Raw genomic sequence first — 72089 nt, 5'->3', positions numbered from 1 at the left:
GCTAAAATTTCTCAATGTCTAACTTTATCAGCAAATGTAGTTCTATTTATCTATCAAATACTCAATTTCCAGAAATCTGTTAGACTGAGCACATTTGCAGCTTCTGCGCATTCACTGCAACTTCAATTTCTCCATTCCCTTCAGCTTCAGCAACGCTGGCTGTATGTATTTCTCAAAATGTCAATTATTAGCAATTCATCAAGTCCATGCATTTTCTCTATCAGCAGATTTAACTCATTCCCAAAATTCGTAAAACCTCCATTTCCAACAAATTCGCCGTTTGCATTATCAGCTCATTCACTGAATCTACAAGTTTCTCCATTTCAATCAAGTTCTCAATCTCCAATAATTTCTGCAGTCCAACAACATAAATCGATCTATTTCAGACAACTTAATCATTTTTCAATGTTGATCGTACAACTATGCCTTCAATATCACCATTCCTATTTTTTTACAACTAATCCGGTTTCTTCCTTCAGGAAGTACTCAGTTTTTGTAATTATTCAAATTCTGCAGATTCCCAGATTCTCTGCGTTGTCAACATAATCAATTTCACCATATTGCTCAATTTAATCAAACCTGATACACTGTGGACAGAAAACATCAATATCTAGCCATTGATAATATTCTAGCATTTTATCTGCCTGCAGCTATTTCACAATCCCAATATTTGTAAACTCTCCCATTTTCACCAAAGTCTCTGCTTGTGGCTTCTGCTCCTTCTCTGAATGTACAAGTTTCTTACTTTCCACCAACCTCGCTATCTCTATTAATATCCACTACCTATCTAAATACGTATCTCTAATTCTAACACTCTCCACATTTCCAGTTACTTATCATTCACCTGAAGCTAAAATTTCTCAATTTCTAACTTTATCAGCAAATGTAGTTCTATTTCTCCATCAAATACTCAATTTCCAGAAATCTATAAGACTGAGCACATTTGCACCTTCTGCGCATTCACTGCAACTTCAATTTGTCCATTCCCTTCAGTTTCAGCAAAGCTGGCTGTCTGTATCTCTCAAAATGTCAATTATTAGCAATTCCGCAAGTTCTAGCATTTTCTGTATCAGCAGATATAACGCATTCCCAAAACTTGTAAAATCACCCGTTTCCAACAAATTTACTGTTTGCATTATCCGCTCGTTCACTGAATCTACAAGTTTCTCCATTTCAATCAATTTCTCAATCTCCATTAATGTCTGAAGTCCAGCAACATAAATAGATCTATTTCTGACAACCAACTCATTTTTCAATGTTGATCGTACAACTATGTCTTCAGTATCATCACTCCTATATTTTTCAAATAATCAGGTTTCTATATCCATGAAGTACTCAGTAACTTGTAATTAAGCAAATTCTGCTGATTCCCAGCTTCTCTGCGTTTGCTACCCTATTACTTTCTCTATATCGCCCAATTTAAGCAAACCTGGTTCGCTGTGGACAGAAAATATCAATGTCTAGCCATTGATAATATTCTAGCATTTTATCTGTCTGCAGCTATTTCACAATCCCAATATTTGCAAACTCTCCCATTTTCACCAAATTCTCTGCTTGTGGCTTCTGCTCCTTCTCTGAATGTACAAGTTTCTTACTTCCCACCAACCTCGCTATCTCTATTAATATCCACTACCTATCTGAATAAGTATCTCTAATTCTAACACTCTCCACATTTCCAGTTACTTATCATTCACCTGAAGCTAAAATTTCTCAGTTTCTAACTTCATCAGCAAATGTAGTTCTATTTCTCCATCAGATACTCAATTTCCAGAAATCTGTTAGACTGAGCACATTTGCAGCTTCTGCGCATTCACTGCACCTTCAATTTCTCCATTCCCTTCAGTTTCAGCAAAGCTGGCTGTCTGTTTCTCTCAAAATGACAATTATTAGCAATTACGCAAGTTCTAGCATTTTCTCTATCAGCAGATATAACTCATTACCAAACTTGTAAAATCACCCGTTTCCAACAAATTTACTGTTTGCATTATCCGCTCGTTCACTGAATCTACAAGTTTCTCCATTTCAATCAATTTCTCAATCTCCAATAATTTCTGCAGTCCAGCAACATAAATAGATCTATTTCTGACAACTTACTCATTTTTCAATGTTGATCGTACAACTATGCCTTCAATATCACCATTCCTATATTTTGCAACTAATCAGGTTACTTCATCCATGCAGTACTCAGTAACTTGTACTCAATCAAATTCTGCAGATTCCCAGATTCTCTGCGTTGTCTACATAATCAATTTCTCCATATCGCTCAATTTAATCAAACCTGGTACGCTGTGGACAGAAAATATCAATATCTAGGTATTGATAATATTCTAGCATTTTATCTATCTGCAGCTACTACACAATCCCAACATTTGTAAAATCTCCCATTTTCACCAAATTCCCTGCTTGTGGCTTCTGCTCCTTCTCTGAATGTACAAGTTTCTTACTTTCCACCAACCTCGCTATCTCTATTAATATCCACTACCTATCTAAATAAGTATCTCTAATTCTAACACTCTCCACATTTCCAGTTACTTATCATTCACCTGAAGCTAAAATTTCTCAATTTCTAACTTTATCAGCCAATGTGGCTCTATTTATCCATCAAATACTCAATTTCCAGAAATCTGTTAGACTGAGCACTTTTGCAGCCTCTGCGCATTCACTGCAACTTCAATTTCTCCATTCCCTTCAGTTTCAGCAAAGCTGGCTGTCTGTATCTCTCAAAATGTCAATTATTAGCAATTACGCAAGTTCTAGCATTTTCTCTATCAGCAGATATAACTCATTACCAAACTTGTAAAATCACCCATTTCCAACAAATTTACTGTTTGCATTATCCGCTCGTTCACTGAATCTGCAAGTTTCTCCATTTCAATCAATTTCTCAATCTCCAATAATTTCTGCAGTCCAGCAACATAAATAGATCTATTTCTGACAACTTACTCATTTTTCAATGTTGATCGTACAACTATGCCTTCAATATCACCATTCCTATATTTTGCAACTAATCAGGTTACTTCATCCATGCAGTACTCAGTAACTTGTACTCAATCAAATTCTGCAGATTCCCAGATTCTCTGCGTTGTCTACATAATCAATTTCTCCACATCGCTCAATTTAATCAAACCTGGTACGCTGTGGACAGAAAATATCAATATCTAGCCATTGATAATATTCTAGCATTTTATCTGTCTGCAGCTATTTCACAATGCCAATATTTGTAAAATCTCCCATTTTCACCAAATTCCCTGCTTGTGGCTTCTTCTCCTTCTCTGAATGTACAAGTTTCTTACTTTCCACCAACCTCGCTATCTCTATTAATATCCACTACCTATCTAAATAAGTATCTCTAATTCTAACACTCTCCACATTTCCAGTTACTTATCATTCACCTGAAGCTAAAATTTCTCAATGTCTAACTTTATCAGCAAATGTAGTTCTATTTATCTATCAAATACTCAATTTCCAGAAATCTGTTAGACTGAGCACATTTGCAGCTTCTGCGCATTCACTGCAACTTCAATTTCTCCATTCCCTTCAGCTTCAGCAACGCTGGCTGTATGTATTTCTCAAAATGTCAATTATTAGCAATTCATCAAGTCCATGCATTTTCTCTATCAGCAGATTTAACTCATTCCCAAAATTCGTAAAACCTCCATTTCCAACAAATTCGCCGTTTGCATTATCAGCTCATTCACTGAATCTACAAGTTTCTCCATTTCAATCAAGTTCTCAATCTCCAATAATTTCTGCAGTCCAACAACATAAATCGATCTATTTCAGACAACTTAATCATTTTTCAATGTTGATCGTACAACTATGCCTTCAATATCACCATTCCTATTTTTTTACAACTAATCCGGTTTCTTCCTTCAGGAAGTACTCAGTTTTTGTAATTATTCAAATTCTGCAGATTCCCAGATTCTCTGCGTTGTCTACATAATCAATTTCACCATATTGCTCAATTTAATCAAACCTGGTACACTGTGGACAGAAAACATCAATATCTAGCCATTGATAATATTCTAGCATTTTATCTGCCTGCAGCTATTTCACAATCCCAATATTTGTAAACTCTCCCATTTTCACCAAAGTCTCTGCTTGTGGCTTCTGCTCCTTCTCTGAATGTACAAGTTTCTTACTTTCCACCAACCTCGCTATCTCTATTAATATCCACTACCTATCTAAATACGTATCTCTAATTCTAACACTCTCCACATTTCCAGTTACTTATCATTCACCTGAAGCTAAAATTTCTCAATTTCTAACTTTATCAGCAAATGTAGTTCTATTTCTCCATCAAATACTCAATTTCCAGAAATCTATAAGACTGAGCACATTTGCACCTTCTGCGCATTCACTGCAACTTCAATTTGTCCATTCCCTTCAGTTTCAGCAAAGCTGGCTGTCTGTATCTCTCAAAATGTCAATTATTAGCAATTCCGCAAGTTCTAGCATTTTCTGTATCAGCAGATATAACGCATTCCCAAAACTTGTAAAATCACCCGTTTCCAACAAATTTACTGTTTGCATTATCCGCTCGTTCACTGAATCTACAAGTTTCTCCATTTCAATCAATTTCTCAATCTCCATTAATTTCTGAAGTCCAGCAACATAAATAGATCTATTTCTGACAACCAACTCATTTTTCAATGTTGATCGTACAACTATGTCTTCAGTATCATCACTCCTACATTTTTCAAATAATCAGGTTTCTATATCCATGAAGTACTCAGTAACTTGTAATTAAGCAAATTCTGCTGATTCCCAGCTTCTCTGCGTTTGCTACCCTATTACTTTCTCTATATCGCCCAATTTAAGCAAACCTGGTTCGCTGTGGACAGAAAATATCAATGTCTAGCCATTGATAATATTCTAGCATTTTATCTGTCTGCAGCTATTTCACAATCCCAATATTTGCAAACTCTCCCATTTTCACCAAATTCTCTGCTTGTGGCTTCTGCTCCTTCTCTGAATGTACAAGTTTCTTACTTCCCACCAACCTCGCTATCTCTATTAATATCCACTACCTATCTGAATAAGTATCTCTAATTCTAACACTCTCCACATTTCCAGTTACTTATCATTCACCTGAAGCTAAAATTTCTCAGTTTCTAACTTCATCAGCAAATGTAGTTCTATTTCTCCATCAGATACTCAATTTCCAGAAATCTGTTAGACTGAGCACATTTGCAGCTTCTGCGCATTCACTGCACCTTCAATTTCTCCATTCCCTTCAGTTTCAGCAAAGCTGGCTGTCTGTTTCTCTCAAAATGACAATTATTAGCAATTACGCAAGTTCTAGCATTTTCTCTATCAGCAGATATAACTCATTACCAAACTTGTAAAATCACCCGTTTCCAACAAATTTACTGTTTGCATTATCCGCTCGTTCACTGAATCTACAAGTTTCTCCATTTCAATCAATTTCTCAATCTCCAATAATTTCTGATGTCCAGCAACATAAATAGATCTATTTCTGACAACTTACTCATTTTTCAATGTTGATCGTACAACTATGCCTTCAATATCACCATTCCTATATTTTGCAACTAATCAGGTTACTTCATCCATGCAGTACTCAGTAACTTGTACTCAATCAAATTCTGCAGATTCCCAGATTCTCTGCGTTGTCTACATAATCAATTTCTCCATATCGCTCAATTTAATCAAACCTGGTACGCTGTGGACAGAAAATATCAATATCTAGGTATTGATAATATTCTAGCATTTTATCTATCTGCAGCTACTACACAATCCCAACATTTGTAAAATCTCCCATTTTCACCAAATTCCCTGCTTGTGGCTTCTGCTCCTTCTCTGAATGTACAAGTTTCTTACTTTCCACCAACCTCGCTATCTCTATTAATATCCACTACCTATCTAAATAAGTATCTCTAATTCTAACACTCTCCACATTTCCAGTTACTTATCATTCACCTGAAGCTAAAATTTCTCAATTTCTAACTTTATCAGCCAATGTGGCTCTATTTATCCATCAAATACTCAATTTCCAGAAATCTGTTAGACTGAGCACTTTTGCAGCCTCTGCGCATTCACTGCAACTTCAATTTCTCCATTCCCTTCAGTTTCAGCAAAGCTGGCTGTCTGTATCTCTCAAAATGTCAATTATTAGCAATTACGCAAGTTCTAGCATTTTCTCTATCAGCAGATATAACTCATTACCAAACTTGTAAAATCACCCATTTCCAACAAATTTACTGTTTGCATTATCCGCTCGTTCACTGAATCTGCAAGTTTCTCCATTTCAATCAATTTCTCAATCTCCAATAATTTCTGCAGTCCAGCAACATAAATAGATCTATTTCTGACAACTTACTCATTTTTCAATGTTGATCGTACAACTATGCCTTCAATATCACCATTCCTATATTTTGCAACTAATCAGGTTACTTCATCCATGCAGTACTCAGTAACTTGTACTCAATCAAATTCTGCAGATTCCCAGATTCTCTGCGTTGTCTACATAATCAATTTCTCCACATCGCTCAATTTAATCAAACCTGGTACGCTGTGGACAGAAAATATCAATATCTAGCCATTGATAATATTCTAGCATTTTATCTGTCTGCAGCTATTTCACAATGCCAATATTTGTAAAATCTCCCATTTTCACCAAATTCCCTGCTTGTGGCTTCTTCTCCTTCTCTGAATGTACAAGTTTCTTACTTTCCACCAACCTCGCTATCTCTATTAATATCCACTACCTATCTAAATAAGTATCTCTAATTCTAACACTCTCCACATTTCCAGTTACTTATCATTCACCTGAAGCTAAAATTTCTCAATGTCTAACTTTATCAGCAAATGTAGTTCTATTTATCTATCAAATACTCAATTTCCAGAAATCTGTTAGACTGAGCACATTTGCAGCTTCTGCGCATTCACTGCAACTTCAATTTCTCCATTCCCTTCAGCTTCAGCAACGCTGGCTGTATGTATTTCTCAAAATGTCAATTATTAGCAATTCATCAAGTCCATGCATTTTCTCTATCAGCAGATTTAACTCATTCCCAAAATTCGTAAAACCTCCATTTCCAACAAATTCGCCGTTTGCATTATCAGCTCATTCACTGAATCTACAAGTTTCTCCATTTCAATCAAGTTCTCAATCTCCAATAATTTCTGCAGTCCAACAACATAAATCGATCTATTTCAGACAACTTAATCATTTTTCAATGTTGATCGTACAACTATGCCTTCAATATCACCATTCCTATTTTTTTACAACTAATCCGGTTTCTTCCTTCAGGAAGTACTCAGTTTTTGTAATTATTCAAATTCTGCAGATTCCCAGATTCTCTGCGTTGTCAACATAATCAATTTCACCATATTGCTCAATTTAATCAAACCTGGTACACTGTGGACAGAAAACATCAATATCTAGCCATTGATAATATTCTAGCATTTTATCTGCCTGCAGCTATTTCACAATCCCAATATTTGTAAACTCTCCCATTTTCACCAAAGTCTCTGCTTGTGGCTTCTGCTCCTTCTCTGAATGTACAAGTTTCTTACTTTCCACCAACCTCGCTATCTCTATTAATATCCACTACCTATCTAAATACGTATCTCTAATTCTAACACTCTCCACATTTCCAGTTACTTATCATTCACCTGAAGCTAAAATTTCTCAATTTCTAACTTTATCAGCAAATGTAGTTCTATTTCTCCATCAAATACTCAATTTCCAGAAATCTATAAGACTGAGCACATTTGCACCTTCTGCGCATTCACTGCAACTTCAATTTGTCCATTCCCTTCAGTTTCAGCAAAGCTGGCTGTCTGTATCTCTCAAAATGTCAATTATTAGCAATTCCGCAAGTTCTAGCATTTTCTGTATCAGCAGATATAACGCATTCCCAAAACTTGTAAAATCACCCGTTTCCAACAAATTTACTGTTTGCATTATCCGCTCGTTCACTGAATCTACAAGTTTCTCCATTTCAATCAATTTCTCAATCTCCATTAATGTCTGAAGTCCAGCAACATAAATAGATCTATTTCTGACAACCAACTCATTTTTCAATGTTGATCGTACAACTATGTCTTCAGTATCATCACTCCTATATTTTTCAAATAATCAGGTTTCTATATCCATGAAGTACTCAGTAACTTGTAATTAAGCAAATTCTGCTGATTCCCAGCTTCTCTGCGTTTGCTACCCTATTACTTTCTCTATATCGCCCAATTTAAGCAAACCTGGTTCGCTGTGGACAGAAAATATCAATGTCTAGCCATTGATAATATTCTAGCATTTTATCTGTCTGCAGCTATTTCACAATCCCAATATTTGCAAACTCTCCCATTTTCACCAAATTCTCTGCTTGTGGCTTCTGCTCCTTCTCTGAATGTACAAGTTTCTTACTTCCCACCAACCTCGCTATCTCTATTAATATCCACTACCTATCTGAATAAGTATCTCTAATTCTAACACTCTCCACATTTCCAGTTACTTATCATTCACCTGAAGCTAAAATTTCTCAGTTTCTAACTTCATCAGCAAATGTAGTTCTATTTCTCCATCAGATACTCAATTTCCAGAAATCTGTTAGACTGAGCACATTTGCAGCTTCTGCGCATTCACTGCACCTTCAATTTCTCCATTCCCTTCAGTTTCAGCAAAGCTGGCTGTCTGTTTCTCTCAAAATGACAATTATTAGCAATTACGCAAGTTCTAGCATTTTCTCTATCAGCAGATATAACTCATTACCAAACTTGTAAAATCACCCGTTTCCAACAAATTTACTGTTTGCATTATCCGCTCGTTCACTGAATCTACAAGTTTCTCCATTTCAATCAATTTCTCAATCTCCAATAATTTCTGCAGTCCAGCAACATAAATAGATCTATTTCTGACAACTTACTCATTTTTCAATGTTGATCGTACAACTATGCCTTCAATATCACCATTCCTATATTTTGCAACTAATCAGGTTACTTCATCCATGCAGTACTCAGTAACTTGTACTCAATCAAATTCTGCAGATTCCCAGATTCTCTGCGTTGTCTACATAATCAATTTCTCCATATCGCTCAATTTAATCAAACCTGGTACGCTGTGGACAGAAAATATCAATATCTAGGTATTGATAATATTCTAGCATTTTATCTATCTGCAGCTACTACACAATCCCAACATTTGTAAAATCTCCCATTTTCACCAAATTCCCTGCTTGTGGCTTCTGCTCCTTCTCTGAATGTACAAGTTTCTTACTTTCCACCAACCTCGCTATCTCTATTAATATCCACTACCTATCTAAATAAGTATCTCTAATTCTAACACTCTCCACATTTCCAGTTACTTATCATTCACCTGAAGCTAAAATTTCTCAATTTCTAACTTTATCAGCCAATGTGGCTCTATTTATCCATCAAATACTCAATTTCCAGAAATCTGTTAGACTGAGCACTTTTGCAGCCTCTGCGCATTCACTGCAACTTCAATTTCTCCATTCCCTTCAGTTTCAGCAAAGCTGGCTGTCTGTATCTCTCAAAATGTCAATTATTAGCAATTACGCAAGTTCTAGCATTTTCTCTATCAGCAGATATAACTCATTACCAAACTTGTAAAATCACCCATTTCCAACAAATTTACTGTTTGCATTATCCGCTCGTTCACTGAATCTGCAAGTTTCTCCATTTCAATCAATTTCTCAATCTCCAATAATTTCTGCAGTCCAGCAACATAAATAGATCTATTTCTGACAACTTACTCATTTTTCAATGTTGATCGTACAACTATGCCTTCAATATCACCATTCCTATATTTTGCAACTAATCAGGTTACTTCATCCATGCAGTACTCAGTAACTTGTACTCAATCAAATTCTGCAGATTCCCAGATTCTCTGCGTTGTCTACATAATCAATTTCTCCACATCGCTCAATTTAATCAAACCTGGTACGCTGTGGACAGAAAATATCAATATCTAGCCATTGATAATATTCTAGCATTTTATCTGTCTGCAGCTATTTCACAATGCCAATATTTGTAAAATCTCCCATTTTCACCAAATTCCCTGCTTGTGGCTTCTTCTCCTTCTCTGAATGTACAAGTTTCTTACTTTCCACCAACCTCGCTATCTCTATTAATATCCACTACCTATCTAAATAAGTATCTCTAATTCTAACACTCTCCACATTTCCAGTTACTTATCATTCACCTGAAGCTAAAATTTCTCAATGTCTAACTTTATCAGCAAATGTAGTTCTATTTATCTATCAAATACTCAATTTCCAGAAATCTGTTAGACTGAGCACATTTGCAGCTTCTGCGCATTCACTGCAACTTCAATTTCTCCATTCCCTTCAGCTTCAGCAACGCTGGCTGTATGTATTTCTCAAAATGTCAATTATTAGCAATTCATCAAGTCCATGCATTTTCTCTATCAGCAGATTTAACTCATTCCCAAAATTCGTAAAACCTCCATTTCCAACAAATTCGCCGTTTGCATTATCAGCTCATTCACTGAATCTACAAGTTTCTCCATTTCAATCAAGTTCTCAATCTCCAATAATTTCTGCAGTCCAACAACATAAATCGATCTATTTCAGACAACTTAATCATTTTTCAATGTTGATCGTACAACTATGCCTTCAATATCACCATTCCTATTTTTTTACAACTAATCCGGTTTCTTCCTTCAGGAAGTACTCAGTTTTTGTAATTATTCAAATTCTGCAGATTCCCAGATTCTCTGCGTTGTCTACATAATCAATTTCACCATATTGCTCAATTTAATCAAACCTGGTACACTGTGGACAGAAAACATCAATATCTAGCCATTGATAATATTCTAGCATTTTATCTGCCTGCAGCTATTTCACAATCCCAATATTTGTAAACTCTCCCATTTTCACCAAAGTCTCTGCTTGTGGCTTCTGCTCCTTCTCTGAATGTACAAGTTTCTTACTTTCCACCAACCTCGCTATCTCTATTAATATCCACTACCTATCTAAATACGTATCTCTAATTCTAACACTCTCCACATTTCCAGTTACTTATCATTCACCTGAAGCTAAAATTTCTCAATTTCTAACTTTATCAGCAAATGTAGTTCTATTTCTCCATCAAATACTCAATTTCCAGAAATCTATAAGACTGAGCACATTTGCACCTTCTGCGCATTCACTGCAACTTCAATTTGTCCATTCCCTTCAGTTTCAGCAAAGCTGGCTGTCTGTATCTCTCAAAATGTCAATTATTAGCAATTCCGCAAGTTCTAGCATTTTCTGTATCAGCAGATATAACGCATTCCCAAAACTTGTAAAATCACCCGTTTCCAACAAATTTACTGTTTGCATTATCCGCTCGTTCACTGAATCTACAAGTTTCTCCATTTCAATCAATTTCTCAATCTCCATTAATGTCTGAAGTCCAGCAACATAAATAGATCTATTTCTGACAACCAACTCATTTTTCAATGTTGATCGTACAACTATGTCTTCAGTATCATCACTCCTATATTTTTCAAATAATCAGGTTTCTATATCCATGAAGTACTCAGTAACTTGTAATTAAGCAAATTCTGCTGATTCCCAGCTTCTCTGCGTTTGCTACCCTATTACTTTCTCTATATCGCCCAATTTAAGCAAACCTGGTTCGCTGTGGACAGAAAATATCAATGTCTAGCCATTGATAATATTCTAGCATTTTATCTGTCTGCAGCTATTTCACAATCCCAATATTTGCAAACTCTCCCATTTTCACCAAATTCTCTGCTTGTGGCTTCTGCTCCTTCTCTGAATGTACAAGTTTCTTACTTCCCACCAACCTCGCTATCTCTATTAATATCCACTACCTATCTAAATAAGTATCTCTAATTCTAACACTCTCCACATTTCCAGTTACTTATCATTCACCTGAAGCTAAAATTTCTCAGTTTCTAACTTCATCAGCAAATGTAGTTCTATTTCTCCATCAGATACTCAATTTCCAGAAATCTGTTAGACTGAGCACATTTGCAGCTTCTGCGCATTCACTGCACCTTCAATTTCTCCATTCCCTTCAGTTTCAGCAAAGCTGGCTGTCTGTTTCTCTCAAAATGACAATTATTAGCAATTACGCAAGTTCTAGCATTTTCTCTATCAGCAGATATAACTCATTACCAAACTTGTAAAATCACCCGTTTCCAACAAATTTACTGTTTGCATTATCCGCTCGTTCACTGAATCTACAAGTTTCTCCATTTCAATCAATTTCTCAATCTCCAATAATTTCTGCAGTCCAGCAACATAAATAGATCTATTTCTGACAACTTACTCATTTTTCAATGTTGATCGTACAACTATGCCTTCAATATCACCATTCCTATATTTTGCAACTAATCAGGTTACTTCATCCATGCAGTACTCAGTAACTTGTACTCAATCAAATTCTGCAGATTCCCAGATTCTCTGCGTTGTCTACATAATCAATTTCTCCATATCGCTCAATTTAATCAAACCTGGTACGCTGTGGACAGAAAATATCAATATCTAGGTATTGATAATATTCTAGCATTTTATCTATCTGCAGCTACTACACAATCCCAACATTTGTAAAATCTCCCATTTTCACCAAATTCCCTGCTTGTGGCTTCTGCTCCTTCTCTGAATGTACAAGTTTCTTACTTTCCACCAACCTCGCTATCTCTATTAATATCCACTACCTATCTAAATAAGTATCTCTAATTCTAACACTCTCCACATTTCCAGTTACTTATCATTCACCTGAAGCTAAAATTTCTCAATTTCTAACTTTATCAGCCAATGTGGCTCTATTTATCCATCAAATACTCAATTTCCAGAAATCTGTTAGACTGAGCACTTTTGCAGCCTCTGCGCATTCACTGCAACTTCAATTTCTCCATTCCCTTCAGTTTCAGCAAAGCTGGCTGTCTGTATCTCTCAAAATGTCAATTATTAGCAATTACGCAAGTTCTAGCATTTTCTCTATCAGCAGATATAACTCATTACCAAACTTGTAAAATCACCCATTTCCAACAAATTTACTGTTTGCATTATCCGCTCGTTCACTGAATCTGCAAGTTTCTCCATTTCAATCAATTTCTCAATCTCCAATAATTTCTGCAGTCCAGCAACATAAATAGATCTATTTCTGACAACTTACTCATTTTTCAATGTTGATCGTACAACTATGCCTTCAATATCACCATTCCTATATTTTGCAACTAATCAGGTTACTTCATCCATGCAGTACTCAGTAACTTGTACTCAATCAAATTCTGCAGATTCCCAGATTCTCTGCGTTGTCTACATAATCAATTTCTCCACATCGCTCAATTTAATCAAACCTGGTATGCTGTGGACAGAAAATATCAATATCTAGCCATTGATAATATTCTAGCATTTTATCTGTCTGCAGCTATTTCACAATGCCAATATTTGTAAAATCTCCCATTTTCACCAAATTCCCTGCTTGTGGCTTCTTCTCCTTCTCTGAATGTACAAGTTTCTTACTTTCCACCAACCTCGCTATCTCTATTAATATCCACTACCTATCTAAATAAGTATCTCTAATTCTAACACTCTCCACATTTCCAGTTACTTATCATTCACCTGAAGCTAAAATTTCTCAATGTCTAACTTTATCAGCAAATGTAGTTCTATTTATCTATCAAATACTCAATTTCCAGAAATCTGTTAGACTGAGCACATTTGCAGCTTCTGCGCATTCACTGCAACTTCAATTTCTCCATTCCCTTCAGCTTCAGCAACGCTGGCTGTATGTATTTCTCAAAATGTCAATTATTAGCAATTCATCAAGTCCATGCATTTTCTCTATCAGCAGATTTAACTCATTCCCAAAATTCGTAAAACCTCCATTTCCAACAAATTCGCCGTTTGCATTATCAGCTCATTCACTGAATCTACAAGTTTCTCCATTTCAATCAAGTTCTCAATCTCCAATAATTTCTGCAGTCCAACAACATAAATCGATCTATTTCAGACAACTTACTCATTTTTCAATGTTGATCGTACAACTATGCCTTCAATATCACCATTCCTATTTTTTACAACTAATCAGGTTTCTTCATCCAGGAAGTACTCAGTTTTTGTAATTATTCAAATTCTGCAGATTCCCAGATTCTCTGCGTTGTCTACATAAACAATTTCACCATATTGCTCAATTTAATCAAACCTGGTACACTGTGGACAGAAAACATCAATATCTAGCCATTGATAATATTCTAGCATTTTATCTGCCTGCAGCTATTTCACAATCCCAATATTTGTAAACTCCCCCATTTTCACCAAATTCTCTGCTTGTGGCTTCTGCTCCTTCTCTGAATGTACAAGTTTCTTACTTTCCACCAACCTCGCTATCTCTATTAATATCCACTACCTATCTAAATAAGTATCTCTAATTCTAACACTCTCCATATTTCCAGTTACTTATCATTCACCTGAAGCTAAAATTTCTCAATTTCTAACTTTATCAGCAAATGTAGTTCTATTTCTCCATCAGATACTCAATTTCCAGAAATCTATAACACTGAGCACATTTGCAGCTTCTGCGCATTCACTGCAACTTCAATTTGTCCATTCCCTTCAGTTTCAGCAAAGCTGGCTGTCTGTATCTCTCAAAATGTCAATTATTAGCAATTCCACAAGTTCTAGCATTTTCTCTATCAGCAGATATAACTCATTCCCAAAACTTGTAAAATCACCCGTTTCCAACAAATTTACTGTTTGCATTATCCGCTCGTTCACTGAATCTACAAGTTTCTCCATTTCAATCAATTTCTCAATCTCCAATAATTTCTGAAGTCCAGCAACATAAATAGATCTATTTCTGACAACCCACTCATTTTTCAATGTTGATCGTACAACTAATCCTTCAATATCACCATTCCTATATTTTGAAACTAATCAGGTTTCTTCATTCAAGAAGTACTCAGTTTCTTGTAATTAATCAGATTCTGCAGATTCCCAGATTCTCTGCGATGTCTACATAATCAATTTCTCCATATCGCTCAATTTAATCAAACCTGGTACACTGTGGACTGAAAAAATCAATATCTAGCCATTGATAATATTCTAGCATTTTATCGGTCTGCAGCTATTTCATAATCCCAATATTTGTAACATCTCCCATTTTCACCAAATTCCCTGCTTGTGGCTTCTGCTCCTTCTCTGAATGTACAAGTTTCTTACTTTCCACCAACCTCGCTATCTCTATTAATATCCACTACCTATCTAAATAAGTATCTCTAATTCTAACACTCTCCACATTTCCAGTTACTTATCATTCACCTGAAGCTAAAATTTCTCAATTTCTAACTTTATCAGCAAATGTCGCTCTATTTATCCATCAAATACTCAATTTCCAGAAATCTGTTAGACTGAGCACATTTGCAGCTTCTGCGCATTCACTGCAACTTCAATTTCTCCATTCCCTTCAGTTTCAGCAAAGCTGGCTGTCTGTATCTCTCAAAATGTCAATTATTAGCAATTCCGCAAGTTCTAGCATTTTCTCTATCAGCAGATATAACTCATTCCCAAAACTAGTAAAATCTACCATTTCCAACAAATTTACTGTTTGCATTATCCGCTCGTTCACTGAATCTACAAGTTTCTCCAATTCAATCAATTTCTCAATCTCCAATAATTTCTGAAGTCCAGCTAAATAAATAGAACTATTTCTGACATCTTACTCATTTTTCAATGTTGATCCTTCAATTATGCCTTCAATATCACCATTCCTATATTTTGCAACTAATCAGGTTTCGACATCCAGGAAGTACTCAGTTTCTTGTAATTAATCAAATTCTGCAGATTCTCAGATTCTCTGCGTTGGCTACACTATCAATTTCTCCATATCGCTCAATTTTAGCAAACCTGGTTCGCTGTGGAAAGCATAATTTCATTATCTAGCCATTGATAATATTCTAGCATTTTATCTGTCTGCAGCTATTTCACAATCCCAATATTTGTAAACTCTCCCATTTGCACCAAATTCGCTGCTTTAGGCTTCTGTTCCTTCTCTGAATGTGCAAGTTTCTTCCTTTAGACGAACCTCGCTATCTCTATTAATATCCACTTCCTATCTCAATAAGAATCACTAATTCTAACAATCTCCACATTTCCAGTTACGTTTCATTCACCTGAACCTGATGATATTGAAGGAATAGTTGTACGATCAACATTGAAAAATGAGTAGGTTATCACAAATAGATCTATTTATGTTGTTGGACTGCAAAAATTATTGGAGATTCAGAAATTAATTGAATTTGAGAAACTTGTAGATTCCGTGAACGAGCGGATAAAGCAAACAGCATATTTGTTGGAAATGGGAGATTTTATAAGTTTTGGGAATGAGTTATATCTGCTGATGGAGAAAATGCTTGAACTTGCTGAATTGCTAATAATTGACATTTTGAGATATACAGTCAGTCAGTTTTGCTGAAACTGAAGGGAATGGAGAAATTGAAGTTGCAGTCCATGCGGAGAAGCTGTAAATGTGCTCAATCGAACAGATTTCTGGAAATTGAGTGTTTGATAGGTAAATAGAACTACATTTGCTGATAAAGTTAGAAATGGAGAAATTGTAGGTTCAGGCGAATGATAAGTAACTGGAAACGTGGAGAGTATAATAATTAGAGGGACATACTTAGATAGGCAGTGTATATTAGTTGAGATAGTGAGGTTGGTGGAAAATAAGAAACTTGTGCATTCAGTGGAGGAGCAGAAGCTACCAGCAGCAAATTTGGAGAAAATGGGAGATTTCACCAATAGTGGTAACGTCAGATAGCTTGCAGACAGATAAAATGCTAGAATTTTATCAATGGCTAGGTATTGACATTTTGCTATCCACAGCGAACCAGGTTTGCCTAAATTGAGCGATATGGAGAATTGATAGTGTAGCCAACGCAGAGAAGCTGGAATCTGCAGAATTTCATTAATTACAAGAAACTGAGAACTTCCTGGATGTAGAAACCTGATTAGTTGCAAAATATAGGAATGATGATATTGAAGCATAGTTGGACGATCAACATTGAAAAATGAGTAGGTTGTCACAAATAGATCTATTTATGTTGTTGGACTGCAGAAATTATTGGAGATTGAGAAATTGATTGAATTTGAGAAACTTGTAGATTCAGAGAACGAGCGGATAATGCAAACATCATATATGTTGGAAACGGGAGATTTTATAAGTTTTGGGAATGAGTTATATCTGCTGATACAGAAAATGCTTGAACTAGCTGAATTGCTAATAATTGACATTATGAGAGATACAGAGAGCCAGCTTTGCTGTAACTGAAGGGAATGGAGAAATTGAAGTTGCAGGGAATGCAGAGATTCTGCAAAAGTGCTCAATCTAACAGATTTTTGGAAATTGAGTATTTGATCAATAAATATGAACTACATTTGTTGATAAAGTTAGAAATTGAGATATTGTAGGTTCAGGTGAATGAAACGTAACTGGAAATATGGAGATTGTTAGAATTAGAGATACTTATTGAGATAGGCAGTGGATATTAATTGAGATATCGAGGTTGGTGGAAAGTAAGAAATTTGTACATTCAGAGGAGGAGCAGAAGGTACAAGGTGCGAATTTGGAGAGAATGGGAGATTTTACAAATATTGCTAACGTGAAATAGCTTGCAGACAGATAAATTGCTAGAAATTTATCAATGGCGAGGCATTGATATTTCGCTATCCACAGCGAACCAGGTTTGCTTAAATTGAGCAGTATGCTGAATTTGATAGTGTAGCCAACGCAGAGAAGCTGGGAATCTGCAGAAGTTGATTAATTTGAAGAAAATGAGAACTTCCTGGATGTAGAAACCTGATTAGTTGCAAAATATAGCAATGGTCATATTGAAGGCATAGATGTGCGATCAACATTGAAAAATGAGTAGGTTGGCAGAAATAGATCTATTTTTGTTGTTGGACTGCAGAAATTATCGGAGATTGAGAAATTGATAGAAGTGGAGAAAGTTGTAGATTCAGTGAACGAGCGGATAATGCAAACAGCAAATTTGTTGGAAATGGGAGATTTTATAAGTTTTGGGAATGAGTTATATCTGCTGATGGAGAAAATGCTTGAACTTGCTGAATTGCTAATAACTGACATTTTGAGATATACAGTCAGTCAGTTTTGCTGAAACTGTAGGGAATGGAGAAATTGAAGTTGCAGGAAATGCACAGAAGCTACAAATGTGCTCAATCTAACAGATTTCTTTAAATTGAGTATTTAATAGATAAATAGAACTATATTTGCTGATAAAGTTAGAAATTGAGAAATTGTAGGTTCAGGTGAATGAAACGTAACTGGAAATGTGGAGATTGTTAGAATTAGAGATACTTATTGAGATAGGCAGTGGATATTAATAGAGATAGCGAGGTTGCCGGAAAATAAGAAACTTGTACATTCGGAGGAGGGGCAGAAGCTACAAGCAGCGAATTTGGAGAAAATGGGAGATTTTACAAATATTGGTAACGTGAATTGCTTGCTGACAGATAAATTGCTAGAATTTTATCAATGGCTAGGCATTGATATTTCGCTATCCGCAGCGAACCAGGTTTGCTTAAATTGAGCAGTATGCTGAAATTGATAGTGTAACCAACGCAGAGAAGCTGGGAATCTGCAGAAGTTGATTAATTTCAAGAAAATGAGAACTTCCTGGATGTAGAAACCTGATTAGTTGCAAAATATAGGAATGATGTTATTGAAGGCATAGTTGGACGATCAACATTGAAAAATGAGTAGGTTGTCACAAATAGATCTATTTATGTTGTTGGACTGCAGAAATTATTGGAGATTGAGAAATTGATTGAATTTGAGAAACTTGTAGATTCAGTGAACGAGCGGATAATGCAAACAGCAGATTTGTTGGAAATGGGAGATTTTATAAGTTTTGGTAATGAGTTATATCTGCTGATACAGAAAATGCTTGAACTTGCAGAATTGCTAATAATTGACATTTTGAGAGATACAGACAGCCAGCTTTGCTGAAACTGTAGGGAATGGAGAAATTGAAGTTGCAGGAAATGCACAGAAGCTACAAATGTGCTCAATCTAACAGATTTCTTTAAATTGAGTATTTAATAGATAAATAGAACTATATTTGCTGATAAAGTTAGAAATTGAGAAATTGTAGGTTCAGGTGAATGAAACGTAACTGGAATTGTGCAGATTGTTAGAATTAGAGATACTTATTGAGATAGGCAGTGGATATTAATAGAGATAGCGAGGTTGCCGGAAAATAAGAAACTTGTACATTCGGAGGAGGGGCAGAAGCTACAACCAGCGAATTTGGAGAAAATGGGAGATTTTACAAATATTGGTAACGTGAATTGCTTGCTGACAGATAAATTGCTAGAATTTTATCAATGGCTAGGCATTGATATTTCGCTATCCACAGCGAACCAGGTTTGCTTAAGTTGAGCAGTATGCTGAAATTGATAGTGTAGCCAACGCAGAGAAGCTGGGAATCTGCAGAAGTTGATTAATTTCAAGAAAATGAGTACTTCCTGGATGTAGAAACCTGATTAGTTGCAAAATATAGCAATGGTCATATTGAAGGCATAGATGTACAATCAACATTGAAAAATGAGTAGGTTGGCAGAAATCGATCTATTTTTGTTGTTGGACTGCAGAAATTATTGGAGATTGAGAAATTGATAGAAGTGGAGAAAGTTGTAGATTCAGTGAACGAGCGGATAATGCAAACAGCAAATTTGTTGGAAATGGGAGATTTTATAAGTTTTGGGAATGAGTTATATCTGCTGATGGAGAAAATGCTTGAACTTGCTGAATTGCTAATAATTGACATTTTGAGATATACAGTCAGTCAGTTTTGCTGAAACTGAAGGGAATGGAGAAATTGAAGTTGCAGTCAATGCGGAGAAGCTGTAAATGTGCTCAATCGAACAGATTTCTGGAAATTGAGTGTTTGATAGGTAAATAGAACTACATTTGCTGATAAAGTTAGAAATGGAGAAATTGTAGGTTCAGGCGAATGATAAGTAACTGGAAACGTGGAGAGTATAATAATTAGAGGGACGTACTTAGATAGGCAGTGTATATTAGTTGAGATAGTGAGGTTGGTGGAAAGTAAGAAACTTGTGCATTCAGAGGAGGAGCAGAAGCTACCAGCAGCAAATTTGGAGAAAATGGGAGATTTTACAAATATTGGTAACGTGAGATAGCTTGCAGACTGATAAAATGCTAGAATTTTATCAATGGCTAGGTATTGATCTTTTGATAACCACAGAGAACTAGATTTGCTAAATTGAGCGATATGGAGAAATTGATAGTGTAGCCAACGCAGAGAAGCTGGAATCTGCAGAATTTCATTAATTACAAGAACCTGAGAACTTCCTGGATGTAGGAACCTGATTAGTTGCAAAATATAGGAATGATGATATTGAAGCATAGTTGGACGATCAACATTGAAAAATGAGTAGGTTGTCACAAATAGATCTATTTATGTTGTTGGACTGCAGAAATTATTGGAGATTGAGAAATTGATTGAATTTGAGAAACTTGTAGATTCAGAGAACGAGCGGATAATGCAAACATCATATTTGTTGGAAACGGGAGATTTTATAAGTTTTGGGAATGAGTTATATCTGCTGATACAGAAAATGCTTGAACTAGCTGAATTGCTAATAATTGACATTATGAGAGATACAGACAGCCAGCTTTGCTGAGACTGAACGGAATGGAGAAATTGAAGTTGCAGTGAATGCAGAGAATCTGCAAATGTGCTCAATCTAACAGATTTTTGGAAATTGAGTATTTGATCAATAAATATGAACTACATTTGTTGATAAAGTTAGAAATTGAGATATTGTAGGTTCAGGTGAATAAAACGTAACTGGAAATATGGAGATTGTTAGAATTAGAGATACTTATTGAGATAGGCAGTGGATATTAATTGAGATATCGAGGTTGGTGGAAAGTAAGAAATTTGTACATTCAGAGGAGGAGCAGAAGGTACAAGGTGCGAATTTGGAGAGAATGGGAGATTTCCCAAATATTGCTAACGTGAAATAGCTTGCAGACAGTTAAATTGCTATAATTTTATTCATGGCTAGGTATTGATCTTTTGCAATCTACAGCGAACCAGGTTTGCTTATATTGAGCAATATGGAGAAATTGATAGTGTAGCCAACGCATAGAAGCTGGGAATCTACAGAATTTGATTAAATACAAGAAACTGAGTACTGCCTGGATGTAGAAACCTGATTAGTTCCAAAATATAGGAATGATGATATTGAAGGCATAGTTGGACGATCAACATTGAAAAATGAGTAGGTTGTCACAAATAGATCTATTTATGTTGTTGGACTGTAGAAATTATTGGAGACTGAGAAATTGATTGAATTTGAGAAACTTGTAGATTCAGTGAACGAGCGGATAATGCAAACATCATATTTGTTGGAAACGGGATATTTTATAAGTTTTGGGAATGAGTTATATCTGCTGATACAGAAAATGCTTGAACTTGCAGAATTGCTAATAATTGACATTTTGAGAGATACAGACAGCCAGCTTTGCTGAAACTGTAGGGAATGGAGAAATTGAAGTTGCAGGAAATGCACAGAAGCTACAAATGTGCTCAGTCTAACAGATTTCTGGAAATTGAGTATTTAATAGATAAATAGAACTATATTTGCTGATAAAGTTAGAAATTGAGAAATTGTAGGTTCAGGTGAATGAAACGTAACTGGAAATGTGGAGATTGTTAGAATTAGAGATACTTATTGAGATAGGCAGTGGATATTAATAGAGATAGCGAGGTTGGTGGAATGTAAGAAACATGTACATTCAGAGGAGGAGCAGAAGCTACAAGCAGCGAATTTGGAGAAAATGGGAGATTTCACAAATATTGGTATCGTGAAATAGCTTGCAGACGGATAAAATGCTAGAATTTTATCAATGGCTAGGTATTGACATTTTGCTATCCACAGCGAACCAGGTTTGCTTAAATTGAGCAATATGGAGAAATTGATAGTGTAGCGAACGCAGAGAAGCTGGGAATCTGCGGAATTTGATTAATTACAAGAAACTGAGTACTTCCTGGATGTAGAAACCTGATTAGTTGCAAAATATAGGAATGATGATATTGAAGGCATAGTTGTACGATCAACATTGAAAAATGAGTAGGTTGTCACAAATAGATCTATTTTTGTTGTTGGACTGCAGAAATTATTGGAGATTGAGAAATTGATTGAATTTGAGAAACTTGTTGATTCAGTGAACGAGCCGATAATGCAAACATCATATTTGTTGGAAACGGGAGATTTTATAAGTTATTGGAATGAGTTATATCTGCTGATACAGAAAATGCTTGAACTTACAGAATTGCTAATAATTGACATTTTGAAAGATACAGAGAGCCAGCTTTGCTGTAACTGAAGGGAATGGAGAAATTGAAGAAGCAGGAATTGCGCAGAAGCTTCAAATGTGCTCAGTCTAACAGATTTCTGGAAATTGAGTATTTAATAGATAAATAGAACTACATTTGCTGATAAAGTTAGAAATTGAGAAATTGTAGGTTCAGGTGAATGAAACGTAACTGCAAATGTGCAGATTGTTCGAATTGGTGATACTTATTGAGATAGGCAGTGGATATTAGTAGCGATAGCGAGGTTGGTGGAATATAAGAAACTTGTACATTCAGAGGAGGAGCAAAAGATACAAGCAGCGAATTTGGTGAAAATGGGAGATTTTACAAATATTGGTAACGTGAGATAGCTTGCAGACAGATAAAATGCTAGAATTTTATCAATGGCTAGGTATTGATCTTTTCCTATCCACAGAGAACTTGATTTGCTAAATTGAGCGATATGGAGAAATTGATAGTGTAACCAACGCAGAGAAGCTGGAATCTGCAGAATTTCATTAATTACAAGAAACTGAGAATTTCCTGGATGTAGAAACCTGATTAGTTGCAAAATATAGGAATGATCATATTGAAAACATAGTTGTGCGATCAACATTGAGAAATGAGTAGGTTGTCACAAATAGATCTATTTAAGTTGATGGACTGCCTAAATTAGTGGAGATTGAGAATTTGATTGAAATTGAGAAACTTGCAGATTCAGTGAACGAGCGGATAATGCAAACAGCAAATTTGTTGGAAACGGGAGATTTTATAAGTTTTGGGAATGAGTTATATCTGCTGATGGAGAAAATGCTTGAACTTGCAGAATAGCTAATAATTGACATTTTGAGAGATACAGACAGCCAGCTTTGCTGTAACTGAAGGGAATGGAGAAATTGAAGTTGCAGGAAATGCACAGAAGCTACAAATGTGCTCAGTCTAACAGATTTCTTTAAATTGAGTATTTAATAGATAAATAGAACTACATTTGCTGATAAAGTTAGAAATTGAGAAATTGTAGGTTCAGGTGAATGAAACGTAACTGGAATTGTGCAGATTGTTAGAATTAGAGATACTTATTGAGATAGGCAGTGGATATTAATAGAGATAGCGAGGTTGGTGGAAAGTAAGAAACATGTACATTCAGAGGAGGAGCAGAAGCTACAAGCTGCGAATTTGGAGAAAATGGGAGATTTCACAAATATTGGTATCGTGAAATAGCTTGCAGACAGGTAAAATACTAGAATTTTATCAATGGCTATGTATTGATATTTTGCTATCCACAGCGAACCAGGTTTGCTTAAATTGAGCAATATGGAGAAATTGATAGTGTAGCCAACGCAGAGAAGTTGGGAATCTGCAGAATTTGATTAAATACAAGAAACTGATTACTTCCTGGATGTAGGAACCTGATTAGTTGCAAAATATAGGAATGATGATATTGAAGGCATAGTTGTACGATCAACATTGAAAAATGAGTAGGTTGTCACAAATAGATCTATTTATGTTGTTGGATTGCAGAAATTATTGGAGATTGAGAAATTGATTGAATTTGAGAAACTTGTAGATTCAGTGAACGAGCGGATAATGCAAACATCATATTTGTTGGAAACGGGAGATTTTATAAGTTTTGGGAATGAGTTATATCTGCTGATACAGAAAATGCTTGAACTTGCAGAATTGCTAATAATTGACATTTTGAGAGATACAGACAGCCAGCTTTGCTGAAACTGTAGGGAATGGAGAAATTGAAGTTGCAGGAAATGCACAGAAGCTACAAATGTGCTCAGTCTAACAGATTTCTTTAAATTGAGTATTTAATAGATAAATAGAACTACATTTGCTGATAAAGTTAGAAATTGAGAAATTGTAGGTTCAGGTGAATGAAACGTAACTGGAAATGTGGAGATTGTTAGAATTAGAGATACTTATTGAGATAGGCAGTGGATATTAATAGAGATAGCGAGGTTGGTGGAAAGTAAGAAACATGTACATTCAGAGGAGGAGCAGAAGCTACAAGCTGCAAATTTGGAGAAAATGGGAGATTTGACAAATATTGGTATCGTGAAATAGCTTGCAGACGGATAAAATGCTAGAATTTTATCAATGGCTAGGTATTGACATTTTGCTATCCACAGCGAACCAGGTTTGCTTAAATTGAGCAATATGGAGAAATTGATAGTGTAGCGAACGCAGAGAAGCTGGGAATCTGCGGAATTTGATTAATTACAAGAAACTGAGTACTTCCTGGATGTAGAAACCTGATTAGTTGCAAAATATAGGAATGATGATATTGAAGGCATAGTTGTACGATCAACATTGAAAAATGAGTAGGTTGTCACAAATAGATCTATTTATGTTGTTGGATTGCAGAAATTATTGGAGATTGAGAAATTGATTGAATTTGAGAAACTTGTAGATTCAGTGAACGAGCGGATAATGCAAACATCATATTTGTTGGAAACGGGAGATTTTATAAGTTTTTGGAATGAGTTATATCTGCTGATACAGAAAATGCTTGAACTTACAGAATTGCTAATAATTGACATTTTGAGAGATACAGACAGCCAGCTTTGCTGTAACTGAAGGGAATGGAGAAATTGAAGTTGCAGGAAATGCGCAGAAGCTTCAAATGTGCTCAGTCTAACAGATTTCTGGAAATTGAGTATTTAATAGATAAATAGAACTATATTTGCTGATAAAGTTAGAAATTGAGAAATTGTAGGTTCAGGTGAATGAAACGTAACTGGAATTGTGCAGATTGTTCGAATTGGAGATACTTATTGAGATAGGCAGTGGATATTAATAGAGATAGCGAGCTTTCCGCAAAATAAGAAACTTGAACATTCGGAGGAGGAGCAGAAGCTACAAGCAGCGTATTTGGAGAAAATGGGAGATTTTACAAATATTGGTAACGTGAATTGCTTGCTGACAGACAAATTGCTAGAATTTTATCAATGGCTAGGCATTGATATTTCGCTATCCACAGCGAACCAGGTTTGCTTAAATTGAGCAGAATGCTGAAATTGATAGTGTAGCCAACGCTGAGAAGCTGGGAATCTGCAGAAGTTGATTAATTTCAAGAAAATGAGAACTTCCTGGATGTAGAAACCTGATTAGTTGCAAAATATAGCAATGGTCATATTGAAGGCATAGATGTACGATCAACATTGAAAAATGATTAGGTTGGCAGAAATAGATCTATTTTTGTTGTTGGACTGCAGAAATTATCGGAGATTGAGAAATTGATAGAAGTGGAGAAAGTTGTAGATTCAGTGAACGAGCGGATAATGCAAACAGCAAATTTGTTGGAAATGGGAGATTTTATAAGTTTTGGGAATGAGTTATATCTGCTGATGGAGAAAATGCTTGAACTTGCTGAATTGCTAATAATTGACATTTTGAGATATACAGTCAGTCAGTTTTGCTGAAACTGAAGGGAATGGAGAAATTGAAGTTGCAGTCAATGCGGAGAAGCTGTAAATGTGCTCAATCGAATAGATTTCTGGAAATTGAGTGTTTGATAGGTAAATAGAACTACATTTGCTGATAAAGTTAGAAATGGAGAAATTGTAGGTTCAGGCGAATGATAAGTAACTTGAAACGTGGAGAGTATAATAATTAGAGGGACGTACTTAGATAGGCAGTGTATATTAGTTGAGATAGTGAGGTTGGTGGAAAGTAAGAAACTTATGCATTCAGAGGAGGAGCAGAAGCTACCAGCAGCAAATTTGGAGAAAATGGGAGATTTTACAAATATTGGTAACGTGAGATAGCTTGCAGACAGATAAAATGCTAGAATTTTATCAATGGCTAGGTATTGATCTTTTGATAACCACAGAGAACTAGATTTGCTAAATTGAGCGATATGGAGAAATTGATAGTGTAGCCAACGCAGAGAAGCTGGAATCTGCAGAATTTCATTAATTACAAGAAACTGAGAACTTCCTGGATGTAGAAACCTGATTAGTTGCAAAATATAGGAATGATGATACTGAAGCACAGTTGGACGATCAACATTGAAAAAAAGTAGGTTGTCACAAATAGATCTATTTATGTTGTCGGACTGCAGAAATTATTGGAGATTGAGAAATTGATTGAATTTGAGAAACTTGTAGATTCAGAGAACGAGCGGATAATGCAAACATCATATTTGTTGGAAACGGGAGATTTTATAAGTTTTGGGAATGAGTTATATCTGCTGATACAGAAAATGCTTGAACTAGCTGAATTGCTAATAATTGACATTATGAGAGATACAGACAGCCAGCTTTGCTGAGACTGAAGGGAATGGAGAAATTGAAGTTGCAGTGAATGCAGAGAATCTGCAAATGTGCTCAATCTAACAGATTTTTGGAAATTGAGTATTTGATCAATAAATATGAACTACATTTGTTGATAAAGTTAGAAATTGAGATATTGTAGGTTCAGGTGAATGAAACGTAACTGGAAATATGGAGATTGTTAGAATTAGAGATACTTATTGAGATAGGCAGTGGATATTAATTGAGATATCGAGGTTGGTGGAAAGTAAGAAATTTGTACATTCAGAGGAGGAGCAGAAGGTACAAGGTGCGAATTTGGAGAGAATGTGAGATTTCCCAAATATTGCTAACGTGAAATAGCTTGCAGACTGATAAAATGCTAGAATTTTATCAATGGCTAGGTATTGATCTTTTGATAACCACAGAGAACTAGATTTGCTAAATTGAGCAATATGGAGAAATTGATAGTGTAGCCAACGCAGAGAAGCTGGAATCTGCAGAATTTCATTAATTACAAGAAACTGAGAACTTCCTGGATGTAGAAACCTGATTAGTTGCAAAATATAGCAATGGTCATATTGAAGGCATAGATGTACAATCAACATTGAAAAATGAGTACGTTGGCAGAAATAGATCTATTTACGTTGTTGGACTGCAGAAATTATTGGAGATTGAGAAATTGATTGAATTTGAGAAACTTGTAGATTCAGTGAACGAGCGGATAATGCAAACATCATATTTGTTGGAAACGGGAGATTTTATAAGTTTTTGGAATGAGTTATATCTGCTGATACAGAAAATGCTTGAACTTACAGAATTGCTAATAATTGACATTTTGAGAGATACAGACAGCCAGCTTTGCAGTAACTGAAGGGAATGGAGAAATTGAAGTTGCAGGAAATGCGCAGAAGCTACAAATGTGCTCAGTCTAACAGATTTCTGGAAATTGAGTATTTAATAGATAAATAGAACTACATTTGCTGATAAAGTTAGAAATTGAGAAATTGTAGGTTCAGGTGAATGAAACGTAACTGGAATTGTGCAGATTGTTCGAATTGGAGATACTTATTGAGAGAGGCAGTGGATATTAGTAGCGATAGCGAGGTTGCTGGAATATAAGAAACTTGTACATTCAGAGGAGGAGCGAAAGATACAAGCAGCGAATTTGGTGAAAATGGGAGATTTTACAAATATTGGTAACGTGAGATAGCTTGCAGACAGATAAAATGCTAGAATTTTATCAATGGCTAGGTATTGATCTTTCCTATCCAAAGAGAACTTGATTTGCTAAATTGAGCGATATGGAGAAATTGATAGTGTAACCAACGCAGAGAAGCTGGAATCTGCAGAATTTCATTAATTACAAGAAACTGAGAACTTCCTGGATGTAGAAACCTGATTAGTTGCAAAATGTAGGAATGATCATATTGAAAACATAGTTGTGCGATCAACATTGAGAAATGAGTAGGTTGTCACAAATAGATCTATTTAAGTTGATGGACTGCCTAAATTAGTGGAGATTGAGAATTTGATTGAAATTGAGAAACTTGCAGATTCAGTGAACGAGCGGATAATGCAAACAGCAAATTTGTTGGAAACGGGAGATTTTATAAGTTTTGGGAATGAGTTATATCTGCTGATGGAGAAAATGCTTGAACTAGCTGAATAGCTAATAATTGACATTTTGAGAGATACAGACAGACAGCTTTGCTGTAACTGAAGGGAATGGAGAAATTGAAGTTGCAGGAAATGCACAGAAGCTACAAATGTGCTCAGACTAACAGATTTCTTTAAATTGAGTATTTAATAGATAAATAGAACTACATTTGCTGATAAAGTTAGAAATTGAGAAATTGTAGGTTCAGGTGAATGAAACGTAACTGGAAATGTGGAGATTGTTAGAATTAGAGATACTTATTGAGATAGGCAGTGGATATTAATAGAGATAGCGAGGTTGGTGAAAAGTAAGAAACATGTACATTCAGAGGAGGAGCAGAAGGTACAAGCTGCGAATTTGGAGAAAATGGGAGATTTCACAAATATTGGTATCGTGAAATAGCTTGCAGACAGGTAAAATACTAGAATTTTATCAATGGCTATGTATTGATATTTTGCTATCCACAGCGAACCAGGTTTGCTTAAATTGAGCAATATGGAGAAATTGATAGTGTAGCCAACGCAGAGAAGTTGGGAATCTGCAGAATTTGATTAAATACAAGAAACTGATTACTTCCTGGATGTAGGAACCTGATTAGTTGCAAAATATAGGAATGATGATATTGAAGGCATAGTTGTACGATCAACATTGAAAAATGAGTAGGTTGTCACAAATAGATCTATTTATGTTGTTGGATTGCAGAAATTATTGGAGATTGAGAAATTGATTGAATTTGAGAAACTTGTAGATTCAGTGAACGAGCGGATAATGCACACATCATACTTGTTGGAAACGGGAGATTTTATAAGTTTTGGGAATGAGTTATATCTGCTGATACAGAAAATGCTTGAACTAGCTGAATTGCTAATAATTGACATTATGAGAGATACAGACAGCCAGCTGAGCTGAGACTGAACGGAATGGAGAAATTGAAGTTGCAGTGAATGCAGAGAATCTGCAAATGTGCTCAATCTAACAGATTTTTGGAAATTGAGTATTTGATCAATTAGTATGAACTTCATTTGTTGATAAAGTTAGAAATTGAGATATTGTAGGTTCAGGTGAATGAAACGTAACTGGAAATATGGAGATTGTTAGAATTAGAGATACTTATTGAGATAGGCAGTGGATATTAATTGAGATATCGAGGTTGGTGGAAAGTAAGAAATTTGTACATTCAGAGGAGGAGCAGAAGGTACAAGGTGCGAATTTGGAGAGAATGGGAGATTTCCCAAATATTGCTAACGTGAAATAGCTTGCAGACAGATAAATTGCTATAATTTTATCCATGGCTAGGTATTGATATTTTGCAATCTACAGCGAACCAGGTTTGCTTATATTGAGCAATATGGAGAAATTGATAGTGTAGCCAACGCATAGAAGCTGGGAATCTACAGAATTTGATTAAATACAAGAAACTGAGTACTTCCTGGATGTAGAAACCTGATTAGTTCCAAAATATAGGAATGATGATATTGAAGGCATAGTTGGACGATCAACATTGAAAAATGAGTAGGTTGTCACAAATAGATCTATTTATGTTGTTGGACTGCAGAAATTATTGGAGACTGAGAAATTGATTGAATTTGAGAAACTTGTAGATTCAGTGAACGAGCGGATAATGCAAACATCATATTTGTTGGAAACGGGATATTTTATAAGTTTTGGGAATGAGTTATATCTGCTGATACAGAAAATGCTTGAACTTGCAGAATTGCTAATAATTGACATTTTGAGAGATACAGACAGCCAGCTTTGCTGAAACTGTAGGGAATGGAGAAATTGAAGTTGCAGGAAATGCACAGAAGCTACAAATGTGCTCAGTCTAACAGATTTCTGGAAATTGAGTATTTAATAGATAAATAGAACTATATTTGCTGATAAAGTTAGAAATTGAGAAATTGTAGGTTCAGGTGAATGAAACGTAACTGGAAATGTGGAGATTGTTAGAATTAGAGATACTTATTGAGATAGGCAGTGGATATTAATAGAGATAGCGAGGTTGGTGGAATGTAAGAAACATGTACATTCAGAGGAGGAGCAGAAGCTACAAGCAGCGAATTTGGAGAAAATGGGAGATTTGACAAATATTGGTATCGTGAAATAGCTTGCAGACGGATAAAATGCTAGAATTTTATCAATGGCTAGGTATTGACATTTTGCTATCCACAGCGAACCAGGTTTGCTTAAATTGAGCAATATGGAGAAATTGATAGTGTAGCGAACGCAGAGAAGCTGGGAATCTGCGGAATTTGATTAATTACAAGAAACTGAGTACCTCCTGGATGTAGAAACCTGATTAGTTGCAAAATATAGGAATGATGATATTGAAGGCATAGTTGTACGATCAACATTGAAAAATGAGTAGGTTGTCACAAATATATCTATTTTTGTTGTTGGACTGCAGAAATTATTGGAGATTGAGAAATTGATTGAATTTGAGAAACTTGTTGATTCAGTGAACGAGCCGATAATGCAAACATCATATTTGTTGGTAACGGGAGATTTTATAAGTTATTGGAATGAGTTATATCTGCTGATACAGAAAATGCTTGAACTTACAGAATTGCTAATAATTGACATTTTGAAAGATACAGAGAGCCAGCTTTGATGTAACTGAAGGGAATGGAGAAATTGAAGAAGCAGGAATTGCGCAGAAGCTACAAATGTGCTCAGTCTAACAGATTTCTGGAAATTGAGTATTTAATAGATAAATAGAACTACATTTGCTGATAAAGTTAGAAATTGAGAAATTGTAGGTTCAGGTGAATGAAACGTAACTGCAAATGTGCAGATTGTTCGAATTGGTGATACTTATTGAGATAGGCAGTGGATATTAGTAGCGATAGCGAGGTTGGTGGAATATAAGAAACTTGTACATTCAGAGGAGGAGCAAAAGATACAAGCAGCGAATTTGGTGAAAATGGGAGATTTTACAAATATTGGTAACGTGAGATAGCTTGCAGACAGATAAAATGCTAGAATTTTATCAATGGCTAGGTATTGATCTTTTCCTATCCACAGAGAACTTGATTTGCTAAATTGAGCGATATGGAGAAATTGATAGTGTAACCAACGCAGAGAAGCTGGAATCTGCAGAATTTCATTAATTACAAGAAACTGAGAATTTCCTGGATGTAGAAACCTGATTAGTTGCAAAATATAGGAATGATCATATTGAAAACATAGTTGTGCGATCAACATTGAGAAATGAGTAGGTTGTCACAAATAGATCTATTTAAGTTGATGGACTGCCTAAATTAGTGGAGATTGAGAATTTGATTGAAATTGAGAAACTTGCAGATTCAGTGAACGAGCGGATAATGCAAACAGCAAATTTGTTGGAAACGGGAGATTTTATAAGTTTTGGGAATGAGTTATATCTGCTGATGGAGAAAATGCTTGAACTTGCAGAATAGCTAATAATTGACATTTTGAGAGATACAGACAGCCAGCTTTGCTGTAACTGAAGGGAATGGAGAAATTGAAGTTGCAGGAAATGCACAGAAGCTACAAATGTGCTCAGTCTAACAGATTTCTTTAAATTGAGTATTTAATAGATAAATAGAACTACATTTGCTGATAAAGTTAGAAATTGAGAAATTGTAGGTTCAGGTGAATGAAACGTAACTGGAATTGTGCAGATTGTTAGAATTAGAGATACTTATTGAGATAGGCAGTGGATATTAATAGAGATAGCGAGGTTGGTGGAAAGTAAGAAACATGTACATTCAGAGGAGGAGCAGAAGCTACAAGCTGCGAATTTGGAGAAAATGGGAGATTTCACAAATATTGGTATCGTGAAATAGCTTGCAGACAGGTAAAATACTAGAATTTTATCAATGGCTATGTATTGATATTTTGCTATCCACAGCGAACCAGGTTTGCTTAAATTGAGCAATATGGAGAAATTGATAGTGTAGCCAACGCAGAGAAGTTGGAAATCTGCAGAATTTGATTAAATACAAGAAACTGATTACTTCCTGGATGTAGGAACCTGATTAGTTGCAAAATATAGGAATGATGATATTGAAGGCATAGTTGTACGATCTACATTGAAAAATGAGTAGGTTGTCACAAATAGATCTATTTATGTTGTTGGATTGCAGAAATTATTGGAGATTGAGAAATTGATTGAATTTGAGAAACTTGTAGATTCAGTGAACGAGCGGATAATGCAAACATCATATTTGTTGGAAACGGGAGATTTTATAAGTTTTGGGAATGAGTTATATCTGCTGATACAGAAAATGCTTGAACTTACAGAATTGCTGATAATTGACATTTTGAGAGATACAGACAGCCAGCTTTGCTGTAACTGAAGGGAATGGAGAAATTGAAGTTGCAGGAAATGCGCAGAAGCTTCAAATGTGCTCAGTCTAACAGATTTCTGGAAATTGAGTATTTAATAGATAAATAGAACTATATTTGCTGATAAAGTTAGAAATTGAGAAATTGTAGGTTCAGGTGAATGAAACGTAACTGGAATTGTGCAGATTGTTCGAATTGGAGATACTTATTGAGATAGGCAGTGGATATTAATAGAGATAGCGAGCTTTCCGCAAAATAAGAAACTTGAACATTCGGAGGAGGAGCAGAAGCTACAAGCAGCGTATTTGGAGAAAATGGGAGATTTTACAAATATTGGTAACGTGAATTGCTTGCTGACAGACAAATTGCTAGAATTTTATCAATGGCTAGGCATTGATATTTCGCTATCCACAGCGAACCAGGTTTGCTTAAATTGAGCAGTATGCTGAAATTGATAGTGTAGCCAACGCAGAGAAGCTGGGAATCTGCAGAAGTTGATTAATTTCAAGAAAATGAGAACTTCCTGGATGTAGAAACCTGATTAGTTGCAAAATATAGCAATGGTCATATTGAAGGCATAGATGTACGATCAACATTGAAAAATGATTAGGTTGGCAGAAATAGATCTATTTTTGTTGTTGGACTGCAGAAATTATCGGAGATTGAGAAATTGATAGAAGTGGAGAAAGTTGTAGATTCAGTGAACGAGCGGATAATGCAAACAGCAAATTTGTTGGAAATGGGAGATTTTATAAGTTTTGGGAATGAGTTATATCTGCTGATGGAGAAAATGCTTGAACTTGCTGAATTGCTAATAATTGACATTTTGAGATATACAGTCAGTCAGTTTTGCTGAAACTGAAGGGAATGGAGAAATTGAAGTTGCAGTCAATGCGGAGAAGCTGTAAATGTGCTCAATCGAACAGATTTCTGGAAATTGAGTGTTTGATAGGTAAATAGAACTACATTTGCTGATAAAGTTAGAAATGGAGAAATTGTAGGTTCAGGCGAATGATAAGTAACTTGAAACGTGGAGAGTATAATAATTAGAGGGACGTACTTAGATAGGCAGTGTATATTAGTTGAGATAGTGAGGTTGGTGGAAAGTAAGAAACTTATGCATTCAGAGGAGGAGCAGAAGCTACCAGCAGCAAATTTGGAGAAAATGGGAGATTTTACAAATATTGGTAACGTGAGATAGCTTGCAGACAGATAAAATGCTAGAATTTTATCAATGGCTAGGTATTGATCTTTTGATAACCACAGAGAACTAGATTTGCTAAATTGAGCGATATGGAGAAATTGATAGTGTAGCCAACGCAGAGAAGCTGGAATCTGCAGAATTTCATTAATTACAAGAAACTGAGAACTTCCTGGATGTAGAAACCTGATTAGTTGCAAAATATAGGAATGATGATACTGAAGCATAGTTGGACGATCAACATTGAAAAAAAGTAGGTTGTCACAAATAGATCTATTTATGTTGTCGGACTGCAGAAATTATTGGAGATTGAGAAATTGATTGAATTTGAGAAACTTGTAGATTCAGAGAACGAGCGGATAATGCAAACATCATATTTGTTGGAAACGGGAGATTTTATAAGTTTTGGGAATGAGTTATATCTGCTGATACAGAAAATGCTTGAACTAGCTGAATTGCTAATAATTGACATTATGAGAGATACAGACAGCCAGCTTTGCTGAGACTGAACGGAATGGAGAAATTGAAGTTGCAGTGAATGCAGAGAATCTGCAAATGTGCTCAATCTAACAGATTTTTGGAAATTGAGTATTTGATCAATAAATATGAACTACATTTGTTGATAAAGTTAGAAATTGAGATATTGTAGGTTCAGGTGAATGAAACGTAACTGGAAATATGGAGATTGTTAGAATTAGAGATACTTATTGAGATAGGCAGTGGATATTAATTGAGATATCGAGGTTGGTGGAAAGTAAGAAATTTGTACATTCAGAGGAGGAGCAGAAGGTACAAGGTGCGAATTTGGAGAGAATTTGAGATTTCCCAAATATTGCTAACGTGAAATAGCTTGCAGACTGATAAAATGCTAGAATTTTATCAATGGCTAGGTATTGATCTTTTGATAACCACAGAGAACTAGATTTGCTAAATTGAGCAATATGGAGAAATTGATAGTGTAGCCAACGCAGAGAAGCTGGAATCTGCAGAATTTCATTAATTACAAGAAACTGAGAACTTCCTGGATGTAGAAACCTGATTAGTTGCAAAATATAGCAATGGTCATATTGAAGGCATAGATGTACGATCAACATTGAAAAATGAGTACGTTGGCAGAAATAGATCTATTTACGTTGTTGGACTGCAGAAATTATTGGAGATTGAGAAATTGATTGAATTTGAGAAACTTGTAGATTCAGTGAACGAGCGGATAATGCAAACATCATATTTGTTGGAAACGGGAGATTTTATAAGTTTTTGGAATGAGTTATATCTGCTGATACAGAAAATGCTTGAACTTACAGAATTGCTAATAATTGACATTTTGAGAGATACAGACAGCCAGCTTTGCTGTAACTGAAGAGAATGGAGAAATTGAAGTTGCAGGAAATGCGCAGAAGCTACAAATGTGCTCAGTCTAACAGATTTCTGGAAATTGAGTATTTAATAGATAAATAGAACTACATTTGCTGATAAAGTTAGAAATTGAGAAATTGTAGGTTCAGGTGAATGAAACGTAACTGGAATTGTGCAGATTGTTCGAATTGGAGATACTTATTGAGAGAGGCAGTGGATATTAGTAGCGATAGCGAGGTTGCTGGAATATAAGAAACTTGTACATTCAGAGGAGGAGCGAAAGATACAAGCAGCGAATTTGGTGAAAATGGGAGATTTTACAAATATTGGTAACGTGAGATAGCTTGCAGACAGATAAAATGCTAGAATTTTATCAATGGCTAGGTATTGATCTTTTCCTATCCACAGAGAACTTGATTTGCTAAATTGAGCGATATGGAGAAATTGATAGTGTAACCAACGCAGAGAAGCTGGAATCTGCAGAATTTCATTAATTACAAGAAACTGAGAACTTCCTGGATGTAGAAACCTGATTAGTTGCAAAATGTAGGAATGATCATATTGAAAACATAGTTGTGCGATCAACATTGAGAAATGAGTAGGTTGTCACAAATAGATCTATTTAAGTTGATGGACTGCCTAAATTAGTGGAGATTGAGAATTTGATTGAAATTGAGAAACTTGCAGATTCAGTGAACGAGCGGATAATGCAAACAGCAAATTTGTTGGAACCGGGAGATTTTATAAGTTTTGGGAATGAGTTATATCTGCTGATGGAGAAAATGCTTGAACTAGCTGAATAGCTAATAATTGACATTTTGAGAGATACAGACAGCCAGCTTTGCTGTAACTGAAGGGAATGGAGAAATTGAAGTGGCAGGAAATGCACAGAAGCTACAAATGTGCTCAGACTAACAGATTTCTTTAAATTGAGTATTTAATAGATAAATAGAACTACATTTGCTGATAAAGTTAGAAATTGAGAAATTGTAGGTTCAGGTGAATGAAACGTAACTGGAAATGTGGAGATTGTTAGAATTAGAGATACTTATTGAGATAGGCAGTGGATATTAATAGAGATAGCGAGGTTGGTGAAAAGTAAGAAACATGTACATTCAGAGGAGGAGCAGAAGGTACAAGCTGCGAATTTGGAGAAAATGGGAGATTTCACAAATATTGGTATCGTGAAATAGCTTGCAGACAGGTAAAATACTAGAATTTTATCAATGGCTATGTATTGATATTTTGCTATCCACAGCGAACCAGGTTTGCTTAAATTGAGCAATAGGGAGAAATTGATAGTGTAGCCAACGCAGAGAAGTTGGGAATCTGCAGAATTTGATTAAATACAAGAAACTGATTACTTCCTGGATGTAGGAACCTGATTAGTTGCAAAATATAGGAATGATGATATTGAAGGCATAGTTGGACGATCAACATTGAAAAATGAGTAGGTTGTCACAAATAGATCTATTTATGTTGTTGGATTGCAGAAATTATTGGAGATTGAGAAATTGATTGAATTTGAGAAACTTGTAGATTCAGTGAACGAGCGGATAATGCACACATCATACTTGTTGGAAACGGGAGATTTTATAAGTTTTGGGAATGAGTTATATCTGCTGATACAGAAAATGCTTGAACTAGCTGAATTGCTAATAATTGACATTATGAGAGATACAGACAGCCAGCTTAGCTGAGACTGAACGGAATGGAGAAATTGAAGTTGCAGTGAATGCAGAGAATCTGCAAATGTGCTCAATCTAACAGATTTTTGGAAATTGAGTATTTGATCAATAAGTATGAACTTCATTTGTTGATAAAGTTAGAAATTGAGATATTGTAGGTTCAGGTGAATGAAACGTAACTGGAAATATGGAGATTGTTAGAATTAGAGATACTTATTGAGATAGGCAGTGGATATTAATTGAGATATCGAGGTTGGTGGAAAGTAAGAAATTTGTACATTCAGAGGAGGAGCAGAAGGTACAAGGTGCGAATTTGGAGAGAATGGGAGATTTCCCAAATATTGCTAACGTGAAATAGCTTGCAGACAGATAAACTGCTATAATTTTATCCATGTCTAGGTATTGATATTTTGCAATCTACAGCGAACCAGGTTTGCTTATATTGAGCAATATGGAGAAATTGATAGTGTAGCCAATGCATTGAAGCTGGGAATCTACAGAATTTGATTAAATACAAGAAACTGAGTACTTCCTGGATGTAGAAACCTGATTAGTTGCAAAATATAGGAATGATGATATTGAAGGCATAGTTGGACGATCAACATTGAAAAATGAGTAGGTTGTCACAAATAGATCTATTTATGTTGTTGGACTGCAGAAATTATTGGAGACTGAGAAATTGATTGAATTTGAGAAACTTGTAGATTCAGTGAACGAGCGGATAATGCAAACATCATATTTGTTGGAAAGGGGAGATTTTATAAGTTTTGGGAATGAGTTATACCTGATGATACAGAAAATGCTTGAACTTACAGAATTGCTAATAATTGACATTTTGAGAGATACAGACAGCCAGCTTTGCTGTAACTGAAGGGAATGGAGAAATTGAAGTTGTAGGAAATGCGCAGAAGCTACAAATGTGCTCAGTCTAACAGATTTCTGGAAATTGAGTATTTAATAGATAAATAGAACTATATTTGCTGATAAAGTTAGAAATTGAGAAATTGTAGGTTCAGGTGAATGAAACGTAACTGGAATTATGCAGATTGTTCGAATTGGAGATACTTATTGAGATAGGCAGTGGATATTAATAGAGGTAGCGAGGTTTCCGGAAAATAACAAACTTGTACATTCGAAGGAGGAGCAGAAGCTACAAGCAGCGAATTTGGAGAAAATGGGAGACTTTACAAATATTGGTAACGTGAATTGCTTGCTGACAGATAAATTGCTAGAATTTTATCAATGGCTAGGCATTGATATTTCGCTTTCCACAGCGAACCAGGTTTGCTTAAATTGAGCAGTATGCTGAAATTGATAGTGTAGCCAACGCAGAGAAGCTGGGAATCTGCAGAAGTTGATTAATTTGAAGAAAATGAGAACTTCCTGGATGTAGAAACCTGATTAGTTGCAAAATATAGGAATGATGATATTGAAGGCATAGTTGGACGATCAACATTGAAAAATGAGTAGGTTGTCACAAATAGATATATTTATGTTGTTGGACTGCAGAAATTATTGGAGATTGAGAATTTGATTGAATTTGAGAAACTTGTAGATTCAGTGAACGAGCGGATAATGCAAACAGCAAATTTGTTGGAAATGGGAGATTTTATTAGTTTTGGGAATGAGTTATATCTGCTGATACAGAAAATGCTTGAACTTACAGAATTGCTAATAATTGACATTTTGAGAGATACAGACAGCCAGCTTTGCTGAAACTGTAGGGAATGGAGAAATTGAAGTTGCAGGAAATGCACAGAAGCTACAAATGTGCTCAATCTAACAGATTTCTTTAAATTGAGTATTTAATAGATAAATAGAACTATATTTGCTGATAAAGTTAGAAATTGAGAAATTGTAGGTTCAGGCGAATGAAACGTAACTGGAAATGTGGAGATTGTTAGAATTAGAGATACTTATTGAGATAGGCAGTGGATATTAATAGAGATAGCGAGGTTGCCGGAACATAAGAAACTTGTACATTCGGAGGAGGGGCAGAAGCTACAAGCAGCGAATTTGGAGAAAATGGGAGATTTTACAAATATTGGTAACGTGAATTGCTTGCTGACAGATAAATTGCTAGAATTTTATCAATGGCTAGGCATTGATATTTCGCTTTCCACAGCGAACCAGGTTTGCTTAAATTGAGCAGTATGCTGAAATTGATAGTGTAGCCAACGCAGAGAAGCTGGGAATCTGCAGAAGTTGATTAATTTCAAGAAAATGAGAACTTCCTGGATGTAGAAACATGATTAGTTGCAAAATATAGCAATGGTCATATTGAAGGCATAGATGTACAATCAACATTGAAAAATGAGTAGGTTGGCAGAAATAGATCTATTTTTGTTGTTGGACTGCAGAAATTATTGGAGATTGAGAAATTGATAGAAGTGGAGAAAGTTGTAGATTCAGTGAACGAGCGGATAATGCAAACAGCAAATTTGTTGGAAATGGGAGATTTTATAAGTTTTGGGAATGAGTTATATCTGCTGATGGAGAAAATGCTTGAACTTGCTGAATTGCTAATAATTGACATTTTGAGATATACAGTCAGTCAGTTTTGCTGAAACTGAAGGGAATGGAGAAATTGAAGTTGCAGTCAATGCGGAGAAGCTGTAAATATGCTCAATCGAACAGATTTCTGGAAATTGAGTGTTTGATAGGTAAATAGAACTACATTTGCTGATAAAGTTAGAAATGGAGAAATTGTAGGTTCAGGCGAATGATAAGTAACTGGAAACGTGGAGAGTATAATAATTAGAGGGACGTACTTAGATAGGCAGTGTATATTAGTTGAGATAGTGAGGTTGGTGGAAAGTAAGAAACTTGTGCATTCAGAGGAGGAGCAGAAGCTACCAGCAGCAAATTTGGAGAAAATGGGAGATTTTACAAATATTGGTAACGTGAGATAGCTTGCAGACTGATAAAATGCTAGAATTTTATCAATGGCTAGGTATTGATCTTTTGATAACCACAGAGAACTAGATTTGCTAAATTGAGCGATATGGAGAAATTGATAGTGTAGCCAACGCAGAGAAGCTGGAATCTGCAGAATTTCATTAATTACAAGAAACTGAGAACTTCCTGGATGTAGAAACCTGATTAGTTGCAAAATATAGGAATGATGATATTGAAGCATAGTTGGACGATCAACATTGAAAAATGAGTAGGTTGTCACAAATAGATCTATTTATGTTGTTGGACTGCAGAAATTATTGGAGATTGAGAAATTGATTGAATTTGAGAAACTTGTAGATTCAGAGAACGAGCGGATAATGCAAACATCATATTTGTTGGAAACGGGAGATTTTATAAGTTTTGGGAATGAGTTATATCTGCTGATACAGAAATTGCTTGAACTAGCTGAATTGCTAATAATTGACATTATGAGAGATACAGCCAGCTTTGCTGTAACTGAAGGGAATGGAGAAATTGAAGTTGCAGGAAATGCGCAGAAGCTACAAATGTGCTCAGTCTAACAGATTTCTGGAAATTGAGTATTTAATAGATAAATAGAACTACATTTGCTGATAAAGTTAGAAATTGAGAAATTGTAGGTTCAGGTGAATGAAACGCAACTGCAAATGTGCAGATTGTTCGAATTGGAGATACTTATTGAGATAGGCAGTGGATATTAGTAGCGATAGCGAGGTTGGTGGAATATAAGAAACTTGTACATTCAGAGGAGGAGCAAAAGATACAAGCAGCGAATTTGGTGAAAATGGGAGATTTTACAAATATTGGTAACGTGAGATAGCTTGCAGACAGATAAAATGCTAGAATTTTATCAATGGCTAGGTATTGATCTTTTCCTATCCACAGAGAACTTGATTTGCTAAATTGAGCGATATGGAGAAATTGATAGTGTAACCAACGCAGAGAAGCTGGAATCTGCAGAATTTCATTAATTACAAGAAACTGAGAACTTCCTGGATGTAGAAACCTGATTAGTTGCAAAATATAGGAATGATCATATTGAAAACATAGTTGTGCGATCAACATTGAGAAATGAGTAGGTTGTCACAAATAGATCTATTTAAGTTGATGGACTGCCTAAATTAGTGGAGATTGAGAATTTGATTGAAATTGAGAAACTTGCAGATTCAGTGAAGGAGCGGATAATGCAAACAGCAGATTTGTTGGAAATGGGAGATTTTATAAGTTTTGGGAATGAGTTATATCTGCTGATACAGAAAATGCTTGAACTTACAGAATTGCTAATAATTGACATTTTGAGAGATACAGACAGCCAGCTTTGCTGAAACTGTAGGGAATGGAGAAATTGAAGTTGCAGGAAATGCACAGAAGCTACAAATGTGCTCAATCTAACAGATTTCTTTAAATTGAGTATTTAATAGATAAATAGAACTATATTTGCTGATAAAGTTAGAAATTGAGAAATTGTAGGTTCAGGTGAATGAAACGTAACTGGAATTGTGGAGATTGTTAGAATTAGAGATACTTATTGAGATAGGCAGTGGATATTAATAGAGATAGCGAGGTTGGTGGAAAGTAAGAAACATGTACATTCAGAGGAGGAGCAGAAGCTACAAGCTGCGAATTTGGAGAAAATGGTAGATTTCACAAATATTGGTATCGTGAAATAGCTTGCAGACAGGTAAAATACTAGAATTTTATCAGTGGCTATGTATTGATATTTTGCTATCCACAGCGAACCAGGTTTGCTTATATTGAGCAATATGGAGAAATTGATAGTGTAGCGAACGCAGAGAAGCTGGGAATCTGCGGAATTTGATTAATTACAAGAAACTGAGTACTTCCTGGATGTACAAACCTGATTAGTTGCAAAATATAGGAATGATGATATTGAGGGCATAGTTGTACGATCAACATTGAAAAATGAGTAGGTTGTCACAAATAGATCTATTTATGTTGTTGGACTGCAGAAATTATTGGAGATTGAGAAATTGATTGAATTTGAGAAACTTGTAGATTCAGTGAACGAGCGGATAATGCAAACATCATATTTGTTGGAAACGGGAGATTTTATAAGTTTTTGGAATGAGTTATATCTGCTGATACAGAAAATGCTTGAACTTACAGAATTGCTAATAATTGACATTTTGAGAGATACAGACAGCCAGCTTTGCTGTAACTGAAGGGAATGGAGAAATTGAAGTTGCAGGAAATGCGCAGAAGCTACAAAGGTGCTCAGTCTAACACATTTCTGGAAATTGAGTATTTAATAGATAAATAGAACTATATTTGCTGATAAAGTTAGAAATTGAGAAATTGTAGGTTCAGGTGAATGAAACGTAACTGGAATTGTGCAGATTGTTCGAATTGGAGATTCTTATTGAGATAGGCAGTGGATATTAATAGAGATAGCGAGCTTTCCGCAAAATAAGAAACTTGTACATTCGGAGGAGGAGCAGAAGCTACAAGCAGCGTATTTGGAGAAAATGGGAGATATTACAAATATTGGTAACGTGAATTGCTTGCTGACAGATAAATTGCTAGAATTTTATCAATGGCTAGGCATTGATATTTCGCTATCCACAGCGAACCAGGTTTGCTTAAATTGAGCAGTATGCTGAAATTGATAGTGTAGCCAACGCAGAGAAGCTGGGAATCTGCAGAAGTTGATTAATTTCAAGAAAATGAGAACTTCCTGGATGTAGAAACATGATTAGTTGCAAAATATAGCAATGGTCATATTGAAGGCATAGATGTACAATCAACATTGAAAAATGAGTAGGTTGGCAGAAATAGATCTATTTTTGTTGTTGGACTGCAGAAATTATCGGAGATTGAGAAATTGATAGAAGTGGAGAAAGTTGTAGATTCAGTGAACGAGCGGATAATGCAAACAGCAAATTTGTTGGAAATGGGAGATTTTATAAGTTTTGGGAATGAGTTATATCTGCTGATAGAGAAAATGCTTGAACTTGCTGAATTGCTAATAATTGACATTTTGAGATATACAGTCAGTCAGTTTTGCTGAAACTGAAGGGAATGGAGAAATTGAAGTTGCAGTCAATGCGGAGAAGCTGTAAATGTGCTCAATCGAACAGATTTCTGGAAATTGAGTGTTTGATAGGTAAATAGAACTACATTTGCTGATAAAGTTAGAAATGGAGAAATTGTAGGTTCAGGCGAATGCTAAGTAACTGGAAACGTGGAGAGTATAATAATTAGAGGGACGTACTTAGATAGGCAGTGTATATTAGTTGAGATAGTGAGGTTGGTGGAATGTAAGAAACTTGTGCATTCAGAGGAGGAGCAGAAGCTACCAGCAGCAAATTTGGAGAAAATGGGAGATTTTACAAATATTGGTAACGTGAGATAGCTTGCAGACTGATAAAATGCTAGAATTTTATCAATGGCTAGGTATTGATCTTTTGATAACCACAGAGAACTAGATTTGCTAAATTGAGCGATATGGAGAAATTGATAGTGTAGCCAACGCAGAGAGGCTGGAATCTGCAGAATTTCATTAATTAAAAGAAACTGAGAACTTCCTGGATGTAGAAACCTGATTAGTTGCAAAATATAGGAATGATGATATTGAAGCATAGTTGGACGATCAACATTGAAAAATGAGTAGGTTGTAACAAATAGATCTATTTATGTTGTTGGACTGCAGAAATTATTGGAGATTGAGAAATTGATTGAATTTGAGAAACTTGTAGATTCAGAGAACGAGCGGATAATGCAAACATCATATTTGTTGGAAACGGGAGATTTTATAAGTTTTGGGAATGAGTTATATCTGCTGATACAGAAAATGCTTGAACTAGCTGAATTGCTAATAATTGACATTATGAGAGATACAGCCAGCTTTGCTGTAACTGAAGGGAATGGAGAAATTGAAGTTGCAGGAAATGCGCAGAAGCTACAAATGTGCTCAGTCTAACAGATTTCTGGAAATTGAGTATTTAATAGATAAATAGAACTACATTTGCTGATAAAGTTAGAAATTGAGAAATTGTAGGTTCAGGTGAATGAAACGCAACTGCAAATGTGCAGATTGTTCGAATTGGAGATACTTATTGAGATAGGCAGTGGATATTAGTAGCGATAGCGAGGTTGGTGGAATATAAGAAACTTGTACATTCAGAGGAGGAGCAAAAGATACAAGCAGCGAATTTGGTGAAAATGGGAGATTTTACAAATATTGGTAACGTGAGATAGCTTGCAGACAGATAAAATGCTAGAATTTTATCAATGGCTAGGTATTGATCTTTTCCTATCCACAGAGAACTTGATTTGCTAAATTGAGCGATATGGAGAAATTGATAGTGTAACCAACGCAGAGAAGCTGGAATCTGCAGAATTTCATTAATTACAAGAAACTGAGAACTTCCTGGATGTAGAAACCTGATTAGTTGCAAAATATAGGAATGATCATATTGAAAACATAGTTGTGCGATCAACATTGAGAAATGAGTAGGTTGTCACAAATAGATCTATTTAAGTTGATGGACTGCCTAAATTAGTGGAGATTGAGAATTTGATTGAAATTGAGAAACTTGCAGATTCAGTGAAGGAGCGGATAATGCAAACAGCAGATTTGTTGGAAATGGGAGATTTTATAAGTTTTGGGAATGAGTTATATCTGCTGATACAGAAAATGCTTGAACTTACAGAATTGCTAATAATTGACATTTTGAGAGATACAGACAGCCAGCTTTGCTGAAACTGTAGGGAATGGAGAAATTGAAGTTGCAGGAAATGCACAGAAGCTACAAATGTGCTCAATCTAACAGATTTCTTTAAATTGAGTATTTAATAGATAAATAGAACTATATTTGCTGATAAAGTTAGAAATTGAGAAATTGTAGGTTCAGGTGAATGAAACGTAACTGGAATTGTGGAGATTGTTAGAATTAGAGATACTTATTGAGATAGGCAGTGGATATTAATAGAGATAGCGAGGTTGGTGGAAAGTAAGAAACATGTACATTCAGAGGAGGAGCAGAAGCTACAAGCTGCGAATTTGGAGAAAATGGTAGATTTCACAAATATTGGTATCGTGAAATAGCTTGCAGACAGACAAATTGCTAGAATTTTATCAATGGCTAGGCATTGATATTTCGCTATCCACAGCGAACCAGGTTTGCTTAAATTGAGCAGTATGCTGAAATTGATAGTGTAGCCAACGCAGAGAAGCTGGGAATCTGCAGAAGTTGATTAATTTCAAGAAAATGAGAACTTCCTGGATGTAGAAACATGATTAGTTGCAAAATATAGCAATGGTCATATTGAAGGCATAGATGTACGATCAACATTGAAAAATGATTAGGTTGGCAGAAATAGATCTATTTTTGTTGTTGGACTGCAGAAATTATTGGAGATTGAGAAATTGATAGAAGTGGAGAAAGTTGTAGATTCAGTGAACGAGCGGATAATGCAAACAGCAAATTTGTTGGAAATGGGAGATTTTATAAGTTTTGGGAATGAGTTATATCTGCTGATGGAGAAAATGCTTGAACTTGCTGAATTGCTAATAATTGACATTTTGAGATATACAGTCAGTCAGTTTTGCTGAAACTGAAGGGAATGGAGAAATTGAAGTTGCAGTCAATGCGGAGAAGCTGTAAATGTGCTCAATCGAACAGATTTCTGGAAATTGAGTGTTTGATAGGTAAATAGAACTACATTTGCTGATAAAGTTAGAAATGGAGAAATTGTAGGTTCAGGCGAATGATAAGTAACTTGAAACGTGGAGAGTATAATAATTAGAGGGACGTACTTAGATAGGCAGTGTATATTAGTTGAGATAGTGAGGTTGGTGGAAAGTAAGAAACTTATGCATTCAGAGGAGGAGCAGAAGCTACCAGCAGCAAATTTGGAGAAAATGGGAGATTTTACAAATATTGGTAACGTGAGATAGCTTGCAGACAGATAAAATGCTAGAATTTTATCAATGGCTAGGTATTGATCTTTTGATAACCACAGAGAACTAGATTTGCTAAATTGAGCGATATGGAGAAATTGATAGTGTAGCCAACGCAGAGAAGCTGGAATCTGCAGAATTTCATTAATTACAAGAAACTGAGAACTTCCTGGATGTAGAAACCTGATTAGTTGCAAAATATAGGAATGATGATACTGAAGCATAGTTGGACGATCAACATTGAAAAAAAGTAGATTGTCACAAATAGATCTATTTATGTTGTCGGACTGCAGAAATTATTGGAGATTGAGAAATTGATTGAATTTGAGAAACTTGTAGATTCAGAGAACGAGCGGATAATGCAAACATCATATTTGTTGGAAACGGGAGATTTTATAAGTTTTGGGAATGAGTTATATCTGCTGATACAGAAAATGCTTGAACTAGCTGAATTGCTAATAATTGACATTATGAGAGATACAGACAGCCAGCTTTGCTGAGACTGAACGGAATGGAGAAATTGAAGTTGCAGTGAATGCAGAGAATCTGCAAATGTGCTCAATCTAACAGATTTTTGGAAATTGAGTATTTGATCAATAAATATGAACTACATTTGTTGATAAAGTTAGAAATTGAGATATTGTAGGTTCAGGTGAATGAAACGTAACTGGAAATATGGAGATTGTTAGAATTAGAGATACTTATTGAGATAGGCAGTGGATATTAATTGAGATATCGAGGTTGGTGGAAAGTAAGAAATTTGTACATTCAGAGGAGGAGCAGAAGGTACAAGGTGCGAATTTGGAGAGAATTTGAGATTTCCCAAATATTGCTAACGTGAAATAGCTTGCAGACTGATAAAATGCTAGAATTTTATCAATGGCTAGGTATTGATCTTTTGATAACCACAGAGAACTAGATTTGCTAAATTGAGCAATATGGAGAAATTGATAGTGTAGCCAACGCAGAGAAGCTGGAATCTGCAGAATTTCATTAATTACAAGAAACTGAGAACTTCCTGGATGTAGAAACCTGATTAGTTGCAAAATATAGCAATGGTCATATTGAAGGCATAGACGTACGATCAACATTGAAAAATGAGTACGTTGGCAGAAATAGATCTATTTACGTTGTTGGACTGCAGAAATTATTGGAGATTGAGAAATTGATTGAATTTGAGAAACTTGTAGATTCAGTGAACGAGCGGATAATGCAAACATCATATTTGTTGGAAACGGGAGATTTTATAAGTTTTTGGAATGAGTTATATCTGCTGATACAGAAAATGCTTGAACTTACAGAATTGCTAATAATTGACATTTTGAGAGATACAGACAGCCAGCTTTGCTGTAACTGAAGAGAATGGAGAAATTGAAGTTGCAGGAAATGCGCAGAAGCTACAAATGTGCTCAGTCTAACAGATTTCTGGAAATTGAGTATTTAATAGATAAATAGAACTACATTTGCTGATAAAGTTAGAAATTGAGAAATTGTAGGTTCAGGTGAATGAAACGTAACTGGAATTGTGCAGATTGTTCGAATTGGAGATACTTATTGAGAGAGGCAGTGGATATTAGTAGCGATAGCGAGGTTGCTGGAATATAAGAAACTTGTACATTCAGAGGAGGAGCGAAAGATACAAGCAGCGAATTTGGTGAAAATGGGAGATTTTACAAATATTGGTAACGTGAGATAGCTTGCAGACAGATAAAATGCTAGAATTTTATCAATGGCTAGGTATTGATCTTTTCCTATCCACAGAGAACTTGATTTGCTAAATTGAGCGATATGGAGAAATTGATAGTGTAACCAACGCAGAGAAGCTGGAATCTGCAGAATTTCATTAATTACAAGAAACTGAGAACTTCCTGGATGTAGAAACCTGATTAGTTGCAAAATGTAGGAATGATCATATTGAAAACATAGTTGTGCGATCAACATTGAGAAATGAGTAGGTTGTCACAAATAGATCTATTTAAGTTGATGGACTGCCTAAATTAGTGGAGATTGAGAATTTGATTGAAATTGAGAAACTTGCAGATTCAGTGAACGAGCGGATAATGCAAACAGCAAATTTGTTGGAACCGGGAGATTTTATAAGTTTTGGGAATGAGTTATATCTGCTGATGGAGAAAATGCTTGAACTAGCTGAATAGCTAATAATTGACATTTTGAGAGATACAGACAGCCAGCTTTGCTGTAACTGAAGGGAATGGAGAAATTGAAGTGGCAGGAAATGCACAGAAGCTACAAATGTGCTCAGACTAACAGATTTCTTTAAATTGAGTATTTAATAGATAAATAGAACTACATTTGCTGATAAAGTTAGAAATTGAGAAATTGTAGGTTCAGGTGAATGAAACGTAACTGGAAATGTGGAGATTGTTAGAATTAGAGATACTTATTGAGATAGGCAGTGGATATTAATAGAGATAGCGAGGTTGGTGAAAAGTAAGAAACATGTACATTCAGAGGAGGAGCAGAAGGTACAAGCTGCGAATTTGGAGAAAATGGGAGATTTCACAAATATTGGTATCGTGAAATAGCTTGCAGACAGGTAAAATACTAGAATTTTATCAATGGCTATGTATTGATATTTTGCTATCCACAGCGAACCAGGTTTGCTTAAATTGAGCAATAGGGAGAAATTGATAGTGTAGCCAACGCAGAGAAGTTGGGAATCTGCAGAATTTGATTAAATACAAGAAACTGATTACTTCCTGGATGTAGGAACCTGATTAGTTGCAAAATATAGGAATGATGATATTGAAGGCATAGTTGGACGATCAACATTGAAAAATGAGTAGGTTGTCACAAATAGATCTATTTATGTTGTTGGATTGCAGAAATTATTGGAGATTGAGAAATTGATTGAATTTGAGAAACTTGTAGATTCAGTGAACGAGCGGATAATGCACACATCATACTTGTTGGAAACGGGAGATTTTATAAGTTTTGGGAATGAGTTATATCTGCTGATACAGAAAATGCTTGAACTAGCTGAATTGCTAATAATTGACATTATGAGAGATACAGACAGCCAGCTTAGCTGAGACTGAACGGAATGGAGAAATTGAAGTTGCAGTGAATGCAGAGAATCTGCAAATGTGCTCAATCTAACAGATTTTTGGAAATTGAGTATTTGATCAATAAGTATGAACTTCATTTGTTGATAAAGTTAGAAATTGAGATATTGTAGGTTCAGGTGAATGAAACGTAACTGGAAATATGGAGATTGTTAGAATTAGAGATACTTATTGAGATAGGCAGTGGATATTAATTGAGATATCGAGGTTGGTGGAAAGTAAGAAATTTGTACATTCAGAGGAGGAGCAGAAGGTACAAGGTGCGAATTTGGAGAGAATGGGAGATTTCCCAAATATTGCTAACGTGAAATAGCTTGCAGACAGATAAACTGCTATAATTTTATCCATGTCTAGGTATTGATATTTTGCAATCTACAGCGAACCAGGTTTGCTTATATTGAGCAATATGGAGAAATTGATAGTGTAGCCAATGCATTGAAGCTGGGAATCTACAGAATTTGATTAAATACAAGAAACTGAGTACTTCCTGGATGTAGAAACCTGATTAGTTGCAAAATATAGGAATGATGATATTGAAGGCATAGTTGGACGATCAACATTGAAAAATGAGTAGGTTGTCACAAATAGATCTATTTATGTTGTTGGACTGCAGAAATTATTGGAGACTGAGAAATTGATTGAATTTGAGAAACTTGTAGATTCAGTGAACGAGCGGATAATGCAAACATCATATTTGTTGGAAAGGGGAGATTTTATAAGTTTTGGGAATGAGTTATACCTGATGATACAGAAAATGCTTGAACTTACAGAATTGCTAATAATTGACATTTTGAGAGATACAGACAGCCAGCTTTGCTGTAACTGAAGGGAATGGAGAAATTGAAGTTGTAGGAAATGCGCAGAAGCTACAAATGTGCTCAGTCTAACAGATTTCTGGAAATTGAGTATTTAATAGATAAATAGAACTATATTTGCTGATAAAGTTAGAAATTGAGAAATTGTAGGTTCAGGTGAATGAAACGTAACTGGAATTATGCAGATTGTTCGAATTGGAGATACTTATTGAGATAGGCAGTGGATATTAATAGAGGTAGCGAGGTTTCCGGAAAATAACAAACTTGTACATTCGAAGGAGGAGCAGAAGCTACAAGCAGCGAATTTGGAGAAAATGGGAGACTTTACAAATATTGGTAACGTGAATTGCTTGCTGACAGATAAATTGCTAGAATTTTATCAATGGCTAGGCATTGATATTTCGCTTTCCACAGCGAACCAGGTTTGCTTAAATTGAGCAGTATGCTGAAATTGATAGTGTAGCCAACGCAGAGAAGCTGGGAATCTGCAGAAGTTGATTAATTTGAAGAAAATGAGAACTTCCTGGATGTAGAAACCTGATTAGTTGCAAAATATAGGAATGATGATATTGAAGGCATAGTTGGACGATCAACATTGAAAAATGAGTAGGTTGTCACAAATAGATCTATTTATGTTGTTGGACTGCAGAAATTATTGGAGATTGAGAATTTGATTGAATTTGAGAAACTTGTAGATTCAGTGAACGAGCGGATAATGCAAACAGCAAATTTGTTGGAAATGGGAGATTTTATTAGTTTTGGGAATGAGTTATATCTGCTGATACAGAAAATGCTTGAACTTACAGAATTGCTAATAATTGACATTTTGAGAGATACAGACAGCCAGCTTTGCTGAAACTGTAGGGAATGGAGAAATTGAAGTTGCAGGAAATGCACAGAAGCTACAAATGTGCTCAATCTAACAGATTTCTTTAAATTGAGTATTTAATAGATAAATAGAACTATATTTGCTGATAAAGTTAGAAATTGAGAAATTGTAGGTTCAGGTGAATGAAACGTAACTGGAAATGTGGAGATTGTTAGAATTAGAGATACTTATTGAGATAGGCAGTGGATATTAATAGAGATAGCGAGGTTGCCGGAACATAAGAAACTTGTACATTCGGAGGAGGGGCAGAAGCTACAAGCAGCGAATTTGGAGAAAATGGGAGATTTTACAAATATTGGTAACGTGAATTGCTTGCTGACAGATAAATTGCTAGAATTTTATCAATGGCTAGGCATTGATATTTCGCTTTCCACAGCGAACCAGGTTTGCTTAAATTGAGCAGTATGCTGAAATTGATAGTGTAGCCAACGCAGAGAAGCTGGGAATCTGCAGAAGTTGATTAATTTCAAGAAAATGAGAACTTCCTGGATGTAGAAACATGATTAGTTGCAAAATATAGCAATGGTCATATTGAAGGCATAGATGTACAATCAACATTGAAAAATGAGTAGGTTGGCAGAAATAGATCTATTTTTGTTGTTGGACTGCAGAAATTATTGGAGATTGAGAAATTGATAGAAGTGGAGAAAGTTGTAGATTCAGTGAACGAGCGGATAATGCAAACAGCAAATTTGTTGGAAATGGGAGATTTTATAAGTTTTGGGAATGAGTTATATCTGCTGATGGAGAAAATGCTTGAACTTGCTGAATTGCTAATAATTGACATTTTGAGATATACAGTCAGTCAGTTTTGCTGAAACTGAAGGGAATGGAGAAATTGAAGTTGCAGTCAATGCGGAGAAGCTGTAAATGTGCTCAATCGAACAGATTTCTGGAAATTGAGTGTTTGATAGGTAAATAGAACTACATTTGCTGATAAAGTTAGAAATGGAGAAATTGTAGGTTCAGGCGAATGATAAGTAACTGGAAACGTGGAGAGTATAATAATTAGAGGGACGTACTTAGATAGGCAGTGTATATTAGTTGAGATAGTGAGGTTGGTGGAAAGTAGGAAACTTGTGCATTCAGAGGAGGAGCAGAAGCTACCAGCAGCAAATTTGGAGAAAATGGGAGATTTTACAAATATTGGTAACGTGAGATAGCTTGCAGACTGATAAAATGCTAGAATTTTATCAATGGCTAGGTATTGATCTTTTGATAACCACAGAGAACTAGATTTGCTAAATTGAGCGATATGGAGAAATTGATAGTGTAGCCAACGCAGAGAAGCTGGAATCTGCAGAATTTCATTAATTACAAGAAACTGAGAACTTCCTGGATGTAGAAACCTGATTAGTTGCAAAATATAGGAATGATGATATTGAAGCATAGTTGGACGATCAACATTGAAAAATGAGTAGGTTGTCACAAATAGATCTATTTATGTTGTTGGACTGCAGAAATTATTGGAGATTGAGAAATTGATTGAATTTGAGAAACTTGTAGATTCAGAGAACGAGCGGATAATGCAAACATCATATTTGTTGGAAACGGGAGATTTTATAAGTTTTGGGAATGAGTTATATCTGCTGATACAGAAATTGCTTGAACTAGCTGAATTGCTAATAATTGACATTATGAGAGATACAGCCAGCTTTGCTGTAACTGAAGGGAATGGAGAAATTGAAGTTGCAGGAAATGCGCAGAAGCTACAAATGTGCTCAGTCTAACAGATTTCTGGAAATTGAGTATTTAATAGATAAATAGAACTACATTTGCTGATAAAGTTAGAAATTGAGAAATTGTAGGTTCAGGTGAATGAAACGCAACTGCAAATGTGCAGATTGTTCGAATTGGAGATACTTATTGAGATAGGCAGTGGATATTAGTAGCGATAGCGAGGTTGGTGGAATATAAGAAACTTGTACATTCAGAGGAGGAGCAAAAGATACAAGCAGCGAATTTGGTGAAAATGGGAGATTTTACAAATATTGGTAACGTGAGATAGCTTGCAGACAGATAAAATGCTAGAATTTTATCAATGGCTAGGTATTGATCTTTTCCTATCCACAGAGAACTTGATTTGCTAAATTGAGCGATATGGAGAAATTGATAGTGTAACCAACGCAGAGAAGCTGGAATCTGCAGAATTTCATTAATTACAAGAAACTGAGAACTTCCTGGATGTAGAAACCTGATTAGTTGCAAAATATAGGAATGATCATATTGAAAACATAGTTGTGCGATCAACATTGAGAAATGAGTAGGTTGTCACAAATAGATCTATTTAAGTTGATGGACTGCCTAAATTAGTGGAGATTGAGAATTTGATTGAAATTGAGAAACTTGCAGATTCAGTGAAGGAGCGGATAATGCAAACAGCAGATTTGTTGGAAATGGGAGATTTTATAAGTTTTGGGAATGAGTTATATCTGCTGATACAGAAAATGCTTGAACTTACAGAATTGCTAATAATTGACATTTTGAGAGATACAGACAGCCAGCTTTGCTGAAACTGTAGGGAATGGAGAAATTGAAGTTGCAGGAAATGCACAGAAGCTACAAATGTGCTCAATCTAACAGATTTCTTTAAATTGAGTATTTAATAGATAAATAGAACTATATTTGCTGATAAAGTTAGAAATTGAGAAATTGTAGGTTCAGGTGAATGAAACGTAACTGGAATTGTGGAGATTGTTAGAATTAGAGATACTTATTGAGATAGGCAGTGGATATTAATAGAGATAGCGAGGTTGGTGGAAAGTAAGAAACATGTACATTCAGAGGAGGAGCAGAAGCTACAAGCTGCGAATTTGGAGAAAATGGTAGATTTCACAAATATTGGTATCGTGAAATAGCTTGCAGACAGGTAAAATACTAGAATTTTATCAGTGGCTATGTATTGATATTTTGCTATCCACAGCGAACCAGGTTTGCTTATATTGAGCAATATGGAGAAATTGATAGTGTAGCGAACGCAGAGAAGCTGGGAATCTGCGGAATTTGATTAATTACAAGAAACTGAGTACTTCCTGGATGTACAAACCTGATTAGTTGCAAAATATAGGAATGATGATATTGAGGGCATAGTTGTACGATCAACATTGAAAAATGAGTAGGTTGTCACAAATAGATCTATTTATGTTGTTGGACTGCAGAAATTATTGGAGATTGAGAAATTGATTGAATTTGAGAAACTTGTAGATTCAGTGAACGAGCGGATAATGCAAACATCATATTTGTTGGAAACGGGAGATTTTATAAGTTTTTGGAATGAGTTATATCTGCTGATACAGAAAATGCTTGAACTTACAGAATTGCTAATAATTGACATTTTGAGAGATACAGACAGCCAGCTTTGCTGTAACTGAAGGGAATGGAGAAATTGAAGTTGCAGGAAATGCGCAGAAGCTACAAAGGTGCTCAGTCTAACACATTTCTGGAAATTGAGTATTTAATAGATAAATAGAACTATATTTGCTGATAAAGTTAGAAATTGAGAAATTGTAGGTTCAGGTGAATGAAACGTAACTGGAATTGTGCAGATTGTTCGAATTGGAGATTCTTATTGAGATAGGCAGTGGATATTAATAGAGATAGCGAGCTTTCCGCAAAATAAGAAACTTGTACATTCGGAGGAGGAGCAGAAGCTACAAGCAGCGTATTTGGAGAAAATGGGAGATATTACAAATATTGGTAACGTGAATTGCTTGCTGACAGATAAATTGCTAGAATTTTATCAATGGCTAGGCATTGATATTTCGCTATCCACAGCGAACCAGGTTTGCTTAAATTGAGCAGTATGCTGAAATTGATAGTGTAGCCAACGCAGAGAAGCTGGGAATCTGCAGAAGTTGATTAATTTCAAGAAAATGAGAACTTCCTGGATGTAGAAACATGATTAGTTGCAAAATATAGCAATGGTCATATTGAAGGCATAGATGTACAATCAACATTGAAAAATGAGTAGGTTGGCAGAAATAGATCTATTTTTGTTGTTGGACTGCAGAAATTATCGGAGATTGAGAAATTGATAGAAGTGGAGAAAGTTGTAGATTCAGTGAACGAGCGGATAATGCAAACAGCAAATTTGTTGGAAATGGGAGATTTTATAAGTTTTGGGAATGAGTTATATCTGCTGATAGAGAAAATGCTTGAACTTGCTGAATTGCTAATAATTGACATTTTGAGATATACAGTCAGTCAGTTTTGCTGAAACTGAAGGGAATGGAGAAATTGAAGTTGCAGTCAATGCGGAGAAGCTGTAAATGTGCTCAATCGAACAGATTTCTGGAAATTGAGTGTTTGATAGGTAAATAGAACTACATTTGCTGATAAAGTTAGAAATGGAGAAATTGTAGGTTCAGGCGAATGCTAAGTAACTGGAAACGTGGAGAGTATAATAATTAGAGGGACGTACTTAGATAGGCAGTGTATATTAGTTGAGATAGTGAGGTTGGTGGAATGTAAGAAACTTGTGCATTCAGAGGAGGAGCAGAAGCTACCAGCAGCAAATTTGGAGAAAATGGGAGATTTTACAAATATTGGTAACGTGAGATAGCTTGCAGACTGATAAAATGCTAGAATTTTATCAATGGCTAGGTATTGATCTTTTGATAACCACAGAGAACTAGATTTGCTAAATTGAGCGATATGGAGAAATTGATAGTGTAGCCAACGCAGAGAGGCTGGAATCTGCAGAATTTCATTAATTAAAAGAAACTGAGAACTTCCTGGATGTAGAAACCTGATTAGTTGCAAAATATAGGAATGATGATATTGAAGCATAGTTGGACGATCAACATTGAAAAATGAGTAGGTTGTAACAAATAGATCTATTTATGTTGTTGGACTGCAGAAATTATTGGAGATTGAGAAATTGATTGAATTTGAGAAACTTGTAGATTCAGAGAACGAGCGGATAATGCAAACATCATATTTGTTGGAAACGGGAGATTTTATAAGTTTTGGGAATGAGTTATATCTGCTGATACAGAAAATGCTTGAACTTGCTGAATTGCTAATAATTGACATTATGAGAGATACAGCCAGCTTTGCTGTAACTGAAGGGAATGGAGAAATTGAAGTTGCAGGAAATGCGCAGAAGCTACAAATGTGCTCAGTCTAACAGATTTCTGGAAATTGAGTATTTAATAGATAAATAGAACTACATTTGCTGATAAAGTTAGAAATTGAGAAATTGTAGGTTCAGGTGAATGAAACGTAACTGGAAATGTGGAGATTGTTAGAATTAGAGATACTTATTGAGATAAGCAGTGGATATTAATAGAGATAGCGAGGTTGGTGGAAAGTAAGAAACATGCACATTCAGAGGAGGAGCAGAAGCTACAAGCAGCGAATTTGGAGAAAATGGGAGATTTCACAAATATTGGTATCGTGAAATAGCTTGCAGACGGATAAAATGCTAGAATTTTATCAATGGCTAGGTATTGACATTTTGCTATCCACAGCGAACCAGGTTTGCTTAAATTGAGCAATATGGAGAAATTGATAGTGTAGCGAACGCAGAGAAGCTGGGAATCTGCGGAATTTGATTAATTACAAGAAACTGAGTACTTCCTGGATGTAGAAACCTGATTAGTTGCAAAATATAGGAATGATGATATTGAGGGCATAGTTGTACGATCAACATTGAAAAATGAGTAGGTTGTCGCAAATAGATCTATTTATGTTGTTGGACTGCAGAAATTATTGGACATTGAGAAATTGATTGAATTTGAGAAACTTGTAGATTCAGTGAACGAGCGGATAATGCAAACATCATATTTGTTGGAAACGGGAGATTTTATAAGTTTTTGGAATGAGTTATATCTGCTGATACAGAAAATGCTTGAACTTACAGAATTGCTAATAATTGACATTTTGAGAGATACAGACAGCCAGCTTTGCTGTAACTGAAGGGAATGGAGAAATTGAAGTTGCAGGAAATGCGCAGAAGCTACAAATGTGCTCAGTCTAACAGATTTCTGGAAATTGAGTATTTAATAGATAAATAGAACTATATTTGCTGATAAAGTTAGAAATTGAGAAATTGTAGGTTCAGGTGAATGAAACGTAACTGGAATTGTGCAGATTGTTCGAATTGGAGATTCTTATTGAGATAGGCAGTGGATATTAATAGAGATAGCGAGCTTTCCGCAAAATAAGAAACTTGTACATTCGGAGGAGGAGCAGAAGCTACAAGCAGCATATTTGGAGAAAATGGGAGATATTACAAATATTGGTAACGTGAATTGCTTGCTGACAGATAAATTGCTAGAATTTTATCAATGGCTAGGCATTGATATTTCGCTATCCACAGCGAACCAGGTTTGCTTAAATTGAGCAGTATGCTGAAATTGATAGTGTAGCCAACGCAGAGAAGCTGGGAATCTGCAGAAGTTGATTAATTTCAAGAAAATGAGAACTTCCTGGATGTAGAAACCTGATTAGTTGCAAAATATAGCAATGGTCATATTGAACGCATAGATGTACAATCAACATTGAAAAATGAGTAGGTTGGCAGAAATAGATCTATTTTTGTTGTTGGACTGCAGAAATTATTGGAGATTGAGAAATTGATAAAAGTGGAGAAAGTTGTAGATTCAGTGAACGAGCGGATAATGCAAACAGCAAATTTGTTGGAAATGGGAGATTTTATAAGTTTTGGGAATGAGTTATATCTGCTGATAGAGAAAATGCTTGAACTTGCTGAATTGCTAATAATTGACATTTTGAGATATACAGTCAGTCAGTTTTGCTGAAACTGAAGGGAATGGAGAAATTGAAGTTGCAGTCAATGCGGAGAAGCTGTAAATGTGCTCAATCGAACAGATTTCTGGAAATTGAGTGTTTGATAGGTAAATAGAACTACATTTGCTGATAAAGTTAGAAATGGAGAAATTGTAGGTTCAGGCGAATGCTAAGTAACTGGAAACGTGGAGAGTATAATAATTAGAGGGACGTACTTAGATAGGCAGTGTATATTAGTTGAGATAGTGAGGTTGGTGGAATGTAAGAAACTTGTGCATTCAGAGCAGGAGCAGAAGCTACCAGCAGCAAATTTGGAGAAAATGGGAGATTTTACAAATATTGGTAACGTGAGATAGCTTGCAGACTGATAAAATGCTAGAATTTTATCAATGGCTAGGTATTGATCTTTTGATAACCACAGAGAACTAGATTTGCTAAATTGAGCGATATGGAGAAATTGATAATGTAGCCAACGCAGAGAAGCTGGAATCTGCAGAATTTCATTAATTAAAAGAAACTGAGAACTTCCTGGATGTAGAAACCTGATTAGTTGCAAAATATAGGAATGATGATATTGAAGCATAGTTGGACGATCAACATTGAAAAATGAGTAGGTTGTAACAAATAGATCTATTTATGTTGTTGGACTGCAGAAATTATTGGAGATTGAGAAATTGATTGAATTTGAGAAACTTGTAGATTCAGAGAACGAGCGGATAATGCAAACATCATATTTGTTGGAAACGGGAGATTTTATAAGTTTTGGGAATGAGTTATATCTGCTGATACAGAAAATGCTTGAACTAGCTGAACTGCTAATAATTGACATTTTGAGAGATACAGACAGCCAGCTTTGCTGTAACTGAAGGGAATGGAGAAATTGAAGTTGCAGGAAATGCGCAGAAGCTACAAATGTGCTCAGTCTAACAGATTTCTGGAAATTGAGTATTTAATAGATAAATAGAACTACATTTGCTGATAAAGTTAGAAATTGAGAAATTGTAGGTTCAGGTGAATGAAACGTAACTGCAAATGTGCAGATTGTTCGAATTGGTGATACTTATTGAGATAGGCAGTGGATATTAATAGCGATAGCGAGGTTGGTGGAATATAAGAAACTTGTACATTCAGAGGAGGAGCAAAAGATACAAGCAGCGAATTTGGTGAAAATGGGAGATTTTACAAATATTGGTAACGTGAGATAGCTTGCAGAGAGATAAAATGCTAGAATTTTATCAATGGCTAGGTATTGATCTTTTCCTATCCACAGAGAACTTGATTTGCTAAATTGAGCGATATGGAGAAATTGATAGTGTAACCAACGCAGAGAAGCTGGAATCTGCAGAATTTCATTAATTACAAGAAACTGAGAACTTTCTGGATGTAGAAACCTGATTAGTTGCAAAATATAGGAATGATCATATTGAAAACATAGTTGTGCGATCAACATTGAGAAATGAGTAGGTTGTCACAAATAGATCTATTTAAGTTGATGGATTGCAGAAATTATCGGAGATTGAGAAATTGATAGAAGTAGAGAAAGTTGTAGATTCAGTGAACGAGCGGATAATGCAAACAGCAAATTTGTTGGAAATGGGAGATTTTATAAGTTTTGGGAATGAGTTATATCTGCTGATGGAGAAAATGCTTGAACTTGCTGAATTGCTAATAATTGACATTTTGAGATATACAGTCAGTCAGTTTTGCTGAAACTGAAGGGAATGGAGAAATTGAAGTTGCAGTCAATGCGGAGAAGCTGTAAATGTGCTCAATCGAACAGATTTCTGGAAATTGAGTGTTTGATAGTTAAATAGAACCACATTTGCTGATAAAGTTAGAAATGGAGAAATTGTAGGTTCAGGCGAATGCGAAGTAACTGGAAACGTGGAGAGTATAATAATTAGAGGGACGTACTTAGATAGGCAGTGTATATTAGTTGAGATAGTGAGGTTGGTGGAAAGTAAGAAACATGTACATTCAGAGGAGGAGCAGAAGCTACAAGCTGCGAATTTGGAGAAAATGGGAGATTTCCCAAATATTGGTATCGTGAAATAGCTTGCAGACAGGTAAAATACTAGAATTTTATCAATGGCTATGTATTGATATTTTGCTATCCACAGCGAACCAGGTTTGCTTAAATTGAGCAATATGGAGAAATTGATAGTGTAGCCAACGCAGAGAAGTTGGGAATCTGCAGAATTTGATTAAATACAAGAAACTGATTACTTCCTGGATGTAGGAACCTGATTAGTTGCAAAATATAGGAATGATGATATTGAAGGCATAGTTGTACGATCAACATTGAAAAATGAGTAGGTTGTCACAAATAGATCTATTTATGTTGTTGGATTGCAGAAGTTATTGGAGATTGAGAAATTGATTGAATTTGAGAAACTTGTAGATTCAGTGAACGAGCGGAAAATGCAAACATCATATTTGTTGGAAACGGGAGATTTTATAAGTTTTGGGAATGAGTTATATCTGCTGATGGAGAAAATGCTTGAACTAGCTGAATAGCTAATAATTGACATTTTGAGAGATACAGACAGCCAGCTTTGCTGAAACTGAAGGGAATGGAGAAATTGAAGTTGCAGGAAATGCACAGAAGCTACAAATGTGCTCAGTCTAACAGATTTCTTTAAATTGAGCATTTAATAGATAAATAGAACTACATTTGCTGATAAAGTTAGAAATTGAGAAATTGTAGGTTCAGGTGAATGAAACGTAACTGGAAATGTGGAGATTGTTAGAATTAGAGATACTTATTGAGATAGGGAGTGGATATTAATAGAGATAGCGAGGTTGGTGGAAAGTAAGAAACATGTACATTCAGAGGAGGAGCAGAAGCTACAAGCTGCGAACTTGGAGAAAATGGGAGATTTCACAAATATTGGTATCGTGAAATAGCTTGCAGACAGGTAAAATACTAGAATTTTATCAATGGCTATGTATTGATATTTTGCTATCCACAGCGAACCAGGTTTGCTTAAATTGAGCAATATGGAGAAATTGATAGTGTAGCCAACGCAGAGAAGTTGGAAATCTGCAGAATTTGATTAAATACAAGAAACTGATTACATCCTTGGATGTAGGAACCTGATTAGTTGCAAAATATAGGAATGATGATATTGAAGGCATAGTTGTACGATCAACATTGAAAAATGAGTAGGTTGTCACAAATAGATCTATTTATGTTGTTGGATTGCAGAAATTATTGGAGATTGAGAAATTGATTGAATTTGAGAAACTTGTAGATTCAGTGAACGAGCGGATAATGCACACATCATATTTGTTGGAAACGGGAGATTTTATAAGTTTTGGGAATGAGTTATATCTGCTGATACAGAAAATGCTTGAACTAGCTGAATTGCTAATAATTGGCATTATGAGAGATACAGACAGCCAGCTTTGCTGAGATTGAACGGAATGGAGAAATTGAAGTTGCAGTGAATGCAGAGAATCTGCAAATGTGCTCAATCTAACAGATTTTAGGAAATTGAGTATTTGATCAATAAATATGAACTACATTTGTTGATAAAGTTAGATATTGAGATATTGTAGGTTCAGGTGAATGAAACGTAACTGGAAATATGGAGATTGTTAGAATTAGAGATACTTATTGAGATAGGCAGTGGATATTAATTGAAATATCGAGGTTTGTGGAAAGTAAGAAATTTGTACATTCAGAGGAGGAGCAGAAGGTACAAGGTGCGAATTTGGAGAGAATGGGAGATTTCCCAAATATTGCTAACGTGAAATGGCTTGCAGACAGATAAATTGCTATAATTTTATCCATGGCTAGGTATTGATATTTTGCTATCTACAGCGAACCAGGTTTGCTTATATTGAGCAATATGGAGAAATTGATAGTGTAGCCAATGCATAGAAGCTGGGAATCTACAGAATTTGATTAAATACAAGAAACTGATTACATGCTGGATGTAGGAACCTGATTAGTTGCAAAATATAGGAATGATGATATTGAAGGAATAGTTGTACGAACAACATTGAAAAATGAGTAGGTTGTCACAAATAGATCTATTTATGTTGTTGGATTGCAGAAATTATTGGAGATTGAGAAATTGATTGAATTTGAGAAACTTCTAGATTCAGTGAACGAGCGGATAATGCACACATCATATTTGTTGGAAACGGGAGATTTTATAAGTTTTGGGAATGAGTTATATCTGCTGATACAGAAAATGCTTGAACTAGCTGAATTGCTAATAATTGACATTATGAGAGATACAGACAGCCAGCTTTGCTGAGACTGAACGGAATGGAGAAATTGAATTTGCAGTGATTGCAGAGAATCTGCAAATGTGCTCAATCTAACAGATTTTTGGAAATTGTGTATTTGATCAATAAATATGAACGACATTTGTTGATAAAGTTAGAAATTAGAATATTGTAGGTTCAGGTGAATGAAACGTAACTGGAAATATGGAGATTGTTAGAATTAGAGATACTTATTGAGATAGGTAGTGGATATTAATTGAGATATCGAGGTTGGTGGAAAGTAAGAAATTTGTACATTCAGAGGAGGAGCAGAAGGTACAAGGTGCGAATTTGGAGAGAATGGGAGATTTCCCAAATATTGCTAACGTGAAATAGCTTGCAGACAGCTAAATTGCTATAATTTTAACCATGGCTAGGTATTGATATTTTGCAATCTACAGCGAACCAGGTTTGCTTAAATTGAGCAGTATGCTGAAATTGATAGTGTAGCCAACGCAGAGAAGCTGGGAATCTGCAGAAGTTGATTAATTTCAAGAAAATGAGAACTTCCTGGATGTAGAAACCTGATTAGTTGCAAAATATAGCAATGGTCATATTGAAGGCATAGATGTACGATCAACATTGAAAAATGAGTAGGTTGGCAGAAATAGATCTATTTTTGTTGTTGGACTGCAGAAATTATCGGAGATTGAGAAATTGATAGAAGTGGAGAAAGTTGTAGATTCAGTGAACGAGCGGATAATGCAAACAGCAAATTTGTTGGAAATGGGAGATTTTATAAGTTTTGGGAATGAGTTATATCTGCTGATGGAGAAAATGCTTGAACTTGCTGAATTGCTAATAATTGACATTTTGAGATATACAGTCAGTCAGTTTTGCTGAAACTGAAGGGAATGGAGAAATTGAAGTTGCAGTCAATGCGGAGAAGCTGTAAATGTGCTCAATCGAACAGATTTCTGGAAATTGAGTGTTTGATAGGTAAATAGAACTACATTTGCTGATAAAGTTAGAAATGGAGAAATTGTAGGTTCAGGCGAATGATAAATAACTGGAAACGTGGAGAGTATAATAATTAGAGGGACGTACTTAGATAGGCAGTGTATATTAGTTGAGATAGTGAGGTTGGTGGAAAGTAAGAAACATGTACATTCAGAGGAGGAGCAGAAGCTACAAGCTGCGAATTTGGAGAAAATGGGAGATATCCCAAATATTGCTAACGTGAAATACCTTGCAGACAGATAAATTGCTAGAATTTTATCAATGGCTAGGCATTGATATTTTGCTATCTACAGCGAACCAGGTTTGCTTAAATTGAGCAGTATGCTGAAATTGATAGTGTCGCCAACGCAGAGAAGCTGGGAATCTGCAGAAGTTGATTAATTTCAAGAAAATGAGAACTTCCTGGATGTAGAAACCTGATTAGTTGCAAAATATAGCAATGGTCATATTGAAGGCATAGATGTACGATCAACATTGAAAAATGAGTAGGTTGGCAGAAATAGATCTATTTTTGTTGTTGGACTGCAGAAATTATCGGAGATTGATAGAAGTGGAGAAAGTTGTAGATTCAGTGAACGAGCGGATAATGCAAACAGCAAATTTGTTGGAAATGGGAGATTTTATAAGTTTTGGGAATGAGTTATATCTGCTGATGGAGAAAATGCTTGAACTTGCTGAATTGCTAATAATTGACATTTTGAGATATACAGTCAGTCAGTTTTGCTGAAACTGAAGGGAATGGAGAAATTGAAGTTGCAGTCAATGCGGAGAAGCTGTAAATGTGCTCAATCGAACAGATTTCTGGAAATTGAGTGTTTGATAGGTAAATAGAACTACATTTGCTGATAAAGTTAGAAATGGAGAAATTGTAGGTTCAGGCGAATGCTAAGTAACTGGAAACGTGGAGAGTATAATAATTAGAGGGACGTACTTAGTTAGGCAGTGTATATTAGTTGAGATAGTGAGGTTGGTGGAAAGTAAGAAACTTGTCCATTCAGTGGAGGAGCAGAAGCTACCAGCAGCAAATTTGGAGAAAATGGGAGATTTTACAAATATTGGTAACGTGCGATAGCTTGCAGACAGATAAAATGCTAGAATTTTATCAATGGCTAGGTATTGATCTTTTGATAACCACAGAGAACTAGATTTGCTAAATTGAGCGATATGGAGAAATTGATAGTGTAGCCAACGCAGAGAAGCTGGAATCTGCAGAATTTCATTAATTACAAGAAACTGAGAACTTCCTGGATGTAGAAACCTGATTAGTTGCAAAATATAGGAATGATGATATTGAAGGCATAGTTTGACGATCAACATTGAATAAATGAGTAGGTTGTCACAAATAGATCTATTTATGTTGTTGGACTGCAGAACTTATTGGAGATTGAGAAATTGATTGATTTTGAGAAACTTGTAGATTCAGAGAACGAGCGGATAATGCAAACAGCAGATTTGTTGGAAATGGGAGATTTTATAAGTTTTGGGAATGAGTTTTATCTGCTGATACAGAAAATGCTTGAACTTGCAGAATTGCTAATAATTGACATTTTGAGAGATACAGACAGCCAGCTTTGCTGAAACTGTAGGGAATGGAGAAATTGAAGTTGCAGGAAATGCACAGAAGCTACAAATGTGCTCAGTCTAACAGATTTCTTTAAATTGAGTATTTAATAGATAAACAGAACTACATTTGCTGATAAAGTTAGATATTGAGAAATTGTAGGTACATGTGAATGAAACGTAACTGGAAAGGTGGAGATTGTTAGAATTAGAGATACTTATTGAGATAGGCAGTGGATATTAATAGAGATAGCGAGGTTGGTGGAAAGTAAGAAACATGTACATTCAGAGGAGGAGCAGAAGCTACAAGCTGCGAATTGGGAGAAAATGGGAGATTTGACAAATAATGGTATCGTGAATTGCTTGCTGACAGATAAATTGCTAGAATTTTATCAATGGCTAGGCATTGATATTTCGCAATCCACAGCGAACCAGGTTTGCTTAAATTGAGCAGTATGCTGAAATTGATAGTGTAGCCTACGCAGAGAAGCTGGGAATCTGTAGAAGTTGATTAATTTCAAGAAAATGAGTACTTCCTGGATGTAGAAACCTGATTAGTTGCAAAATATAGCAATGGTCATATTGAAGGCATAGATGTACAATCAACATTGAAAAATGAGTAGGTTGGCAGAAATAGATCTATTTTTGTTGTTGGACTGCAGAAATTATTGGAGATTGAGAAATTGATAGAAGTGGAGAAAGTTGTAGATTCAGTGAACGAGCGGATAATGCAAACAGCAAATTTGTTGGAAATGGGAGATTTTATAAGTTTTGGGAATGAGTTATATCTGCTGATGGAGAAAATGCTTGAACTTGCTGAATTGCTAATAATTGACATTTTGAGATATACAGTCAGTCAGTTTTGCTGAAACTGAAGGGAATGGAGAAATTGAAGTTGCAGTCAATGCGGAGAAGCTGTAAATGTGCTCAATCGAACAGATTTCTGGAAATTGAGTGTTTAATAGTTAAATAGAACCACATTTGCTGATAAAGTTAGAAATGGAGAAATTGTAGGTTCAGGCGAATGCGAAGTAACTGGAAACGTGGAGAGTATAATAATTAGAGGGACGTACTTAGATAGGCAGTGTATATTAGTTGAGATAGTGAGGTTGGTGGAAAGTAAGAAACATGTACATTCAGAGGAGGAGCAGAAGCTACAAGCTGCGAATTTGGAGAAAATGGGAGATTTCACAAATATTGGTATCGTGAAATAGCTTGCAGACAGGTAAAATACTAGAATTTTATCAATGGCTATGTATTGATATTTTGCTATCCACAGCGAACCAGGTTTGCTTAAATTGAGCAATATGGAGAAATTGATAGTGTAGCCAACGCAGAGAAGTTGGGAATCTGCAGAATTTGATTAAATACAAGAAACTGATTACTTCCTGGATGTAGGAACCTGATTAGTTGCAAAATATAGGAATGATGATATTGAAGGCATAGTTGTACGATCAACATTGAAAAATGAGTAGGTTGTCACAAATAGATCTATTTATGTTGTTGGATTGCAGAAGTTATTGGAGATTGAGAAATTGATTGAATTTGAGAAACTTGTAGATTCAGTGAACGAGCGGAAAATGCAAACATCATATTTGTTGGAAACGGGAGATTTTATAAGTTTTGGGAATGAGTTATATCTGCTGATGGAGAAAATGCTTGAACTAGCTGAATAGCTAATAATTGACATTTTGAGAGATACAGACAGCCAGCTTTGCTGAAACTGAAGGGAATGGAGAAATTGAAGTTGCAGGAAATGCACAGAAGCTACAAATGTGCTCAGTCTAACAGATTTCTTTAAATTGAGCATTTAATAGATAAATAGAACTACATTTGCTGATAAAGTTAGAAATTGAGAAATTGTAGGTTCAGGTGAATGAAACGTAACTGGAAATGTGGAGATTGTTAGAATTAGAGATACTTATTGCGATAGGGAGTGGATATTAATAGAGATAGCGAGGTTGGTGGAACGTAAGAAACACGTACATTCAGAGGAGGAGCAGAAGCTACAAGCTGCGAACTTGGAGAAAATGGGAGATTTCACAAATATTGGTATCGTGAAATAGCTTGCAGACAGGTAAAATACTAGAATTTTATCAATGGCTATGTATTGATATTTTGCTATCCACAGCGAACCAGGTTTGCTTAAATTGAGCAATATGGAGAAATTGATAGTGTAGCCAACGCAGAGAAGTTGGAAATCTGCAGAATTTGATTAAATACAAGAAACTGATTACATCCTGGATGTAGGAACCTGATTAGTTGCAAAATATAGGAATGATGATATTGAAGGCATAGTTGTACGATCAACATTGAAAAATGAGTAGGTTGTCACAAATAGATCTATTTATGTTGTTGGATTGCAGAAATTATTGGAGATTGAGAAATTGATTGAATTTGAGAAACTTGTAGATTCAGTGAACGAGCGGATAATGCACACATCATATTTGTTGGAAACGGGAGATTTTATAAGTTTTGGGAATGAGTTATATCTGCTGATACAGAAAATGCTTGAACTAGCTGAATTGCTAATAATTGGCATTATGAGAGATACAGACAGCCAGCTTTGCTGAGATTGAACGGAATGGAGAAATTGAAGTTGCAGTGAATGCAGAGAATCTGCAAATGTGCTCAATCTAACAGATTTTAGGAAATTGAGTATTTGATCAATAAATATGAACTACATTTGTTGATAAAGTTAGATATTGAGATATTGTAGGTTCAGGTGAATGAAACGTAACTGGAAATATGGAGATTGTTAGAATTAGAGATACTTATTGAGATAGGCAGTGGATATTAATTGAAATATCGAGGTTTGTGGAAAGTAAGAAATTTGTACATTCAGAGGAGGAGCAGAAGGTACAAGGTGCGAATTTGGAGAGAATGGGAGATTTCCCAAATATTGCTAACGTGAAATGGCTTGCAGACAGATAAATTGCTATAATTTTATCCATGGCTAGGTATTGATATTTTGCTATCTACAGCGAACCAGGTTTGCTTATATTGAGCAATATGGAGAAATTGATAGTGTAGCCAATGCATAGAAGCTGGGAATCTACAGAATTTGATTAAATACAAGAAACTGATTACATGCTGGATGTAGGAACCTGATTAGTTGCAAAATATAGGAATGATGATATTGAAGGAATAGTTGTACGAACAACATTGAAAAATGAGTAGGTTGTCACAAATAGATCTATTTATGTTGTTGGATTGCAGAAATTATTGGAGATTGAGAAATTGATTGAATTTGAGAAACTTCTAGATTCAGTGAACGAGCGGATAATGCACACATCATATTTGTTGGAAACGGGAGATTTTATAAGTTTTGGGAATGAGTTATATCTGCTGATACAGAAAATGCTTGAACTAGCTGAATTGCTAATAATTGACATTATGAGAGATACAGACAGCCAGCTTTGCTGAGACTGAACGGAATGGAGAAATTGAATTTGCAGTGATTGCAGAGAATCTGCAAATGTGCTCAATCTAACAGATTTTTGGAAATTGTGTATTTGATCAATAAATATGAACGACATTTGTTGATAAAGTTAGAAATGGAGAAATTGTAGGTTCAGGTGAATGAAACGTAACTGGAAACGTGGAGAGTATAATAATTAGAGGGACGTACTTAGATAGGCAGTGTATATTAGTTGAGATAGTGATGTTGGTGGAAAGTAAGAAACATGTTCATTCAGAGGAGGAGCAGAAGCTACAAGCTGCGAATTTGGAGAAAATGGGAGATTTCCCAAATATTGGTATCGTGAAATAGCTTGCAGACAGGTAAAATACTAGAATTTTATCAATGGCTATGTATTGATATTTTGCTATCCACAGCGAACCAGGTTTGCTTAAATTGAGCAATATGGAGAAATTGATAGTGTAGCCAACGCAGAGAAGTTGGGAATCTGCAGAATTTGATTAAATACAAGAAACTGATTACTTCCTGGATGTAGGAACCTGATTAGTTGCAAAATATAGGAATGATGATATTGAAGGCATAGTTGTACGATCAACATTGAAAAATGAGTAGGTTGTCACAAATAGATCTATTTATGTTGTTGGATTGCAGAAGTTATTGGAGATTGAGAAATTGATTGAATTTGAGAAACTTGTAGATTCAGTGAACGAGCGGAAAATGCAAACATCATATTTGTTGGAAACGGGAGATTTTATAAGTTTTGGGAATGAGTTATATCTGCTGATGGAGAAAATGCTTGAACTAGCTGAATAGCTAATAATTGACATTTTGAGAGATACAGACAGCCAGCTTTGCTGAAACTGAAGGGAATGGAGAAATTGAAGTTGCAGGAAATGCACAGAAGCTACAAATGTGCTCAGTCTAACAGATTTCTTTAAATTGAGCATTTAATAGATAAATAGAACTACATTTGCTGATAAAGTTAGAAATTGAGAAATTGTAGGTTCAGGTGAATGAAACGTAACTGGAAATGTGGAGATTGTTAGAATTAGAGATACTTATTGCGATAGGGAGTGGATATTAATAGAGATAGCGAGGTTGGTGGAAAGTAAGAAACATGTACATTCAGAGGAGGAGCAGAAGCTACAAGCTGCGAACTTGGAGAAAATGGGAGATTTCACAAATATTGGTATCGTGAAATAGCTTGCAGACAGGTAAAATACTAGAATTTTATCAATGGCTATGTATTGATATTTTGCTATCCACAGCGAACCAGGTTTGCTTAAATTGAGCAATATGGAGAAATTGATAGTGTAGCCAACGCAGAGAAGTTGGAAATCTGCAGAATTTGATTAAATACAAGAAACTGATTACATCCTGGATGTAGGAACCTGATTAGTTGCAAAATATAGGAATGATGATATTGAAGGCATAGTTGTACGATCAACATTGAAAAATGAGTAGGTTGTCACAAATAGATCTATTTTTGTTGTTGGACTGCAGAAATTATCGGAGATTGATAGAAGTGGAGAAAGTTGTAGATTCAGTGAACGAGCGGATAATGCAAACAGCAAATTTGTTGGAAATGGGAGATTTTATAAGTTTTGGGAATGAGTTATATCTGCTGATGGAGAAAATGCTTGAACTTGCTGAATTGCTAATAATTGACATTTTGAGATATACAGTCAGTCAGTTTTGCTGAAACTGAAGGGAATGGAGAAATTGAAGTTGCAGTCAATGCGGAGAAGCTGTAAATGTGCTCAATCGAACAGATTTCTGGAAATTGAGTGTTTGATAGGTAAATAGAACTACATTTGCTGATAAAGTTAGAAATGGAGAAATTGTAGGTTCAGGCGAATGATAAGTAACTGGAAACGTGGAGAGTATAATAATTAGAGGGACGTACTTAGTTAGGCAGTGTATATTAGTTGAGATAGTGAGGTTGGTGGAAAGTAAGAAACTTGTGCATTCAGTGGAGGAGCAGAAGCTACCAGCAGCAAATTTGGAGAAAATGGGAGATTTTACAAATATTGGTAACGTGCGATAGCTTGCAGACAGATAAAATGCTAGAATTTTATCAATGGCTAGGTATTGATCTTTTGATAACCACAGAGAACTAGATTTGCTAAATTGAGCGATATGGAGAAATTGATAGTGTAGCCAACGCAGAGAAGCTGGAATCTGCAGAATTTCATTAATTACAAGAAACTGAGAACTTCCTGGATGTAGAAACCTGATTAGTTGCAAAATATAGGAATGATGATATTGAAGGCATAGTTTGACGATCAACATTGAAAAATGAGTAGGTTGTCACAAATAGATCTATTTTTGTTGTTGGACTGCAGAAATTATCGGAGATTGATAGAAGTGGAGAAAGTTGTAGATTCAGTGAACGAGCGGATAATGCAAACAGCAAATTTGTTGGAAATGGGAGATTTTATAAGTTTTGGGAATGAGTTATATCTGCTGATGGAGAAAATGCTTGAACTTGCTGAATTGCTAATAATTGACATTTTGAGATATACAGTCAGTCAGTTTTGCTGAAACTGAAGGGAATGGAGAAATTGAAGTTGCAGTCAATGCGGAGAAGCTGTAAATGTGCTCAATCGAACAGATTTCTGGAAATTGAGTGTTTGATAGGTAAATAGAACTACATTTGCTGATAAAGTTAGAAATGGAGAAATTGTAGGTTCAGGCGAATGATAAGTAACTGGAAACGTGGAGAGTATAATAATTAGAGGGACGTACTTAGTTAGGCAGTGTATATTAGTTGAGATAGTGAGGTTGGTGGAAAGTAAGAAACTTGTGCATTCAGTGGAGGAGCAGAAGCTACCAGCAGCAAATTTGGAGAAAATGGGAGATTTTACAAATATTGGTAACGTGCGATAGCTTGCAGACAGATAAAATGCTAGAATTTTATCAATGGCTAGGTATTGATCTTTTGATAACCACAGAGAACTAGATTTGCTAAATTGAGCGATATGGAGAAATTGATAGTGTAGCCAACGCAGAGAAGCTGGAATCTGCAGAATTTCATTAATTACAAGAAACTGAGAACTTCCTGGATGTAGAAACCTGATTAGTTGCAAAATATAGGAATGATGATATTGAAGGCATAGTTTGACGATCAACATTGAATAAATGAGTAGGTTGTCACAAATAGATCTATTTATGTTGTTGGACTGCAGAACTTATTGGAGATTGAGAAATTGATTGATTTTGAGAAACTTGTAGATTCAGTGAACGAGCGGATAATGCAAACAGCAGATTTGTTGGAAACGGGAGATTTTAAAAGTTTTTGGAATGAGTTATATCTGCTGATACAGAAAATACTTGAACTTACAGAATTGCTAATAATTGACATTTTGAGAGATACAGACAGCCAGCTTTGCTGTAACTGAAGGGAATGGAGAAATTGAAGTTGCAGGAAATGCGCAGAAGCTACAAATGTGCTCAGTCTAACAGATTTCTGGAAATTGAGTATTTAATAGATAAATAGAACTACATTTGCTGATAAAGTTAGAAATTGAGAAATTGTAGGTTCAGGTGAATGAAACGTAACTGCAAATGTGCAGATTGTTCGAATTGGTGATACTTATTGAGATAGGCAGTGGATATTAGTAGCGATAGCGAGGTTGGTGGAATATAAGAAAATTGTACATTCAGAGGAGGAGCAAAAGATACAAGCAGCGAATTTGGAGAAAATGGGAGATTTTACAAATATTGGTAACGTGAGATAGCTTGCAGACAGATAAAATGCTAGAATTTTATCAATGGCTAGGTATTGATCTTTTCCTATCCACAGAGAACTTGATTTGCTAAATTGAGCGATATGGAGAAATTGATAGTGTAACCAACGCAGAGAAGCTGGAATCTGCAGAATTTCATTAATTACAAGAAACTGAGAACTTCCTGGATGTAGAAACCTGATTAGTTGCAAAATATAGGAATGATCATATTGAAAACATAGTTGTGCGATCAACATTGAGAAATGAGTAGGTTGTCACAAATAGATCTATTTAAGTTGATGGACTGCCTAAACTAGTGGAGATTGAGAATTTGATTGAAATTGAGAAACTTGCAGATTCAGTGAACGAGCGGATAATGCAAACAGCAAATTTGTTGGAAACGGGAGATTTTATAAGTTTTGGGAATGAGTTTTATCTGCTGATACAGAAAATGCTTGAACTTGCAGAATTGCTAATAATTGACATTTTGAGAGATACAGACAGCCAGCTTTGCTGAAACTGTAGGGAATGGAGAAATTGAAGTTGCAGGAAATGCACAGAAGCTACAAATGTGCTCAGTCTAACAGATTTCTTTAAATTGAGTATTTAATAGATAAACAGAACTACATTTGCTGATAAAGTTAGATATTGAGAAATTGTAGGTACATGTGAATGAAACGTAACTGGAAATGTGGAGATTGTTAGAATTAGAGATACTTATTGAGATAGGCAGTGGATATTAATAGAGATAGCGAGGTTGGTGGAAAGTAAGAAACATGTACATTCAGAGGAGGAGCAGAAGCTACAAGCTGCGAATTGGGATAAAATGGGAGATTTCACAAATATTGGTATCGTGAAATAGCTTGCAGACGGATAAAATGCTAGAATTTTATCA

The sequence above is a fragment of the Cetorhinus maximus genome, chromosome 20 (genome assembly GCF_964194155.1).
Source record: "Cetorhinus maximus chromosome 20, sCetMax3.hap1.1, whole genome shotgun sequence".
In the NCBI taxonomy this organism is placed as follows: domain Eukaryota; kingdom Metazoa; phylum Chordata; class Chondrichthyes; order Lamniformes; family Cetorhinidae; genus Cetorhinus; species Cetorhinus maximus.
This window is presented reverse-complemented; position numbering follows the sequence as displayed.